This window comes from Schistocerca serialis, chromosome 6 (genome assembly GCF_023864345.2).
Source record: "Schistocerca serialis cubense isolate TAMUIC-IGC-003099 chromosome 6, iqSchSeri2.2, whole genome shotgun sequence".
NCBI classification, from domain to species: Eukaryota; Metazoa; Arthropoda; class Insecta; order Orthoptera; family Acrididae; genus Schistocerca; species Schistocerca serialis.
In genome coordinates, this window is record NC_064643.1 from 65,672,591 (window position 1) to 65,744,679 (window position 72,089).

A 72,089-nucleotide genomic window follows, 5' to 3' on the forward strand; every position below is an offset into this window, starting at 1 on the left:
CTGGAGAGGCAAAAGAGGATAATATATCAACAACGCCAAAGACGGGGCTCTGGACAGATGAGCAATTATTACAGAGCATCACGTTCCGTTAACATGATGGCTTAAGAAACTGATTTTGAGGAACTCAAGAAGGGTCTGGTACAACGTATTCAGAAAGATGATATTGTTAGATTCTATCGAAAACATTTCAGTGTCGTAGCATGAAAGCAGAATGAGTCTGTCGAAAATATTGTACATATAATATCAAGGAGCAATGTTAATACCTACCAGTGATATGTTGAGAAAATGAAACTATTCTACAGGAAGCAGAACACAGTGCAATAGAGGCTCTCTGATGTGCCATGGAAGGTCAGTGAAGAATTTCTGAAGAACCTAGCTCATTCTGTTCGTCAACCCAGTGTATTGGAAGAAATTTGTATAGCGATTAAGGTCTCAATGATGTGAATTTCCATCGCTGCGTACGTTTGGGTCATATGTGAAGGGTGTGTTGCCAATTATAGTGTAAGAAATGTGGGATTGTAAAGTCATTAAGGCTCAATTTATATGGTAAAGTACCACAAGGCACAAGGAAGATACTTCGGGTAAATGTAGGAACAGAATTACCTGCAAAATTATTGGGTGTATTAGAAGCACTGTAGATGAATGATGAGCTGGATACATGAGGCTGTTTTATGTGTAGAAGTGTGTATGTGAAACAAATGGTGAACACGTAATGCTGATCAATGTAAATAATTTTGATACTGAGGCCTTGAGGCTCTGTAAAGATTACTGATTGCCAGTTTGGATGTTTGAGACAATGAAGATATAGACAGGATAAGTTCAAACTCCATGCGCAGGCAAGCCACTGATATAAATGCATTATGCATACAAGTGGCAAATTTCGAATGATTGGAAAAAGGAGCTTTTTAATCCTTTCGGTCCACTACCAACAATTTTGGCGAAGCATAGGATTCCAGCCTGAAACCAATTACCTGTGCATCATAAGCCATATAGGTTACCCATTTACGGCTAGTAATGGAAGGGTTGTTCACCACTAATCACTGAGGAAACTACAAGTCCATAGCGTACACCATGCTTAACAGTGTCTCAGATGTCTTCAGATAGGAAAGGAAATATCGCTTCTCCTATGATTACAGGTACCTCACTGTATGTAAGATTACAGCACCGAAAATTATGGAAACTTTAGAGAACTTTGATAGTATTCATGTGGAGAAATATTTACAATGTGCAATCAGGTGTAGTACAGGAGAACCGAGCAAAAACTGCGGTTATAATTCATTTGGATCATTCCCAGAATCAGTGAATGCCACGTGGTTCGAAAAATGATCAATCACGTTTCAACGACTGTTGGATAGAGTTTTGAGGAGATGAGGCGATAGAAGTATATTGTGAATCTCCATGAAATTACGGAATTCACGAAGGACATAAATCAAAAAATTCAATGATAGAAGGAAATTTTTAAAAAGGTCCCTTTCATCATGCCTCACATAAAGCATAAAAATAGGAAATTTTGCATTGAAGAAAGTAAATTATTTGGAGCATGTAATTAAAGAGTACGGAAAACAAAACTGAGGTTCGTGGAGGCAGTGTGAAGATTTCCAACACTTCCAATGATGAAAAAGATACAGTGGCTTTCAAAATTAGGAAACTGCTGTAGTAGATTCAAATTGAATTCTCCTATTATACCGTGACCCCTTATTCACTTGTTGAATAAAGATCTGGAGTTTCAATGAACAGAAGAAGGTCAAACCACAATTGAAAACATAAAAGAGTTGCTGTCAGCTAGTCATGCTATGGTCCCCCCAGAGGTATGTGTGTAGTCTTCTCTGATAGTTTTTAACTGCAAATACAATTGTTAAAGTCTTCTGTGCTCAACTTGCTCGACACAAGTGTGTTGTCGGCCGAGCACATGCATATGCACATGCTTATGTTGGGAATAGCTGATACCTGGCATGTAGTAAGTAGGAGGTACGTACCTGCTCAGATAGCCGAGTGAGTTAACGCAGTGCTTCATTGATTCGGGGAGGTGACCCTGGCTCAGGTGGAATTTTCCTAATGGAATAACTATGAGCGCTCTTCAGCCAGCCAGTCTAAAGGTGGCTATTTTGTGGATTCACACATCTACCTGTGTAGATACTGCGCTGTAACCTCCGTCCCGCGTCAGATACCTGCTACGTAAACATTTAGAAGAATTTTCTCGCACATAAACATGAGCTGTACATTAGACACAGACAGATTTGATACACACACTCTGTCCCTCAGGGAGCGGTGGGGTCAGGAAGGGAATCCGATCGCCAGCATTCACTAACATTGCTTCAGTCCATATAACATTGTCGATACTGCATGGGACTGGGAAAACACAAAATTGACGAAGAACAATTAGGATACGTAATATTTCAGCTCTGCGGGAATAGAATTAGTTGGAGTCTTGACTACTGATGGGGTGAGTGTGCTACATTAAAGTTTTACGATAGGTTGCTCTCTGGGATCACTTTATACCTTGTGAGGTTGAGATCAATAAAACTGAACTGGAAAAAGTCTTTAAAGTATTGGGATACGAAAGATGAGTTGAATATGCAGATATAATAACGGCACCAAACGAAACTTGTGCATGATTGGTGACAGAATTAGACTGACCTCCAGAAATTGTCAAAAACTGCAATTGGGACACATACCACTCTTCAGTGGTATCAGCACTGGAGAGTCCGTTTACCTCGGGTGTGTACTGTTCCATACAAGTTACTTTTCATGCAACATGTAAGTTACATATACTGTTTTCAGCACATTCTTAAGACCTTTGTCAATAACTTACTGACTGAAACGGCGAGTGAAATTTTGGCGTTGTGGTTAACCTTGGTACAAATTTTCACTTGCCTCTAGAGTGTGTATACGTAAAATAAATAATAAATGTGTGAGACCAGAGAAGTCTCTGAAGTTGTGTCATTTCAATCGTACAATGACAAGATGTTTTGTCTAGTATGTGTACCTACATAATTCATCTAAAATGTTTAGTTAGCTACGTTTTTCAGCAATGTCTGAGGCTTCGAGGCACTGTGCTACGCCTCTAGCTGAATGTTTTTGCAGTTTTAGGTGTGAACTAAATGAAGACACTTTCATGTCAGTGACGCGCACGTTTTCTATGAATATTGTTTTGAAACCATCCTGTCAGTGCTATGTATGCTATTTCAAGGCTACCGCATTTTATCTTATACACTCCTGAATGGTTGAGTTTATGGCATTGTTTTAGGGAGTGACAACGTTGTGTTCTGGTGTGTTTTCTGATGCTTATCCCCAGCTTGAACTTTCGAGATGAGTATTTTATATTATCCGATAATTTCCTCAATAAGAAAACATTGATGCCATTTGTGAAGTAATAAACACTAGCAATCCGGTAGGAACTCACGAAGGGAATTCGGTAGTAGCCAAGACAGTCTCTGCAAAAAGAGTCTTTAAGTGTCCAACAAAAATAACAGCATATGTATAGAAGAAACAGCCAACCAGCTGATGTCTGTTCTAACGAAAAATACCTAAATAATACTGGACATTCACTTGGCGGAAGGAAAAAAACATTTCGCCCCATGGTAAGACCATTGCAGTCACTACCAAATATCCATAAAGAGACAAACCCTATCATTCCAGTAATAAACTGTATAAATAGCCTTGAAATCTGACTAAAAAAATAATTTATATATTTATTCATATGTCGACATCCTAGACTATTTAAAACATATTTTGTTGGATGAAATCAGCGTGTACAACAGACCTGTGCGTGAGTCCACTAAAACTGTCAAACATGATATACCCGCACATCATAATACAAATGCAGTAATTGTGGACCAGTTTTATTACTTTACTAGAGGCTTAACTCTTCCACAACTATTCCAAGTTCCATGAACCACTCATGTACTGGAATATGTAATGGGAAATTACCTTGCTGGTACAGTACCTAATATTTTATTACACCATACTGAGAACTAATTTCATCATAAGAACCCAAAATGGATTAAAAAATTCTTTATTTCTAGAGATATGTAGATGAAACATTAATATTACAAGACCGATCAGAAAAATAAATAGATATATTTCACTGAAAGGAATAATTACACATAAATGTGAAGAGTATGGAAACTATACACCGCTACTCACAACATGAGGAAGCGTTGACTCACGAAGTGGCTCAATCAGAGAGACGCTAAAATATTGAGCTTTAGCTTCCTCTGGAGTAGAAAACACACTTACATTCACACAAGCACAACTCACACAGACGTAGCCACTGTCTCTGCGCGATGGGGCCTGACTTAGCATGATTTGCACTTTGGTACTCACAGGCAGTGACCATGTCTGTGTGAGTAGTGTTTGTATAAATATGTGTGTGTTTTCCATTTCTCAAGAAAGACTTTGTCTTAAAGCTTAGTATTTAGGCCGTATTTTCATTGTGGCTGTCTGCATCTAAGTGCCTCCTATATGTAGTGAGTAGTAAGCTATTCATCACGTATTGTTATTATTCCATTATTTGATTTCACATAAAAACAAATTTATAATCGAGCATGAGCACCAAAGTAAAATAAACTGTTTAGATCTAACTTAAGTAGCAAAAATAGCAGAAAACAATGGTTACGACCCCACTTCAGTCGATAAACTTTTTAGTATAAAGTTATATGTAAATAGAAATAAAATAAAAGACGACATTATGCTAACACGGAAACATGATAACAAAAAAGCTCACTTCACTGTCATACCATATTGGCAAAAATTTTCAGATGAAATCTGAGTTGTTAAACTCGTATATGGGAGAAATGTTCTATGAATTTCCATTCTTCCAGATGATTTAGGTTTGCTTGGGTTATCTTTATGACTGTTGACACTGCTCCTTCAAGTGACAACCGCTGCTTCCATCTCCAAGGGATTTAGTGCGCAATCTGTAATTTTACCCATTATGATCAAATATTTGCTCTTAACTTTCTTTCATTAGTGTCTTATTTACTTTCATTTATTTAGTTACTTTAACCAGAATGTTTAAAACTTTCACGTTCTGTCTCTCATATAACCAAGACTCCTTAAAGTTACTCAAAACAATAAACTTAGTCTTATGCTTTCTAGGTGATTTTTACGAATCAGTAAAAATACTTGTAGTACTTAATAAACGTATTACAGCAAAGTCAGTCTTCTCAATTTTGTTAAATGAACTGATCACCAAACAACCAAGATTTACTTACACATCATACTCAACAATTTGTGAGTGATTCGAGTTATCTTAGTTTTCACTATTTGCAGTTTGCAGAGATGCGACAACTATACTGGAGGGTCTACATTTTGTGTTTTTACGTTGGCTATATCTTTGTACTGGTTTCACATTTAGGAAAAGAATAATTATGACAGCGCTTAGTAATCATGGTTATCGTCACTTATTTTCATCATGGTTTGTGAAAACATTCGTTAAGGAAAACACATTTATTTTGGAAGTGCTATCTCAGGACTGAGTTTAATCTATTAATCAAATCTATACCGATATTTTTAGATTAATTCTGTGTGTAATGCAAGCAGCTATTACGGGGGAACTTTTTTTCTTTCATCACAGGTAACGAAGGTATCCTGGAATGGTAGCCGACGTTGAACTGGCCAACAGAAGAGACCTCTTAAGATGTGCAGCACCATACCACGCCATCTGCAGGATTTTCGGGCTGACGCCGTTCACAGTGGACACTGAGAGGTGTGAAATATGGAGGACACGTGCTGGTACACTGTACGCAGCTGCTGTTCTCGTCGTGAGCCTGGCAATAACAGCGCTTACGGTAAACTGGTTGCAAGCTGTGAACGCTAAAAAAAAAAAAAAAAAAAAAAAAAAAAAAAAAAAAAAAAAAAAAAAAAAAAAAAAAAAAAAAAAAAAAAGGATTCCATCACTTTTCTGTGGTTGGTAACCTACATGATGCTACACTGCGCCTCCATGGTGATGGCGGTCGCCGCAGAACTGATTCGGAACCCCCACAATTATCAGAGGATCGTCACTCTGTTGTCTTATTGGGACAGTGGCGTCCTGGAGTCGCGCCATTTCTCCAGCAGGGCGGTAAGAATCTCCTGCAAAGTGGTGTATGCAGGGTGTCTCGTGCTACATGTAGCTGCTGTGACGTTGGAATACCTGTGGCACGGCATGAACTGGGCATATATGTTATCATTGTTCTCCAGTGGTATTACACCTACAGCTGTTTCCAGGTACGTGGGGTTCGTTCTTCTTGTGCGGAGTGACTTGCTCCAGCTCAGCCAGTCTCTGAGAGCTACAGCGCAAGTGAGATGCCAGCGGTGACCACTTGCAGATCGCTATCTCAAGCTGAGGAGAGTCTACTCAGCACTGTGCCACCTGTCCCAGGAGGTTCTTACAGCGCACCAGATACTCCTAGCTTTATTCCTGATGACCGTGCTGTGCGGTACTTCTTGGAATGCAGTTGCCACAGTCTTGACACAGCAGCAGAAATAACCAGTGGTGATACAGATTTTAGTTCTATCGTGGCAGTCGTCACAGATGTTAATAGTGATAGCGAACTCGCACGCGCTGTTCAGGGAGGCGGCGCAGACAGCTCCTGTCCTGTGCCGGCTACTCTTGGGTTCGACTCTCCGCAGCGCAGAAACGATAGAGCTGCGCCGCTTCTGCCGCCTGGCCCGCAGCCAGAGACCCAGTCATCAACTTTGCGGCTTCGTTCCCTTGGATATGATGATGTTGGTGGCGTCCTTGTCTTTCATTACAACTTGTACCGTGATTTTGTTAACTCTTTGGGAAGTGTTGTGAAGAAAAAAGTAGAGTGTGCTATATGTTATTACAGCAACATTGGTGAACATGGACTGTTCTGATCTATAAGTCTATAGCGGTGTTGATATGATAATGAGCTTGTAGAATACACTCCTATTACATTAATTTCCACATGCACCACAAGCAGGCATCAAAAGTATGTAGTGTTGTAAATGGTGAGCCCTTTCTCCTTCAAAATTTTTTCTTGCTTAGCACTACACAACACGGCCAAAGGTACAGAGATGGACGTATTCAAGTCTGTTGTGCAGTATATCCAGTTACAATGTGGCTAGCTTCACTGAAGCCAACATATGACCTATGTGGAAAACATAGCAGAAAAATTAAAAATGCTGCACTTTCATCACTACGTTAAACTTTCACGCAATTGGTAATTATTAATAGAAAGACAGAAATGGTTTACTCAGATATAAACTCCACGTATTTAAAACTCTTAAGGCACATAATGACTTACAGCTTTAACTAAAAGATAAAATTTCAGGATCAACTGGAAGGTTTTTATCGGGGAACATATATTAATAACTTCAATACAAAGTACTTATGTTCCACAAAAATATTTATTAGTCTGTTTTTATGAACCGCGTTTCAGCTTCTGAGGCCATCGTCAGATAACCTAATGCTAAACAGTTAGTCCACACAACTTCAGCGAGAATTTATAGCTGTACAAAGAATGCTGTACAAAGAAATGTGACATTTTATGATTATATCAATACGAAACAAGCATTGTGTAACACCTAAAGAAAATCTAAATAAATAAATTTTATATTACAGTATATTCAAACATTAAAACTATTTGAGTGTATAAAAAGACATTTTCTACAAATGAGTAATGGCACAGACTGCTGTGTCTTATGTACAAACTGGTGAATCTGATGAACAGACTAAATTAAGGGAGAGGAAGAAAAAAAATCTATGGAAATCTTACTAGCCAATGGTGAGAGGAAAATAACTGGCTGCAACTTTAATAATGCTGAGTAACAGAACTGTGTTTTGTCACTAAGGACCAAATCAGCATTCTGTGACTGGGTTCATTAATGGCCAAAATTTCAAGTAATGTTAGTTTTCTCCCTTAGTTCCTTTATGAAGAACACATTTCCCATCATATGAATGACATTCTTTCAAAGCATGTTCAGTGAAGGTGGAAGGTCTCTCTCAGTCTCCAACTCCCTTCATGTTCAGTTACTCTAGTGGTTATAGCCCTATCTGATTGACCTATGCATAATATGCCGCATAGACTGCAGAAAATTCTACAAATTCCATCCTGTTCTAAAGGTGGAATCTGATTTTTGCTGTTGAACACAAGGTGGGCGACAGAATTCCTAGTGTAAGGAGCTGGAATATGTTTCCTGGATTTTGGATTCTGGCAAGAGCCTATGAAGTCCATATATAGCATAGAGGTCCCATTTGTTATCAGTGTGGTTTTGTACTATCTGAAGTGGATAAAGGAGAGCTCTTACCCTCGGTCTCTTCTTCTTGCTGAGTATATTGTCAAAGAGGTGTAGGCCCATAACCATTACTTTATGCTATTTGTTTAATTATTTTATATTCATTTTCAAAATCTGGATTGGTTTTAATTGCAGATAGCATGTGGTCGACGATGGATTGGAAGGATGCATGTTTATGTCTTAACGGATGCTGGGAACTGTCTGGTACTACTGTGGATGCTGAGGTTACTTTCCTGCACCTCTCTAATCCATGCTGTTGGTTATTGATGTCAATGGTGAGGTCTAAAAATTCGATAGAGTCTTTTCCCAGATAGTGGACAGGTACCCCCATACAACTTCGTAAATTTTTTCAACAGCTGAATTCACACCACAGTAAAATCAAGTTCACAATGGACTTGGAAGAAGACCATCATCTTACAGAATTTCCTTTAATCTGCGTGGCAAATTATATGTAGGTCAACCAAGTAGGGCTATAAGTACTAAACTAACTGAGCATGAAGGGAGCTGGAGACTGAGAAAGAGAGATTCCACCTTTGCTGAACATGCTCTGAGTAAATGTCATTCATATGATGTAAATGTGGTGTTCTCCATAAAGTAACTAAGGGGAGAAGACTAATATTACTTTGAATTCTGGCCAACAATAAACCACAATCAAAGACCCCGAGTTGGTCCTTAATAACCAAACACAGTCCCATTACTCACCCTTATTAAAGTAGCATACAGTTCTTATACTTTTCATCATTGGCTATTTAGCTTGTTATAAGCGTTCCACGCCTCCCTTAGACTTTTTTCTTCCCCTCTCTTTATTTGGTCTGTTCGTTACATTAACCAGTAGTCCGTATTACATAGTAGCCCAAGCAGTTACTAACTTGTAGAACATTTCTGTTTGTATACTCAAATAGTTTTGTGTTCGAATATGCTGTAATATCAGATTTATTTTACGAGAGTCTTTAGGTATTACATCATGCTTGTGTTTTGTATCGAGACAGTTATAAAATGTCACATATCTGTACAGCATTCTTTTTACAGCTATGAATGCTTGCTGAAGGTGTATGGAGTATCGATTTAGCATTAAGTTACCTGACGATGACGTTAGAACCCGACAGCCAGTTCATAACGAACTAATAAGTATTATTGTGGAACACTAATACTTTACATTCAAATTTTTAAAGAAATTATATATTTTACATGATGTAAGAGCACCTCAAACTATCTCACTCGTCATTATATTCAAGAAAATCCTGTACATTGCGGGCTTTTAAAATAAATAAAAAGAAAGTGGCCCTCAACTACGTACCCTCAGCCTCAGAGTTGAAACATTAAACGTTTTGGCTATTTTCGTTGTCTAAGGGGTGGGATACGTAGTTTCCGCATTACATACCAAATACTGTTGAGTCTACAGTCTACAATATGAATACACATATGAATCGATGGTCGAAGATTCCTATCACTCGGAAACTGCGTGTTGTGAATGTAACATAGAAATTTATGAATGAAAGATTGCTATTACATAAAATTTGCAGGTTCTGTTTTAAAGACTTTAAAAATTTGAATACGATAGCAGAAGTACATTTAAGAATGCCGTTTATTTCTGCAAAACATTTATTGATTTCGATGGTCCAGCAGTTAAATAAAATATAAGTTGAGTAACAAGGAAGCAATAGATTTCTCCTTCATGTAATTAGTTATGAACAACAACATAGCTCACGAGAAATTCACTTCTAAACGCATACTACGTCTTGACAGCAGAAGCCATGGAAATTTCACAAGTGCATAAACCGGCACTACGAAATATTTCTGTGTCCCGTGACCACGCGCAAACTTCTCAACACACTGCAAGTATTTCATGCGACCCTCCGCCGCGCCTTCCCGTCCAGAGCTCCCTCGTGTCCTGTGCGACCGGATGCTCCTCCCCCACTGCCCTACAGTCTCCGCATTGTCTTCAGTAGTCGCCTACCATTGTAACAAACGCTGTGATTCGCTAGAGCGCTCCCGCCATTTCTTCAAGCCAATGCACAGTCACAAAAATATTGAAACACGTATGAGATACTGGATTTACATTTAAACAACTTCAAATTAAATAAAATTCCTATGGCTGGACCATAAACACGCCTAACAGACATTATTAAATACAGAAACAAAGTACATGAACACACATCAAAGGAATAGTAGCAAAAGAGGGCCAATAGCCTAATGTATCTGTGCCTTCTGAAACACAGTACATATTTGACCAATTTCTTCATGAATAGTATAAATCAGATATAAACAAAGACATAGACTAATAAATATGTATTTATAAGCGTACTGCTACCGTTTTTTCATGTAACTGTGGAGTACTTATGGCCTGACGTGATCAATAGTAATTGGCCACTTTGACCTCCAATAACTCATGTGCTATTCAAGTTACACGCCTGTAATTCATACCAATTTAGGTTTACATTAATAGCTTGCTAAAGACAGATTAATCGACAAAATCGGATGAACTGTTTAGATTTTGGAAATTCGTTGATGGGTGCTACTTGTATAATTTACAATCAGATACTAAACTTCAAACTAATAAAGATATTGAAAATCTGATTACACCATCAGAATTCTCGTGCAAATAATGGCAACGTACATATTTGATTTTGAGGAATCATGATTCCTCAGCCTACTATTAATTTCTACATGAACTGTGAAAAGTCTGGCATTATGGTTTCACAGAGCCCGCCATCTTTGGCACTTCCGGCGCACAAATCTCCTTCATCAACACAAAGCACCTTCCTCGACACAGCGTCAACATGGAATCCCCAGCCACACGGTCGGCCGGGACCACACACTGGGGCCACCCCACTTGCTCCAGCTACTGCTCGGCACCACGCTGTTGCTGACGATCCCCGGCTTGCTGAGCAGCCCGTGTGGCCACGCCGACTCCGAACTTAATATATCTACAGGGCGTCACATCTCACCCATTACCTCACAAAATTCTCGCATCAATACTATTCCCCAATAATACTGCATTATTTAACACTTGATGCATCTATAGCAATAATATGCATATTGTGAAACAGCTATTGAGAAACAGCTGAGTGCAAGTCTCTCAAATCCAATGGAACCATCAATATCCAGAATATAATCCATCCAATTACTATCCAGGCCTGACACTGCTGAACTTCCTTGATCGTGTGAGATCTGATGTGGCAAGACCATTTGATGTATTTGCCACTTGTACAGAAGCAGCTAGCTAGAAATGTGACTAATGCCTCACTCATGCAAAAAAAAAAAAAAGGTCTTTCAAACGTGAAAATATACTCAAAAGAGAACATATGGAAACAAGCTAGTTAGAAAAAGAAACGCAGACACTAGATATGTAATGCTAGACACCTCACCAGAAAATACACACACAGAGGTCTGCGCTTGACCCTGCATAAATTCTATACATTCTAAGACTTTTGTTTAACATCCAATTAACATTGAGGTCATTAGAGACAGTCATCTAGTAGCAAAAATACACTACTGGCCATTAAAATATCTACACCACGAAGATGACGTGCTACAGATGCGAAATTTAATCGACAGGAAGAAGATGCTGTGATAGCTTTTCAGAGCATTCACACAAGGTTGACGCCGGTGGCGACATCTACAACGTGCTGACATGAGGAAAGTTTCCAACCAATTTCTCTTACACAAACAGTAGTTGACCGGCGTTGCCTGGTGAAACGTTGTTCTGATGCCTCGTGTAATGACGAGAAATGCGTACCATCACGTTTTCGACTTTGATAAAGGTCGAATTATAGCCTATCGCGATTGCGGTTTATCGTATCGCGACATTGCTGCTCGCGTTGGTCGAGATCCAATGACTGTTTGCAGAATATGGAATCGTGGCGTTCAGGAGGTTAATACGGAACGCCGTGCAGGACCTCAACAGCCTCATATCACTAGCAGTCGAGACGACAGGCAACTTACCCGCATGGCTGTAACGGATCGTGCAGCCACGTCTCGATCCCTGAGTCAACAGATGGGGACGTTTGCAAGACAACAACCATCTGCACGAACAGTTCGACGACGTTTGCAGCAGCATTGACTATCAGTTCGGAGACCGTGGCTGCTGTTACCCTTGACGCTGCATCACACACAGGAGCGCCTGCGATGGTGTACTCAACAACGAACCTGGGTGCACCAATAGCAAAACATCATTTTTTTCGGGTGAAACCAGGTTCTGTTTACAGCATCATGACGGTCGCATCCGTGTTTGGTGACATTGCGGTGAACGCACATTGGAGGAGTGTATTCGTCATCGCCATATTGGCGTATCACCCGGTGTGATGTTATGGGGTGCCATTGGTTACACGTCTCGGTCACCTCTTGTTCACATTGACGGCACTTTGAACAGTGGACGTTGCATTTCAGATGTGTTACCACCCGTGGCTCTACCCTTCATTCGATCCCTGCGAAACCCCACATTTCAGCAGGAAAATGCCCGACCGCATGTTGCAGGTCCTGTACGGGCCTTTCTGGATACAGAAAATGTTCGGCTGCTGCCCTGGCCAGCACATTCTCCAGATCTCTCACCAATTGAAAACGTCTGGTCAATGGTAGCCGTACAACTGGCTCGTCACAATACGCCAGTAACTACTCTTGATGAACTGTGGTATCGTGTTGAAGTTGCATGGACAGCTGTACCTGTACACGCCGTCCAAGCTCTGACTCAATGCCCAGGCGTATCAACGCCGTTATTATGGTCAAAGGTGGTTGTTCCGGGTACTGATTTCTCAGGCTCTATGCACCCAAACTACGTGAAAATGAAATCACATGTCAGTTCTAGTAGAATATATATGTCCTATGAATACCCGTTTACCATCTGCATTTCTTCTCGGTGTAGCAAATTTAATAGCTAGTAGCATAGATATATGTTAGTATTCATGAAGAAATTCGTGTTTTCAAGGTTTACTCCTTGATGGGACAACATTCACAAAACCACTGTAGGTTTGAAGTCGCTTCTCCTCACTCAACTTTTGTTTGCTACCTCCCTATTTAGTAATAATTCAGTTTCATCAAGGCCCATGACAAGTTCTATAGCTCGTTCAACCGGTTCCTGCTCTACCACGTTAACGCCTAACTCATGTTTTACATTTACTGTAAATAATCCTAGTTCAGATTTGTGGTGTCACCGCCAGGCACCACACTTGCTAGGTGGTAACTTTTAAATCGGCCGCGGTCCGCTAGTATACGACGGACCCGCGTGTCGCGACTGTCAGTGATGGCAGACCGAGCGCCGCCACACGGCAGGTCTAGAGAGACGTACTAGCACTCGCCCCAGTTGTACAACCGACTTTGCTAGGAAAGGTTCGCTGAGAATTACGCTCTCATTTGCCGAGACGATAGTTAGCATAGCCTTCAGCCAAGTCAATTGCTACGACCTAGCAAGGCGCCAATTATCCTTTGCTATGTATCTAATGACGCACATACTGTATCAACAAGACCAATGTTCTACAATTGTGGATTAAAGTTAAGTATTCCAGCAGCTACGTACTTTTCTTTATAGCATTCATTACGTATCCTGTTTCAGACCTCACGCCATCCTGCGTGAGCTTATAGCGTGCATTTCGGCCTCCTTAAACAACACGGTGTTGGCACTTCTGCCGACACTTCAAGATTCATCTCTCAATCCAGATTTGACATGTACCGTATGGTCAGCTGGTGCACTCACCAGCTCCTCCTGACACACTGTTAGCTCTGTCCATAAGCACTGAGCTTCAATTGGCTATCACAGCTCTGCTTACCATCAGCAGTCATTTGGGCGGCAGCAGTAGCAAGTTCAACACTATGTTTCTTAAAACGAAATTTTCTGTATTGACCTTGAATTCTTCTACTGCATGTTCAAGATTTTCCAAAATTGCTGCATGAATAGCTACTTTCTCGTTAACCTGACTTAACAGGCTGAATTGGAGCAGCTTTTAGCCTATCATGTAACTCAGATTGTTAACTTCAACAAAAGCTATCCACCTGGACTTTCACTTATTTTCAACTACTTTTGACAGTTGTAATTGTCTAAGATATTGCTCTTCAAGTGCTATTAATCTGTTAAGTTCTATCATTCCTTTGTCGTCCTATGCGTTATGTTGTAACATTAGCATTTCATCCCCTGCGGAATCTGAATTCTCTCAAAGAAACTTTTGCAGAGTGATAAGTTAGTGACTGAAGTAACATATACCACACTGAGCTGAATCCAACCCATCTTCCCACATCAAAAAATATCAATTGCACCACGGGTGCACAGTAAAGGGTAAAGTAATAAATCAGCTTGGCATTTGTACTGAATTCAAGCAGCAGACAATCAAAACTTGTAGTCTGAGGCACTCCACATTTCTGGCATTAACTTGCTCATGCGAGAACATTTACAAAGTCGAATATACACTTCCCTGACCTAATAAATCTACTAGAGTCATCAGACTCATGTATGTTAATGCATTTCGTTTTCTTATGGAATGCGAAAGTGACTGTAAATTCCGCTCTGGTCAAATCACAGTAAACGTCAGCGTGAAGGTGGTGGGGGATGTTTGCAGTGGTGAAAATTTGCAGCTTCTTCAAAGTACAACGATGAAATTGACAATTAAAGTTACTCTGACCACTCCATTAAACTGCCTGTTGCAACAGCCCACAGAAACCTAGTAATAAGTTTCGTTACAGATGCTGAACTCACCAACTGCCAACAGATAAACTGCAGATTAGTGTGAATGCTCAATGGCACAGACACAGCTCCAGTCAACAAGTCTCGAAACATTTAGGCTACGATTCTATACAATTAGGTACATTTAATCTACAGCAATATTTTATACAATTAGCAGAAAAAAGTTTTTCACTTAGAATTTCAATATAGATCTCACATCAAGTGGGGAGTTCCAAAAATATGTATCATAAATGTTTTCTTAATGTAAAACTAATTTATTATTGATGCCACAAGACCAGAAAATATGATCCTATTCAGTAATATCACTTAGGAAGTTCTACCTATCGGAACATCACTAACAGGAACATCACCTACCGCTGGTACAAACTTTGATAACCCTGACAAATCCCTTGAGCCATTCACTATTCCAAAATATCACTCTCCTACTAAACAATCAAAAGCATCTTAAAACCACCGACCTGACGAAGAACCTCTACATAAATTAATGGACTAGCAACTGACATGTGACCACTCAATAGAACTACAAGTTCCTTTTGTTGGAAAGCACACGAACATTAGCCCCTCCAAATTAAACACAAGGAGGAAACATAAAAATATCGAAGTACACAACTAATAACTTCAGTATTATGCACAAACCTATTTTCATGAAATCAACCCAACATATTAATATGTCAGCCCTGATAGTTGGCAATTTATCTACTCATAACACGTATGGTACCCCAAAAGAAGAGAAAAACGGTAGCTTAGCAACAAGCAACATAAATGCACTTCGTGAAATGTGAATATAACATTCCACTCAGTGTTTACTCAACAGCCTCCACTAACAGTCCATACACATGTGTATCAATTACTGTGCCAGCATTTAATGAGCAAAGCAGAAAAAAAATCATCAAGATTATGGGTTGAGCGCGAATAAAATTAAGCTGCATGAATGTAACAGTTTTCAATACAGTATATTTCAGTATGTTTAAATTACGTTTCATTAACGCAGACCAAGTAAAATGTTCAGATTAAAGCGATTAAAAATGCACTGTCAGGGAAACGTTGTATTGTAAAATACGTATTGTATCGAATAAAGGAGACAAGCGCTGTGAGATTTTTCTCACACAAATTATTGTTCTTGTAGGCACAGAATCCCTGTATTTCAAAATATTATTACTGAACTGCGTCACAGTTGTTCCGCGAATATATGGATATCTACGCTAGAGGCTGCAATCTTCCGAATATTATTTCGAATTCAACTTACGAGAAAAAAATAAATTAATACAAATAGTGGACTAGTGAAGCCGCAATTGTTCCCGAATGATAAATGAAACGACGGTCATAGAGGCATGCCGGAACACCCAGCAATTCCCTACAACTGTTAAATGAACTGACTGGTAGCGGCAGGCTAGCAGACAAGGCTGTGAAGTTGGAGAGCTATCTCTGCAACAGCCATGTCATTAACAGTTGGCATAATGACAATTTATCTGAACAAACTTAACCAGTGAGTGCATGGACACAATTAAGAAAATTTTTTCCTGCTTGAAATACACAAATGAAATGTAATTACACAAAAACAATTTGTAATTAAGAAAAGTACTTCACAACACACGGTAAAGCATGTAGTAGCAGGAATTTCAATAAATTTTACATTTAAAAAAATACGCGCCAAGCGCTGACTGAACTATCTGTCAACAACAATTTAGGTTCTCGAAACAGTTTCATTAATGTTTTCAATTTTAGAAAAATGTGCTACTGGCACTTATCAAACTCTGTTAATAACCTTCGAATTAACAAATGTGATTAAGGAACACGCGCCACTACGCCTCCAACCTTTCCGCGGCTGCAGGGGCTGGCGGCAGGGAGCGCAGTGCAGAGCAGAGCAGCGGCCGACCCAGCCAGGCCTGCCTGCGGCCGCTGCGGGCTTCCCGCACCTTCCGGCGCGCTCAGAGCCACTGTTCAGCAGTGTTCTTCCCAATAACAGTGCACCCTCTGCGGTCAAAGTGGGTGTAGTTTCTGGTAACCGCGAAAGAGAGCTTCCGAACTGACCAACGCTGACCAACGGGCTGAAAAACAGTTGGTTTAGAAAATGATGGGTACTCTTTGAGTAGTAATTCCTGTAACTTGTACCGTCGATGTATGGGTCCACAACATATTAGAATATCATAAACACCGAACGAATGTGTTTTAAGATAAATAGTGACTAGTGCGTAGCAGAAACGCCCAAATATCGGACAGTTCTTGCTACAATCTTAAATAAAAAATAATAACCGAAATTTAAAACCAAATTGTGTCATGTATCCGGACTCAGAGTTAAACAAAGAATATATCTGGACAGCTCATTTTGCGGTAGGCCCACGGCTTCGTTTCTAATTAAAGCCTAAAGTCCATTCTCCACAGTATGAAATCGGATAGTAAACGTCTACCTTCTTCTTGCTCGCTGTTTTCATTTCCAGCTCGTCACGTTCAGTTCGGTTTACTTTACTGGATTCCCATCCTCAGTTTTGACGCAGGTTTTGGACTGCCACTGGCTGAGTTAAAAACTATTTTTTTTTACTTTTATTTACTTTATTAGTTTTATTTTTTACTTTCCTTTACTTGAAACGTACACAGTTACCAAAACATCCTAATATTTCTTTAGTGAGTGATATTTTTCGAAACACAGCACCATGCAGGGAGCCACATTACATTTTCTGCAACTTATGCATGTCATTTTTCGAATTTCTGGAATGCAAACTGAGGCTTCATTTTCTTGGATGGTATCCTCCTTATGTATCTAACCATCACGTTTCATATCTATTTCCCACAATATCTTCTTCAGTAGGGCTTCATGCGCTGTAAGGTTTGCATGCTGACAAAAATTGCACAACACATAAAAGGTATCCTAATATAAATTATACACCAATTGTGCTATACATTTAAAAAGACTCCCGGTGAAGCAAAGCTGGTAGGCTCATAATGTTACCTTGTAGTCCTTATAAATACATACCTGTATACGTATAATTTATACTTTTCCTTTCCTTCATCATTGTAAAGGAAGCCCAGCATTCTCTATAGTCTGTGTCTATCATAACTCTTCTTTTTTAATCATCCTTTATATAACATGCTTCCTCTCTGACATTTATGCTTTTTAAAATGCAACAAAAACAACTTTAGTAACCAGTACTTGCTACATCTAAACACATGTCATTGGTCAAGGTACAATCATTGCAGATGGACAACATCTGAGTGTACCACATCACTCCAGTCATCTACGTATTTCATGTTGCTTTTATTTCTGTAAACTTATGTATAGTGGAAAAGTAAGGTTTCCGAAATCTCCTTTTGCCTTCCCTGGTTCAACTGCTTTTTGTATCTTTCATTTCGTCTGTTCTAAGAAAAGCTTGTGTGATTGATGTGATAGTGGTAAGTGAGCACATTAGACGCAGTCTGGGTAAAAAATATGAACGTACGTTTGTGAAGCCAGGGAAAATTAACAAGAGAGATCTGTAGCTAATTCAGTTAACGAAGACCTCCAAAAATACGTGGATAAATAAGCTTAAAAATTTTCACTCAAAGTCCTATGCTCAGCAAGTTTTTCTCACCAGAAATGACTATGTAGTTAAGCATTTCATTTGGAATTTTATTACTAAATGTGGCACACAGCTTCGTTGTTGTTTTATTTTCTGTGCAGCTAACACATTCATTTCCCTGCCATATTTGTGATATAGATAGGACAATTTGTTAAGAAATTGTACATATGTACAACAACACCACCATTCAGTTGTGTGACTCACTTACAGAAGTGGCAAAAAGTAAATTAACTGATAGAAATATCTGGTTACCAGAAAGTAACAGTTATTGTAATACCCACTCCTCTGATACTAACAGTTATTTTCATAACTGCCAATGGTACATTACGCCATTTGTTTACTGAATATCATATAGTGTTTTCAAGTCATCTGAGATCTGGCCAAAAATGGGAGAGGCATACCATCTAGACAGTGTTCAAAAAAATGGTTCAAATGGCTCTGACCACTATGGGACTCAACTGCTGAGGTCAGTAGTCCCCTAGAACTTAGAACTAGTTACACCTAACTAACCTAAGGACATCACAAACATCCATGCCCGAGGCAGGATTCGAACCTGCGACCGTAGAGGTCATGCGGTTCCAGACTGCAGCGCCTTTAACCGCACGGCCACTTCGGCCGGCATGTAGACAGTGTCCTACAGCTCATAGAAATAACTCTGCGACTATGCACCATCTGTTTAAAGAAGTGTGTACTACGTTTCTGTGTGCCCTGACTACTAGTGGCATAAATCGGCTGGCGTCAGGATGGCGGTTGGCGGGTCAGCCGTAATGGCATTTGACACGTATAGTCAATCCCATCAGCTACTGTGCTGCGTGTCAGCATAGTTTGGACTCGTGGTACAAACAGAGTAACAACAAGGAATTCGTTCCACTGACGATACATCCATCTGATGTTGATATTTTTCCTGGATATTATCATATTTGCTAACAGTTCTTCTTCTCTATAAGTTAATGGGCTACCACTACAAGTAAGCAAGAGGTTGGTAAGTATGGTCCAGATTCCAGTTAAAGGTCATAGAAGTTGGAGATATTTCCAGAGAGCTTGGTTATTGTAATGAACAACTATTATCATACTGATGTACGGCTAGGATGGTCCGCCAGATATCACACAGCTGTACAGTAAGCCCCTGTCGATAGCACTCATTACTTCATGGGTATAAAGAGCGAATTCTGTTTCACAAGGATAATCTCTTTCGAATCACTGATGACTATGCATGAATAAATCGTTTCCTTCGATGTAATTCATAATAGTCGTACACAGTATATGTTCCAAAACAATAACGTCGATTTGCAGTAGTGATATGGGCCTGCTATTCAGCGGATTACTCATATTTCCCTTCTTCGTTATTGGTGTGACTTGAGCAATTTTACAGTCCTTAGGTGCGGATCTGTCTATGAGCGAGTGGTTTTATATAATTGCTAAATATGTAGCTATTGTATTAGCATACTCTGAGAGGAACCTGACTGGTATACAATCTGGACTGGAGGCCTGGCCTTTATTAAGTGATTTATGCTGCTTTGCTGCACCGAGGATATCTACTTCTATGTTTCTCATCTTGGTAGTTGTTCCTAATTGGCATTCAGGAATATTTACTTCGTCTTCTTTAGTGAAAGAGTTTCGGAAAACCGTGTTTAATAACTCTGCATTGGTGGCACTATCTAAATCTACATCTATATGGATACTCTGTAAATCACATTTATGTGCCTGGCAGAGGGTTTATCGCACCAACTTCACAATTCTCTATTATTCCAATCTCGCATTGAAGTTTGCCCTAAATTTCGAGCTTCTGTAAGAGATCGCATATCTTTGGGATTGTGCGTCTGTTTAAATTTGGTATGTTTGTTTCGTTGTTTCTGCAACAGTGTTCTAACCCGTTTTGTGTACCTAGGAGGATCAGCGGTGTCGATTGTTAATTTATTTGGTATAAATCTCTCAATTGCCACCGATACTATTTCTTTGAATTTAATCCACATCTAGTCTACACTTACATTATTAATTTGGAATGAGTGGAGATTGTCTCTCAGGAAGGAGTCAAGTGATTTATTATCTGCTTTTGTACATAGGTATATTTTTCGCTTATTTGTGGAGAATTAGGGGATTACAATACTCAGTCTCGCAAAGGCAACTCTGTTTTCACTAATCCATGTATCGGGTTTGATGCTCGTTATTAACTAAGAATTATTTGTTTTTAACAGGTGAAGTGTGTTTCCCAACCGTTTGCTATATAGTGGACACCTGACCTATTCGCGGAACCCGAAACGCAACCAACCTTTGGTGCAAGTCGAGGAATCTTCTGAATACACGGTAGCAGAACCGTCCTAGCCTCTGATTTAGACCCTCCACTCGACTCTGCCCATAGGAACGCAATCGGTCCTGTCGACTACGCTGCAAATGGTCAGCGCAGCTTTCATCTAGCAAGCAAGACTAGCATCCCTTACCACTTCTGTTTGCCGCTCGAACCAGAGAGAATCTCTTCTGATCCAAAGTGACACACATCATAGGTACCGACGTGAGCAACCACCTGCATTTGGCTGCACCCTGTGCTCTTCATGGCATCCGGGAGGACTTTTCCTCACCTGGAATGACACCACCCGGTATGCACACGGAGTGCACATTGGATTTTTTCCCCATATTGTCAGCCAATTCCTACGGGGCCCCATAGCGCGCATAACGTTGGAGCTCCAAACTAACAATTATCCCACCCTCTATGATTGCCCTCATATTGCAGACTGAGTGGTTTCGAATTATTAAACAAATCAGCAATAATTAATGACAGACGTAATAAGTGTAAAAACCACAGTTTTGTTTCGAAATTATGTTTTAACTGCCATATAATTTCATAGTCCATAAGAAGCTGATGGCTCGACCACAGACGCAACGATGACCATTACTCACTGTTGAAAGCTGCTGCTCGCTGCCGTTTCTTACTTAATACGGGGGCGTTATGAAACGCTGTGCCTCATCGTCACTCTTATTTTCTTATTTTCTTTTTCCTTTTTGCGGTAGAATTGCTCTTACAGAGCATAGTGATTCAGTTAATTGGGCAACTGGCGAAGATAACAACACAAAACACTTAGCGATACCTTCAATGTAAATAGTGACGTTCCTAGAGAATTCATATAAAAAGTTATGCTGAACGGCTTCAGCGTTCAGTAGGGAATCGGCATCAGAATGAAAAACAATCTCAGTCACTCCAATTGATTTTCCTTACCCAGATTTGCATAATCACCATAGATCTAACAATAAATATGTGAAAGACGTGAATTGGTAGAATGTACGACATATCTAGGTAGTGTATGAAAACCGCTAATCATGTGGACAAATGCACAGGTTGCGCATTCAGTAACAGAAAGTGACTGACTGACCGACAATGTTACCACAGCTATAGGCGACCCGTAATTTAAATGAGTCGCATCAACAAGGAGCGGTGCTGTACAACTACCAACACTTTTCTAGATTCTAATCTCGTACGAAACTAGTGGGAAGGTTACTACTTAAACAAGGCAATTTTCCGTAACTCGACACATGCAGTACTCTAAAAACTTTTACGCGTATGGTGCGACATTAAACACCAATCAAAAAAAATTACCGTTTCATTCGTATTTCCACTTCTTCTACTCCAAGGCGACTGCACAATTTGTTATTAAAATTTTGCACTTGGTGTTTTGCTTGGCAACAACAGTGATTTGCCTTTGTATAGTCAAAAAAGAATTTTAGAGTACGGTACGTTTCCGTGTGAAAGATAAAATGGAATTATTGTTACTTTTTACTCAGCACTTGCATTGCATATATATATATATATAGTTTATTTACGACCTCTTTCTGGTCACATAGTGTTTTCAGTGAAAATCATTTCAAAACCGAAGTCTCATGGATTTACCTCAAACTATTCCTATGCCGTGACGTCTCTTTCTAGGTGGTGATGTAGACATATAGCAATCTCCAAGGGAAAACATCAAGTAAGTGAGATGAAACACGTGGTTATCACACACAAAAATTAACTTTTCCAATGAACAACTTCTATTATCCAGAAACTATCTTCATTAAATGTAAAGGTCGAATAGAAAGCCATTGACAGATACGGTTCTATTAAATATTACATGCTGTTTAACGCGTCGCCTAGAAGACAACTAATAATTTCTCAGAGGGTGGTAACAACTTTAGATCGACCTTATTTACGATAAAGTTAAATTCAGTTTTCGACACACATATAGTTAGATGTGAATAAAGGACGAAGCTCACATTCTGCTAACGAGTGTGGTTAGTTATTCGCATAAACAACTAAGACAAACAGTGTAAAAGAAACCTTAAATACTTCCTGCGTGGCAGTATGCGGGTTTCGCATGTCACGTGCGAAAGTCTCCACTCTGGTTTAACACTCTGAATTGATTACAGGCGCTATTCTTGGGCATGCAGTACGTTTGACGGCTCGACTTTAATCCTCCAAAAAGAGTAACATAGATTTTGCAAAAGATACGACACACGCAACAGTGAATGACAGTTGACGATCGCTAAGGTCATTTCCACGGAAACGCATCCCTTTATTCACTTCAAGATGTCGGAGCGCGTCGGAAGTGTTCCCGTCGCTGTGCCCGAGGCGAAGAGGAAGCCGTACTACGTGCCGTGGCACGAGTACGGAAAGGTAAGTGATATGTTGCACACGGCTTCAGGTGAGATACGTAGCAGTGAAAAGTGCACAAATTAGGAGCTACAGAATTCGGAGGCAGTGTGCACCGCTCCGCTTTCATAAAATGACTTTAATACGGACTCAGCGACTTTAGAAGTAACATCCAACGATATTACTGATTAGGAGAGACAAAGATACTGAAATACAGTGTAGTCGTTATTTCTTTGCTTGAAATGAGGGTCGATTTGCGTAGTTTTGTGTGCTATGCTGTTCGTAAATAGACGAAATGTAAAAGACGTTATGTGTAACTATCAGAATTCCCTTATCGTTGGCACACATTTCGAAGTGCAAGGATTTAATCACTGTAGCTTCCATTTAGTATCTATTTTGCGTTTCGGTAACAATTTGTTAAACTGGCGTGAACTTACAGCGTGTGCAAATCATCCGTAGTACGTTCCTGTTCGTAATTCGTTGTCGTACGTCGTACCCAGTCTGATGATAGTACACGGTAGCAATTGAAAATCAATCACTTCGGTTTTTTCCGACTTTGTCCATTTCCTAAACTGTGGCTAAAAATTTCTGCGAGTGAAAGAAAATATCCATGAACTTCGTTTATGAAACACAGGGAGCTACGAAGAAGCAGTGTTGTTCTTTATCCACATCCGATTAATTATTCGCCGTGTTCACTTCCTACCATTTTTCACAATAACTCTTCCAACAAACGGCCCTAGACAGGGTAAGTGCACTTTTAGCTCTTCTTGTGCATATCACACGTCGAACTACCGTTGCATATATAGCTGACTTGTAATCGTTCATATTTATATCAGCAGACACTGGTTGTAACATCATTTGCCTAACATCACTAACATTACAATTTTCGCAGTAGGTATGAGTTAGGAGCAAATGAAACACAAAAATTATCTCTTAACCTCAGTTTTATAGATAGTCAAGAAGATGGTACATCCAAAAATGGGCCAACCCATCAAGTCTGAACGTAATGGGTTGGGTACACATGAGCACAAACTTAACATTAACTTTTAACCATAGTCAGGAATGCGATCTCACCATCCCCTCTACCCAATACAGATTAAACAAAAATGCGTTACGCCAATGGATACACACCACATCATCATCATCCTTTGAAGAGTTAGCCTCTTGGCCGTTCCAGACTTAACAAACAGAATCATTTCAGTCTTTTCTGAATTCCTCTATTAACTCTTTTTCCCATTCGAATTGTATTTCAAGGTTATCTGTGGAATCTCGAATTCTCATGAGGTTTTGAGTCTATTTTTCTCGATTCATTTGATTTTCATGTTCAAAATATTTAATTCGGTTCTTTCATTTCCAATCACGTCTCTGTTCTTTATTTTTGTGCTCTCCAAAGTTTCAATCACATAGTGTAACAAAGTAATCACAATCATCCAACATCATTAATTTCCTTTGGGCCTTTGTCCCATTTCAGCTCGGTGTCAGATTTGTTACAAAATATTTTGCGATGTTAGTGTAAGAGGGTGGCCAGATGCCATTCCTCTCACACCTCATACCCCCTAGGATAGAATTAGTGTACCCCACCTGTATGTGTCTAGTGTAAACCAGGAAATAGTGCAAACGTTTTCAAATGTCTACGAGTAGTGTATCTGAGGCGTAACGTGGGGACGAGCCCGTTATCCACCTAGTGGGATGTGGAAAACCGCTTAAAAACCATATCCACACCTGCCCTCCTCAGTAATCTGCCGGGGAGGATTCGATACCTACCCGAGTCCAGGAAGCAGCGCATGAACGCCCTCGCCTAACCTGGCAGGTCTAACGAAGAAACCACTATCAGTTTATAAAATTTAGTACTCGTTTCTTTTTGCACTTCAGGAGTCAGTTTTCTGTTACTGGTTCGAAAGACAGTTCGATTATACATTTCATTTTCAATATCGTTTTCAACATCGTCACCTAAGTAGCAGATTTGAAACGTTTGTTCTAAAAATGAATTATCTAGAAAAGATTTTTGTCTTACTGGATATTTTGTTCGGAATTCCAATAATTTCGTTACATAATCTTACGTCAGGTGGCGGAACATAGGCCTATTCACCTTTTAGAAATAACAGAAAATATTGTTCAACCTCTTTTGTTTTGGGTTTTCGTTTTTCCTGTCAGTATCTGTTCTACATGAACTGGGCGTTGCGTACTTTGTGTGGATTACCTTTTTTAACAGTTACACCGCCTATGAAGTATACTATGAAAATATCTCAAAATTCTTTATAAAACAGTTGTTTTATGTACAAGGAACAAATCATCACAAAAGATGCATTCCATTCTGTGTTTATATAACAGTTAAAAATTCCAATTAACATCACAAGTAATATACGTTTGTTTCACATACGTGAAAATTAATGAGTAATTATATGCAACACCGCGTATGTGGATATAATCAGCATAATAATACCTGAGCAGTTGAAACTCATGTCCATCTTAACTCTATCCTCTTTCACCTCAGACAGAGCTAATATTTTCTTCTAAACTTCACAAAGCCAGTATCCGACGTATGTGTGTTTTCTCCTGCTTTCAGTTCTTGTCTAGACGATTTCCCATCATTCTTATCCCCCTTACATCTACGCAGATATGTTGCAGATTTGTTGCAGATTGGGCTAGGAAACTGTCTTCCTCACTGTAACTTCATCGTCATTCGCGAATTTCACATAATGAATAAAAATATGAAACTTTTTTCGTGCATTTCGTGTGTCTAATGTTACCTGTAGTTACCCGATTTCGTGACAGTTATTTCGTATAATACAAAGCCTAATGTCGTGGTATAACCGTAACCACTGTATCATGATGGAAAACACCGTCTGCGCCACTAAATTTATATATTTATTTAGCGGTTTCGATCGTAAATATATGTTGTGCTGAAACACTAATCACTCTAGCAGACACCTTTGTCCCATGCCCCTAAACTTGTGCGTCCATCTTCAAGAAATGTCGATGTTGCCAACAATTTAACAAAGTAGAATCATGGAAGTATTCGAGTTACCTCTGAAACTAGTTTGGGGGTAGTAAGCGAATACGTAAGGTAGATCCACAAATCACCAACTGAGTTTACAGTGACGTCAACGTGTTTATCCCATTATCGGCTGTTAGTTTCGTATCACACAGTAGCAATTTTAGTATATTTCATCGCCTGTGTAATAACGATAGTTAAGCTTTGAGTCAACCTGTGGAGCGAGGACTTGTACTCAACAACATGAACTAAGGTAACTCACAAAATTACAAAGAAATCTTCGTACAGGTGATGCTGTCTAAGGCGACAGAGTGAATATATTTTACTTTCTTGTCAGCAGTGATTTGAATTATCTCCGTACAGGGTAAGGCAGTCGGAACTCTTGAAGTTTTTGTGGGCAGTTTCTGAGTATTTCAGTATAAGGGTTTCGTGGTCACCAACCCCTCGTTATAGTATAATAATGTAATGATGATTTATTCAACTATTTACCACATTTACGCATATTTCTGTGAAAGGATCTTCACAACAGTAAAGCCCCTGTGATACACAGTCAACGAAAGATTCGAAACAGAACAGTGTAGCGCAAAAACCCTGGGATAGTGCTAGAGTAGAGTGATGTGTCTTTCTGTGGCTGCGGGAACACTCAGCACGGAGTCGTGGCAGTCTGACACCGCACTCAGTCAGCCCAGACACGAGAGGAAAGTCGGCCTGTTCTTCGTCAGTAAACGTATCCGCACTGCTGTCTGTCACTGTGACACGGTCGCGAATCTAAACCCAGGCAGAAACTTAATGAACCCTACTGAGTACAACATTGAGGACGAAGAGTCTAGCGGGCTTGTTACTGTCAACAGAAAGTACGATAGATAAATGGTACAAACTTGTTTGCAAACGAGACACACAGCACGTACAGTGGACACTTGCAATGTTGTGCATATAATTTCCGAACAATACAGATACAAATAGAAACGGGAATAGGAAACCAAACGAAATGCAATTGCTCGGTAAAAAGCAACCATAGCCCCATGGGTCACTCATACCAGAATGATGAAAAAATGTCCCTATCAAACCTCCGACGTTTTATCGCTGCAGTTCTACTTCACCAACTACGAAGAATCATGAATTTACGTAGCAGTCGAGTGTGAAGTATATCAGAGTAATACACCTCTTGTAACTGCTATCCAATAGTTGTGAAAAGAGCCATCATTAAGCCATAATACTTGCGTTCTTATAAAGACGCCTAGCCTCTCCTAATATCGATATATTACAACATGACTTTCTTTTGAAAACAGAAATATTATTATACGGGATTATTCGCAGTTGCGAACACTAACATAAATCAGTTGATTACATTTGACGATCGGTAAGTTTGTAGCTGCAGAAACACCTCTCATCCATTGGTTCACAATGGCTGAGCGAACCAGCTGTGTTCCAGCTGCTGTTCCAGACGTGAAGTAGCAGGAGTAATACCTGCACTTACATCGGTATGGAAAGGTAAAGAACACGGCCCATGCAGTATTATATAAAGTGCGTAGCTGCAGTAATTACGTGTGTTAGAAGATACAGAACTATAAAGGTTCGCGTCGTTTCGTACACAATAAAACTCAATTCGGGTTGCTATAGACTTAACGACATTCACCGTTGTAGGCTGCAATATTATTTATTACAAAACCAATACAATGTTGTTAAATTGCGCTTGCTACACTAAGCCTCTCTTCTTGTGGTCAAAATCAATGTTGTGTGTCTGGATTGGAAGTGTGTATGGGAGGTAGTGCGAGTTCGTCTTCTCCCTGACCGTCATTCAAAAATTTCGTATTTACTATTGAGTTAACCGAACTAAAAAGACAGTAACTCTAAAGGCCTTCCGAGCCAAAACTAATAATTTATTGTGCCTCGACGATATCGCACTGAAGTTTCGCACCCTTACCGGAATCTGTGTCTCTTTTCTTGCTAGCAAATGATGGGTTTGGGTGTATTATCGTTACACGAATAATGATTCATATTTATGTGCGCAGTGACATTCAACTTAAGTGTGTCGTTTTCTCACTATAAATTTCAACATAATACGATTCTTTACGTCGACTTGATATTGACAACAGCCATAGTTTGATACAAAGTTTCCACATCTTTTTGTAAAAGGTGATTATATTTCGATCAGCATGCAACTTCTATATTCAGCTAGACAGCAAACACAGAGTTGTTGGAAGCAGATAGTAATTGTCTATATGATGTTTGGTAAACATTACATTGTTTGATGGAATGCTAAGCTAAGTAGTGGAAATTTTTGTTTGTTGTGGTCTTCCGTCCAAAGACTGTTTTGATGCAGCTCTCCATGCTACCCTATCCTGTGCAAGTCTCTTCATCTCCAAGTAACTACTGCAACCTACATTCTTCTGAATGTGCTTAGTGCATTCATGTTTTGGTCTTTCTCTACGATTTTTACTCCTCATGCTTCTCTACAGTATAAAAATTGGTGCTCCCTTGGTGCATCGGAATTTGTCCTACCAAACGATCCCTTTATCTGGTCAGGTTGTGCGACAGATTTCTCTTCTCACAAACTCTATTCCGTACCTCCTCAATAGTTAGGTGATTCACCCTTCTAAGCTTCAGCATTCTTCGGTAGCATCACATTTCAAAAGCTTCTATTCTCTTCCTGTCTAAACGGTTTATCGTGCATGTTTTACTTCCATCCATGGCTACACTCCATGCAAATACTTTGATAACAGACTTCCTGTCACTTAAACTTATACTCGTTGTTAACGAATTTCTCATCTTCAGAAACACTTTCCTTGTCATTGCCATCTACATTTTATATCCTCTCTACTTCGAATATAATTTTTTATTTTACTCCCCAAACAGCACAACTCATCTACTTTAAGTGTCTCATTTCCTAATCTAATTCCGTCACCATCACCTGATGTAATTTGACTACATTCCATTACCTTCGTTTTGCTTTTGTTGATGTTCATCATAGATCTTCCTATCAACAAACTGTCCATTCCATTTTAGTTTATTGCAAAGAAAATTTCTTTTCATGTAGCATGGGATAGAAGCTCACAATCTTTGTCATGAACCTTAAAAAATGGTCCTGGTATATAAATCTCGATTAGAAACGTTGACTTCGTTTGAATTTTGAAATACTTTCGTAGCTTCAAGCGCAAGAAAGTCCAACGAAGGTGACAAGAAATGTCGATTATTGCAAATAACAGCGTGTGACACGTAATTTCATATCATTTCTGTTCTCGCCATTTAACTTGTAACACAGCGAAAGACCAGCATGGGCGACTGAGATTCTCCCTGTGTATCGGCCTCTTCATCTGCAGATCACATTCAGTAAAAAAATTCTCTGTCTTTAATTGCATTGTATGATAATGTTACAAAACAATATGGTTAGAAAAGCAGAAGAATTTAATTCATACGATCAATTATTTTTTGTTGTTGTCATTCTTGTCCGTACAGTAGTTCGAGTAAAGAGAAGCCTCATGCTAGACTTTTGGCTTTGCAAACCGCACTTAAATACGCGACTGCAATTTACGCGTGACTCTTCGCATAGTCTTGTCGTCCTGCTGCGCTTCTTTATGTACCTTGGGCACATATACCTAATTTGCAGCTCTGCTGGCACAGAAATGAAAATATATAGCGTCACTTCAGAAAATCATTTCCGTGATATTTAGTAAACTAATAGGAGGCAGGGACATAACTAAATATATGACTAATAATCATTCATTCGAAATGCTTTATACGTAATGTACAGAATAATGTTAAAAGTTTTTCTTAGCAGATCGGTGCAAGCGCGCTTTATTCTGTTCTTATTAATGATAGAACGAGATGAAATACTTTTTTATAATAATTACTGAACTGAACGTTGACAAAAATTTTGATGTAAGTTTTACACTACGTTGACTACTATTTAGAAAATACCGTCGCTTTTGATGTAGCATAATACCCCACACTCACTGCATTCTGTATCTCTGTTCCATGTCCTAAGTACTGCTGCCGAATGTAGGTCCATTCCACCAACATGCTATACACGGATGCTATCGACATGATATACGAACTGTAGCAAAAATAATTACTTAGTACATCGACGCAAGCTGGTGTTCTTACTTTTTTTACATTAACAACATTACATGTCGTTTTGTCTTAATATCACTTAATTGGAGTAATTACTGAATTGAATATCGATCAAAAGTTATACTGAGGGTTTTAGAAACATTTACTGCTATTCATAAAATTCTGTGTCTTGCAATTTAGCGTAATACCCATTACTAATTGCATTCTGTATCTCTGTTACAGGTGATGAGCGCTGATGCAGAGTGTAGGGCCGTTCCACCTCTACGGCCTGTACGGGAGCAAGACGTGGAGGTCTTGTTCAAATACCTTGAGTACCTTTTTGTGTTCTGTGGATACGAATAGTAAGGATTCAAGTAGTGTAATGGTATTGATGATGTGGCTCTGTTACAGGGCTTAATTTTGATATCAGAAACTTGTTACCATATCCCAGCTGCATCTATTATAATAAACACGAAATGAATGTAGCGTTGCAACGACTTTGTTCTTTTGTTGTAGTCCGCTTTATACGTTACGTGATCTGGGGATTCTGTGACATTTGCTATGGGAAGGATATTCAGGTCTGCTAGTCTTTCAGCAAAAACCACTGAACCGATAAATTATATTTGGAGTGATGCCGGGGAAGGTCACGTTTTATGGTACGAACTTTTTACAGGTCGTGTTCTCTTGATTAGCCCGATAGATGAGTACCTAGGACAAAGTCCATAAATTGCGTCTGTCAGTGAGTGCACTCGTCCCTGATGGAACTTTCAACTAGATCTATGTGGTAGTAACAGAGTTAGAGAAAACGGTGAGGAGATCTTTATAACTCTCCGTTTTGAACCACAGTAGTGTGTGTCATATTTCCACTAAATACTGCACTGCTAATGGGCACTAGTTTACTCCATAATTATTTTGATCATGTCAAATAAATTTCTGTTTACAGATGGTACTAAATTCATCATTATTGTTCCGCCAACTATGTCAACAAAGCTGGATAGCAGTAAGTACAAGAAGATGTATTCACCTTTTCAGGCATGCAAGAGCAATAATATTAAGTATTATAGATGTCTAATAATCTGTCTCCATTGCAGAATGTACATAGTCTTTAGACGTCGATGAGTGTGACCTTTTGTAGATAGATGTTGTTTAGACTGATGGTGAACTTTTATTTTACAGGCCACTGCTACCGCCACGACGTGCAGTCTGAGCCGTCCCTGAGACCCGCGCTCACGTACGTAGTACGAAACGTGGCAGCAGGTCAGGTGCAAGAGAGGCGAGGTGGAGGCGAAGAAGCCCGACAGCAGCCGCCGCAGCAGCACCGGGATGTGGTTGTGGCAGAGGGAGGTGAAGAGGAGGAGGAGGTGAGGGAGGCCAAGACCAGGCGCGGCCTGCTGCGGCGGCTGCTGGCCTGCTGCCTCTGCATTAGGCTGCCACGAGGCCGCAGGTCCAGGAGGACCAGCAGGTGAGTCCGGCCTGACGTGCCGTGTGTTCAGAATTCTTCAGCGTTGAACGTACCGTGTAGCGCAGCTGAATTCGTGAATATGCTGTAACTACTGCCCCACACAGTGAACTCTGCGGTTACAGGGAGTGGGGGAGGAGTGTTTGGGCTTATCCAAATTTATGTACTTCAGTTGTGTGCAGGGACTTGAGTATTGCTTCTCATTCTTCTGAATTATGATTGTAGAGAAATAGCTCAATCAAGTTCAAGTTACTCAAGTATCAATGAGTTAGGGTTATTTAAGTATGATAATCATGTATGTGTTTTAATCAAATTAAAGTAAACATAACTATATAACAATTTTTCATGGCAGCTACATGCGTAATTTCTGGTTTTGAAAAATTTATCTGAAAACGGTTTTAGGTATATGAATAAATAAAACTAAAAATATTTCATTAATTTCAGATTTCATCCTGAAGGAGCGCCGACACTTGGCAGTCAGGCTAAGGAACAGAGCCCTGCCAACAAAATCCTGGTATGTATTGAAAGAAATATGTACAAAACTTAGGTAATCTTTGTAAAGACATGTAAAATGCTACTTGGTGTCCAATAGCCGTTTTATTAGTTTGATTAGTAGTTAACTGAGTTATGATAGAGCGTACTTGGCATCCTTTCACCTAAAGGAAAATTGTGATATACAGTTTATTGTACTCATCACTACAGAAGCCTAGCGAGGCTTAATTTAAATAAGAGTAGCAGTAAATAGCAACTCAGTCTGTGTATGCGCTATAATCTATGAGACACAATGTAACCTTGGCTCTACCAATAAAAGAAATGATACTATGCAATTAATGAAATGGTACAAAGTGAAAATTTAATATTATTATCCTTTTATACATTTCATTCTTTTCTACAGAGAGCAATGTGGATAGTTTGATGTAGGATCCACAGCCCAGATCTTGCCAGTCAAATGGCAGCTGACTTGATAGTAATCAGATGATTGCCCATCTGGAAATATTTAGGGACGTTTTCGAGATTGGAATATGCCTGCAATTAAGGTCAGCTTGTGTAAATACTTGTTTGCAACTGGGGAATAGGAGTAAATTTTAATTTATTTTTACCGAATATGACATTTTCTTAGACAAAATTTTTATAGCCTTGTTTTTGTAACTCAGTACATTTCACCATCTCATCATTAGCAGTTTACCTGTAACACTCGTCAGGAATATCATCGAATCTGTTCTGTTACACATGCTTAAGAATATGACCTGATAATTCCTGCTGGGGCATGTTCGTCTCTAATCAGAAATAAAATGGTTTCAGTTTCCCGGTTCTGTCCTCTGTTTCTGGGGATTTGTCTTGGTTGTAAACTACTGCAATCACCACTACGTTTTTCGAAACCAAGAAACCAGTTGTCTACATTATACCCTATGGGTAACACACAGGTCAAATTGTAACTTCGTTAGCTGTTGGCTGGTAACATCCAAATTGATGTGTTCTCACAAATATGTCAACCAGAAATGCTACATTTTTAGAACACAAGAAGTTGCGTTATACGTTGGGATTTCCTGCAGATAATGACCGACTGGGATGTTTCGTACTAGGATACAATCCGAAAAATTCCTGTCTTTATACCTCTATGTCGCACGTTGATACATACAGAACAGTCGTCAAACGATATGAACGAGGCTTAATCAACATAAAATTTCACAATTGTCATGCATTTCTCCCTTTACCCGACGTGTTGATACACACATTGTAGATACATTAATGAAAGGGTGTGTGAGTAGTGACCATTTCGATTAGTTACAGATGCAAGAAGATGCATTAAAAAAAACCATACGTTGTTTCTCATTCGAATCTTCATATATTAGGATTTGGAAGCACAAATGCTAGTATATGAATTGTTGAAACACAAATGAAGTCCATAATATTGTTTCCAAGCAGTATACAAACTGTACTTATTGGTAATGTTTTAACTGGAGGATAACAGTCTACCGTGTGAATCGATGGTGATACTACAAAGTCTCAAGATTGATCGAAAAAGGTAAATGTGTCAACGTAACGAAAGAGGCCATGGTCAGGAAACGACTAAACTGAAAGGTATAAGCGAAAATTGCTCCGGTGTGTCTGCCGGTCGCCCTCCTACTGCAGGCCCTTTGTTGTCCGCACTTGGGGAAGAGCTAGAATGGATCGAAAAAAGCAAAATTGGTTCATTAAATATGGACTCTAACGTGCATGCCTGCAGAGCTATGAGCAGTTGTTAACTTTTGCGACTGTGAAATACATGTCTTCTACTGAACAACAACTGATAGCTCATTAGGTATGCGTTTTAGAGCCGTTGTTTGCTGGATACTTTTGTTGTTTTGGTTCACACTACCTAATCAAAAAAGACAACAAGCAAAAATTTGCAGTAGAAGTGATGTACTGTCAGAGGTATCAAAACTATTTTCGCTTGCAGATTTAGACTCTGTCGCTTCTGGGCGAGGGTATCATGCGTTGGATTGATATATTTATCGCACTCCATCACCCTTGAGAGTCTGTAAGATCATCACGGACCAACCCCGTGTAGCTCGCATTCTCTGTCCGTTCTTCGTTCACGCCACCATTTACAACAATGATCTAACACTGAACACTCAATGTAGAGAGAAGTTTCTATTTAAACGAACCTAGCATTTCGTTATCCCTATACTGACTGCAGTGTCATCATCTGTTGCAGGACGGAATAGTAGACGAGATGAATAACAGAAGATCGGAAAATCAGTTTTCTTTTGGAATGCAAATACTGACTACTCTTTGTTTTAATAGGTATATGTTTCATTGACGGGGAAAGTAATCCTGAATTAATCTAACCGTGTTTTCCTGTTGCAGGTGACGTACTCGAAGGAGAAGCACGAGGTGGTGTCGGCGTGGGTGCTGAAGCACTTCGGGAGCGCCCAGGACCGCTGCAGGTGGACGGTGGGGCTGGACGGAGGAGCCGTAAACACACTAGTGGCAGAGGTAACCTACTGCAGGAGCTTTAGCTATGCAAGCAGCGGTGAGTAGAACAATGATTTAAATGAAAATTCACATGTACTAGGCGCAGTAATGTTGTTATATATCAAAGACTAAATTGTTGTGTCTCAATCTGATGTGCAATTGAAATTTTGATGGTGTGTTTACACCCGTAATTTACTGAATCAGAATATTGGATCAGAAACTAAATGATTCTAAATAAGTGTGTCTACAGATTCTGTTCCATCTATTGTCTAGATATGGTTACTCATTTCAGTTTTTAAATGTCATCCATATGGTGGTGGTTGTTGGGATGTTTAAGGGGGACTAAACAGCTAAGGTCATCAGTCCCCCATTCCAAAAACAAGCGAGACTAAGTCGCAGAGCAGGTAAAACCCCAAGGGGAAGGAGACTGTGCCCCCCCCCCCCCCAGGTGCTAAAGAACACAAATTAGGCAACGAACACTACAGAAAAGAAGAGTACAGACGAACACCAGACAGAAAGAAATAGAAGAAAAGATGACGGCCGGAGACTGGTTGACTGACCACGACAACAAAAAAGGGAAAGAGTCAACCATCCGATGAGACACCAAAACAGCAACAAATATGGAGAGACGCGAGGACAAAAGACACAGAAACGGAAAAGTGCAGGACCCCCCCTAAATGGATCCATATGCCTACCGCAGGATGTCCCTGTAATAGGAAACAACCAAAACAACCAGCACTTATTAACCGTCTCCCACTAACGCCCCAAAATACATATAACTGTCCTAACAGGTCCCACATTTAAACAATGCATCAAGGGTTCTGAAGAATGGATATTGTTATCAGTTAAACTGTTGTGGAGCCAAAGCGTTTCAAAAATGAAGACTGTGGAAAGTCATAAATTACCAGTACACGTAATCGGAAAGATATTTTTCATACAAGAGAATAGAATATTTTGAGTTACAGATGTGCACCTGTAATAGCAGAACCGCAACAGTTGTTGATGATCCAGGTCCTTGGTTCAAAAATACAAATTAAATCCAAGTTCTTGTCCGTGACTGCCAAACGACTTACTTTGAATATTATTCCAAACTTTAATTAACAAATTTGTTCTGTGAGAAAAGCCCATTTAAAGTATATTTTTATTTATTACTATCAAAAGCGGATTTTTAAGTGTCTCGTTAAATGCAGTGGATTTTAGTCAAATTTTCACGAAAAGTTTGCAGGTGTTTAGGGGACAGTGTCAAATGACTCCTACTGTGATTTCAGGAGAGAAAGCTGTGTCAGGCGTCGTACGTTTGGTGGGTCATCTTTGCCTGTCGTCTTAAACGTTGACAAACTGAAATTTTTTCAACGGAATGCAGTAGCAAAATGTCGCCTTTTGAGTGTTACATGCGAGCTGTCTGTTTATTCCACTACACACGGATTCCTTCAGAAGTACAGTGAGATAGGAAAATGTAGTTAGTTATCTGGGGTGAAAAACAAAACTTTAGTCACGATAATGGCAGTGAAAACCTTTGACTTAAAGCCTGAATTATCCGTTGCTTGCCAGCCTGACTTTACAATTATATCTGTGGAATTCAGTGTTGCGCTTAATTAATAATGCATTGTACGAAATAACATAAACAAATTACATATTAGTATGAGAGATGTTTCCTCTCATAAAGTGTACCACCTCAAAGATCGTGTTGTTGAGTTATTGGTACAGGAACACAAGAAAGAGAAGAATGTGAAATCGTGAATGTATTTTGATATAAAATGTAAAAAAAATCCGTAGAACCATTAGTTCTTTGTGAATTTCAATCATTTTGCATCAGCAGAGGATGAAGATACTAAGGAACTAGATTCTTTGAGTCTTTTCAATATTATTCTATCGTGAATTTTCCTGTGTTTGATATTTACTCGAATGAGTGCCCAATTTAAAAATGCTGAGGGTCCTTTTAACACAAGGTTTGTGACGATTCAAGTGTCAAATTAAATGATACCCTAAAGTAAATTTCAATAGTATTTCAGCGTTGTTTACATCTTAAGAAGAATAGAGGCAGACAATGAATAAATTTTTTTATGTCACTGATCTAAGAAATCATAGCAAACTGTAACAACAGAAACTGAATAGGAATATTGGAATGAAACAGTGGTCTGGCACTACTCATACGTGAGTGTAATGAGAAATCAGCATTAGCAGAGTTACATACATGCTCGTTTAGACTAACGTGCTGTGAGCAGCTGCGGTTGTCCAGAAAAGTAAGGTTAATGAATTTCAAGGCAAGCCCCAAATCACTATTCAATTTCAAACAGACACACGCAATTTTGTTATGAAGAATAACAGCTTATAACTAGAAACTAAATAAGCGACAAAAATTATCTCGAAAGTCTCTTTTTACAATTTACAGGCAAAATCATCCATTTTGCAATCATTGTCATCAGTTACTCAGAGTCTTACGATTTAGCTTAGAACCTGTGCGGCCTGCTAACGCATTATCTTCTTTCCGTTCCTTTATAAGGATTTAATGGAGAGTTTGCAGCGAAGATTCGAGAACCTCTTGCTTGAAGCCCCAAATGTTTTCGTTACACCATCGAAATTTGATAAACCAACGTCTGATCACATCAAAAGATATCTGACAAATATTGTGTCAAGCTTTTCCTTGTACGTTATCATTACTGTAATGATTTGGCATTATCAGAAAGAGTTACCAATTATTTTCAGTTCATATCTTACACATGTGTGAAATGGTAGACAAAGACTAAAAATCATGAATTTTTAAAGTACAATATCATTCGGAAACATAAAGAGAAGCTACATTAAGCACAGAATTAGAAGCATAATGAACATGAACGTATTTCAATTAGATATGTTGAAAATACTCCTACAGCACTTTTGTGTAACATATTTCATAAAAATGGCGTTCCAGGAAGCAGCTTTATTACATATGGATGGATGTGGAAAGAGAATGGCTCTAATTTATGTTGTAACAGACGTTCTAATTTCTCCAAATTTATTGTTAGTGGTGCGATATTTTGTAGAAAAATTCAGTTTATACCAGAGGAAACTTAATACAGCTCCACCAAATATCACCGAGCGAAGTGGCGCAGTGGTTAGCACACTGGACTCGCATTCGGGAGGACGACGGTTCAATCCCGTCTCCGGCCAGCCTGATTTAGGTTTTCCGTGATTTCCCTAAATCGTTTCAGGCGAATGCCGAGATGGTTCCTTTGACAGGGCACGGCCGATTTCCTTTCCAATCCTTCCCTAACCCGAGCTTGCACTCCGTCTCTAATGACCTCGTTGTCGACGGGACGTTAAACACTAACCACCACCACCTCCACCAAATATCATCAAGACCATTCATTTACATCTGTGATGGTTACCTTGTTAGATAGCGAGTCAATACTTTCGCAATGTCCAAGCATGTTATATTTTGTCGACTGGCCAAAAATGCATGTGACGTCACCTCACACCACCTGGGGCTTGTAAAATGCAGAGTCATCAGTCTTAGTTTTCTGATGGTTTTCTGTCCACTCTGTGACGCCTGACAGCAATTAGACGTGGGAAGCAATTAAGTTGAGGATTCTTTCGATGTCTGCACGTACAGGAACGCTGATATACGTTATATTTTTGATAAATATGCTGCTGGGTGTTTCATATTTTTGAATCCCCTTTAAAATACTACAAAACGCAGCAAGTTGCAATCATTATGTAATTTAATTTTGGTATAAATTTGATTATGCGTGAGCATGTGTGTGTGTGTGTGTGTGTGTGTGTGTGTGTGTGTGTGTGTGTGTGTGTGTGTGTGTGTGCGCGCACGCGCGTGCGTTAATTTTGAAAACTAAATGAATCTTTCTCCAGAATATTAGGGGCCCACTTTGTAAAAGAGATACTACATACAAGGAGTATGTTTTAAATATACTTCCCTTATTCATTGAAACTGCGAGTACTTTCAGACTGGTTGCCTCATTTTCGTAATACACGATAATGTAAGTAGTGTAAGTCAGCATGTGCCATAATTATAAGGGGTGTTAAGACTGGCTGCTGTGTGATATTAATTTCTGTTTTCTTCCCCTTCTCTACAGATCTGTTTCGACTATACTGTCCTACTACAACAAAAAAATGTATAATGAGTGTAACGTCACCCACATTGTAGAACAGGTCACTTGTTAATGGCAGTTAAGCCGAAATAAATGTGTAGCCAAAGGGGAAAAAAGATAAAAATTATCATCATACAGCAGCAAGTCCGGACATTGCTTATAAAAAATAATTCTCACACGTATTCTGTCTCATAAAAGTAATTCCACTGATTACGACGGATCAGAAACCAATCAATGTGATGTGCACGGAGCTCACAGACTTACCTCTGCACGTGACGACTTCCAGTACTATGGAAAGCTTTTGGACAATTCCTCCACTTAGCGAGCTCATAGAAGTTTTACGAAAATGTTTAAGCTCTCAGCCAGGTAACCACAGAAAAGAGTGTAAGCATATTCTTGACTATGTCCTGCCCTCAACAAACATCAGTCTTTTTGCAAAATGATACTCCCGTCCAGGAGATCTGAGAATATCTTGTAAAATATCTGCTGTTACAGGAAAGCCATCAGCCATTAGTTTAGTACGGTAGCACCTACACTCCTGGAAATTGAAATAAGAACACCGTGAATTCATTGTCCCAGGAAGGGGAAACTTTATTGACGCATTCCTGGGGTCAGATACATCACATGATCACACTGACAGAACCACAGGCACATAGACACAGGCAACAGAGCATGCACAATGTCGGCACTAGTACAGTGTATATCCACCTTTCGCAGCAATGCAGGCTGCTATTCTCCCATGGGGACGATCGTGGAGATGCTGGATGTAGTCCTGTGGAACGGCTTGCCATGCCATTTCCACCTGGCGCCTCAGTTGGACCAGCGTTCGTGCAGACCGCGTGAGACGACGCTTCATCCAGTCCCAAACATGCTCAATGGGGGACAGATCCGGAGATCTTGCTGGCCAGGGTAGTTGACTTACACCTTCTAGAGCACGTTGGGTGGCACGGGATACATGCGGACGTGCATTGTCCTGGTGAAACAGCAAGTTCCCTTGCCGGTCTAGGAATGGTAGAACGATGGGTTCGATGACGGTTTGGATGTACCGTGCACTATTCAGCGTCCTCTCGACGATCACCAGTGGTGTACGGCCAGTGTAGGAGATCGCTCCCCACACCATGATGCCGGGTGTAGGCCCTGTGTGCCTCGGTCGTATGCAGTCCTGATTGTGGCGCTCACCTGCACGGCGCCAAACACGCATACGACCATCATTGGCACCAAGGCAGAAGCGACTCTCATCGCTGAAGACGACAGGTCTCCATTCGTCCCTCCATTCACGCCTGTCGCGACACCACTGGAGGTGGGCTGCACGATGTTGGGGCATGAGCGGAAGACGGCTTAACGGTGTGCGGGACCGTGGCCCAGCTTCATGGAGACGGTTGCGAATGGTCCTCGACGGGCACGTGCACCTTCCGCCGACCACTGGCGACAACATCGATGTACTGTGGAGACCTCACGCCCCACGTGTTGAGCAATTCGGCGGTACGTCCACCCGGCATCCCGCATGCCCACTATACGCCCTCGCTCAATGTCCGTCAACTGCACATACGGTTCACGTCCACGCTGTCGTGGCATGCTACCAGTGTTAAAGACTGCGATGGAGCTCCGTATGCCACGGAAAACTGGCTGACACTGACGGCGGCGGTGCACAAATGCTGCGCAGCTAGCGCCATTCGACGGCCAACACCGCGGTTCCTGGTGTGTCCGCTGTGCCGTGCGTGTGATCATTGCTTGTACAGCCCTCTCGCAGTGCCCGGAGCAAGTATGGTGGGTCTGACACACCGGTGTCAATGTGTTCTTTTTTCCATTTCCAGGAGTGTATTACAACCCCTTTAGAAGGATTATGTTAAGAACAGCCTATCATCCCCAGTTTGCACAAATGCACCCTCCTCAGACAGCATAAAGTTGATCCTGCTTTCATAGTATGCATCCAGACACACGCATTGTAGAGTCCTCCTCTCTTGGCGACAGTTAAAATTATTCAGCAGAGTAAAGAAAACATTGGGCTGAAAAACCCACAATACATGTCAGTGATAAGACTAACATAACAGCAAGTAATGAATTAACAATGAACAAAGTGATAAAATAATATGATGGCACACTTTAATGAAAAGCTCAATTAATTTCTCAGGAATGTTCAATGTACAACATGATGGTAATGTGAAATTAAGATAAAGAATGATGCCTCTGGTAGCATTAAAGTCAACTATATCTTTGATTGAAATAGCCAGATAATCAGGGAAATAAAATAGTCATAACTTTCAACGCCTTAAATATCACTAAGAATCAACTGCAACTATGTCGGGATTAGTTAGCTGAATCAGAATGAATTGCAGATTTTACTAATAACAAACATATTACCATATAATAATACAAACAATCAATCCCACAATTTGGCCCAAGACTAGGAAACCAGGCTCTGCCTGTCACAAAAAAGAAAGAACAAGAAGAAGCGAAGAAGGAAATTGGTCAAGCTGTCCCATCTGGTAGCCACTTGAAAGCATACTTTTCGAGGATTACAGATGAAAAAAGTCAACGATTTTTAAAGTAGAAGAGGACCATTCGTACCAAAGGTGTATAGAGCAAACGAACTCCACGTGTCATGGCATAATACGTTGAATCTACTACCGGGGAGGAACAAATCCGACCCACCTCTCTCTAACAATCAGACATCATCGAAAGTCATCAAAAAGAAACCACTAATCCCGGTGGCAACTGTAGGCAGAAACCCATCACTGTTAGGAGTGCCAGCATATCTTTGAATCCTTTTGGCTTGACGCTACATTCTTAGAGAAGTCAGAGAAACTTGCATGCTCCGCATCGAGAAATACTAAGTTGAAAACGAAACAAAATTATTACATCGGTACAATAAAAATGAAGAATTTGGGAAAATTTAGTAAACACGAGGTATTTGCAATTTATTGTACTACCAAAACATCACAATCCTGGTTTTCAAGGTACACATTATCAGGACGAAAACGTTATTGTCAATGTAGGGTATACGATCTATGAAAAAAAGGATGCCATGAATATAAGCATGGATATATCAATGTTTGGACAGATTTCTCTGTAAATAATAAGTCTATCAACGCAGTAGTGAATTTTTGTAGAGGATCAAATAACTGTCCATACTCATTCTTTGCTGCCGGAGGCGGCTACACACTGTTCAATGTACATGCGGCCATCTCATCTGTGAGAACAACAGCCATAGTCCAGAGAAAATAGAACAATTTTGGGACCACCTAGAGAAGGAGAAGGCGAAAATAACTACGAAGAATATTAAGATTTTTGTCGACGACTGTAAACTGACGTGGAATAGAAGCAAATTATGAACCGGTACAGGAAAACATCCTACGCACGGAAGGAAAACACGTTTTGAATTTGGTTTTGTCGAACTGTGTCGAAAGTTTAGTTAATATCTAACGCAGACTAAGTAAGGAGGAGACACGGCGTCCACTTGGAAACTCTTACTATGGAAAATCGTCCAAATGCCCCATTCAAGGAATACGATGAAGGAAATTAAGAATATTAAAGTACAGAGAGTTACCAAGTATCATTTTGATAATTACCTCTACAGGATAAAAATTCCAACAACTGGAAAAAACAAATGCAGAAATGATATGAAAAGATTAAAAATCAGCTAACATTTATTGGGAGAGTGCCAACAGCAACTAACATTTCAGTATAACAACTGGACAGACAGTACAATACAGTAGAGAGTACAACAAGCAGCTAATGTTTCAATCTTGAAAGGTCGGAAACGGAAACGTAGATGGTTCAACTAGACCTGGCACCAAAATTACGTACGTAGAACACACTCGTTGAAAAAATTAAACTCCCCGAAGGAACATGAAGATTTTAACTCCTTTTGTAAATGTCGGAAGCACGCAGACCCTGTGATTAGACATGTAACACAATTAATTTAGAAATAACAAATGGAAAATATTGATCAGGATATTATAAAGAACAATTTCAGCGCTTTCACAGAAATTTTCATTTCTAAGCTGAAAGTGTATCAATTTCCAGTCAATTTTTCAGAGAAAGAAACGGAATGCTGGGCATGAACAAAAATTCTAATAGGCTAATACTCTAATATCTTGGTAGCGTGTTTAATAAAACTGCGTACTTGGAATGAACCAAAAGGGAGATTACCCATACGACAAGCCACTCGAATAGCGACAAACGCGCGTCCACGCAGCTAAGACAGATATTCAACAGAGCATGGATGGCCTAAGCAATAATGTAGCAGGTAGACAGGAATCAATTGTTTCAGAGTTCCTGAAGCTGGCGAATGAAGATATTCTGAAGGTATTCTGAAGATACCAGCTGAACTCTTTCAGGAGATACAGAGATCTGGTCGGATATCCTCCGTTTGGCTGCGGCCCCAGTCCGCCAACTCCATAAAATGGTGGGTCGAAAGGTGTTCATCCGTTGAAGGCATATTACATTAGTATGTGTTCTATGGAAGATGCTCTCGTAAACACTACAGAACTGAATTGAAGATTATCATAATAAACAGACTAATGAGTAACAGGCTAACATCAGGAAAGGACGTTCTTGCCTACAGCAGATTTTCTACTTCACAAACATTATCAGGCGTGAAATGTCTGTTAGGTACTACTGTGGGGTCGTATGCACTGATAAAAAAAAACGTGCACGGCTCAGTTGACAGTGAGTCACTGTTGAAAGTTATGGAAGGATTGGAGTGGATGATTCAACAGGTTCTGATCGATACAGGGGCAAAAGTGAATTTCGTTGACAACTCGGATAGCTTCCAAAACTGAAACTAGTATCAAACAACTCGATGAAGTGTCTCCACTCCTTTTTATCTGTATGTTGGAAAAGATCATTCGAGAATTGGGCTAAATGGATGGAAATGAATAATTATTCTGACTAGGATCCAAACTCAGCCATTTTATTCAACAACATTAACTCATCAATCACGAAGATTCATCAACTAACAGAGATAGCTGAGAAACTAAGATTACAGGTTTCCTTTGAGAAGACAAAATACATTACAAATATCAGTGATAGATGATTTTAAATAAAGGGGAGATTAATGTCGTATAGAAATTTAAATATCTGGTCGGATTAACTGAGCAGAAAATCTTGGAGCAAGACGCGATTAATCTTAAGATCTGAAAATCTCATCTACCTTATGAAATGACGGAAAGGATCTATAAGAAATGTCAGATAATATTGGAGACAAGTTAAAACCGTATGGTACGGTTGTCTAACCAGAAGGGTTATATGCCTTGAAGATAATGAATTATTTTTAAAAATATTAACTTATTTATTCACTCACTTATTTAACCTGTCATACGGATGTGGACATTAGGCTCTCTCTCAAATCTAACCAGGTGATTCACTAACTTTACACGACACATATCTGAATAATCACGTAATACTGCATTTGGAATCTGAAAACTATAATAGTGCACGTAAAAAAGACACATTTACAAAGTTAATATTCGCACATGATAAATAGCATAAAAGAAATTATGGGATGTGGGTTTTTAATTGTCAGTGCTAGCAGCAGTAGGCATGAGAGAAAGGAATGCAGAAGGGAGGGAAGGAAGCAAGTAATAACACATGTTTAAATAATATGAAGGAAGAGATTGGCGTGATTCATAGAGAAAAGCAGTGATATAGGGTCATGACTGGAAGAAGACAGGAGCATTGGCTATGCTTTTTGAAAGACGGGATATTGGCATTATACTTTACTACTGGGGATGTAAAAAGGGAGTGCGCAATCTTCCCCTTGAAATCAGGAAGACTTTGAATTTTTCTCATTATGCAGCGAAGCGCCTTCCAGAAGCGGACAGTGGCAAAAGCAAAGGATATTGCGAGATGGCACAGCTAGGATACTAGATAAATGGACCTTGTGTTTCGATTGCGACGTCGTGTTTATTCTCTAATGGAAGGCAGTGGGTAGCCGGCACACTGCGGAACCTGTAAAGTAGACACTGCGTGCGGTAGACCCGTCACTTGTTTGGCCACAACGATCCTAACTGAGCTAATGAAGAGCCGACAGGCTGTACTGATGGATGTTGCAGATGTAACGCACATAGGCATTCATGAATATGTCTGATAATCATGTGTTTTTACCACTCGTGGGTCGTTGAACTTCATCTCAATACTAGAGGTTCGGTAGAACGAGTGCTTGCTTAAGTTTACGTTCACATCCTGTGGAAAACGTTTCGAAACTATTTGTAATCAGGGACTCAATTGAATGTGTTCTGCCACATTGTGATAGTATTTTTTACCCAGTTGAGATGATCTTCCAACGTCACACCAAGTTCTTCACTTGTTTCTGATGTGATGTCGGAATATTTTCAAGCTACATACACACACACACACACACACATATTATATATATATATATATATATATATATATATATATATATATATATATAATTAACTTTTATTGGGATTGGCCGGTGCGTAGAGCAGACTAATTAGAAGGGAGACATGGAGGTCGTCGAGTCTTGTGATTGGCACGGAACGCTCGCGGTAGCAGTTGCGTGACTCCTTTTGACGAGTTTACTGAGGTCGGCGCAAAGAGAGGAGCGGAAAAATTTGGGTCCTCAGATTGAGAATCCAGTCAGACGAGGATATTCTAGTCGCAACTCTCGTTATGAGTGACTTGCCTTTGGGACACTCGTCCTGAGCGTGACTTTGCACTGGTATTGGTTTTAATTGTATCAGCAGTCTGGACCTTAGTTATCTCAGACAACTCGCTGTGCCGAGGACAATCTTATAATCTTATTCGTATTAGGTCTGCCGCCTTGACTTTCGATTTCCCTGTGTGTACTGCCGTATGAGTGAATGAAATTGGTCAGTGGTATGACTGGGGAATGCGAGTGTCACATGCTGGCACCTACCGATATTTCAGGGCCCCATGAGAGATTAATTGCAATCCATCCAACACATATCCAGCCCACGACTTTGCTTATTTCGGGCCAGTGATAACGAATTACAGGTGCCGCACGTCAGAGCTCTGCTGACGCTTGCAACACGACTGTCACCTCAGCATAGAAAAAGGGGTGTAGTATTGCTGTACCCGCTGGTTTTGGCAAACAGAATCCCAGTCTTCTCAGCTGTTCTCAGCTACACCAAAGTAGTACAATTTCTGTGCAGAATAAATCCATCGAAGTTTATTCAGTATTAGATAATTTCAGATTGCATTATCTTTGTTTTGAGTTGGAGTAAACAGACTGAATAGACAAACCTAAGTCTTAGCCAATCGGTCGTCACCCAGTGGACTGATAATTATTTGTTACATCTTTTTGTGTAGCCAGGAAGTCATGAATTATTTGACACTTCCCTTTACTGCTCACGCTGAAAACGAGGCCTGTTTGATTTCCAAACATACAGAGGCCAAAGTACATCTGGGTGTCGAGAACAGTTGCTACAAAAATGGCTTCCCTGAAAATAAGGCCGAACACTTAATTTGTTTTGGTTGTGTCGTACCTGGCAAGAAGGCCCCGATGAATGTAAACCTGACTGGAGTGGCTGCATGGAAATGCATTAACAAGTGAAAACTTCCTAGCCGAATGAAGACCGACTTCAATAGGCTATCATCAGGTGCCTTTGCTACTATTACAGTACATTTAGCGTACAAAGGCTGATCAAAAGTCACTGGTGTTATGATTCGTCCATTGTTGGTCCCTTTTGTGGCAGCTTGAAGAACTGTCATATAAATTGGTGACAGCTTTAAAGAAGCAAAGATGATGAATGGAAGAGGAACTATGGAGGACGTTTGGAACTCTCTCATCTATCTCAACTAAATCTGCACGTGTTTACCTGCAAGACTCTCTGGAACTTCACAACAAAATGAGACCAGAAAACGACTTCTTCGTTAACTGTGGTTATTTCACCATCCGACGTACTTGAAAATTTTGATCTGGAGTGTGGAGTGACATAACCATTGAACCGGTTTCAATGAGATCCTCGAATAGCATTTGTGGATTGGCCGGAGGCAGAGGAATAACAGCGGAAACTATTGCAACTTGAATTAAGTCCATGCCAGCTTGTTCTCTGGTGTGAGAAGCAATGGTAGAATGTGCAGGTGTGTGCAGCATCTCTTCAGAGCTCAACGTGGAGCTACAGGGGGCAAGGCAGAAACGAAACTGCAAGAACTTGTAAACTTTTATTTCTTGGACTGAGGAACACAATCCGTTTTCTAAAACACCCAAACTCTCTCCGTTATCGACAGAGGTTGTAGCAGTTAAGAACGTGAACTCTGATAAAGCGCTTCATGTTGAAACACTAGCATTGAAAGAGATTGAGAACCAAACATTCAATGAGATACACTGGAAAGGAAAGTTAGCTGTTAAATCACTGTCCTCTATAGCCAAGTTTACAATAATTAACAACAACACAATGTGTGAACCATAACACTCTCTTATGTCAGATGGTGTGCACAGTAAGGAATGATGAGAGACTTGAAGAAATATTTAGATCCGTATTATGTGCTTATCCTCCATCCTTATACGACTAATCTGTCTAATGAGGAAGGGAAGCAAGTCTTCAATAATGGCTGGCTTGATTCCAGATCCAAATGAATCATCAATCACACCACATTCAGAGTGTCCAACAAAATTGATTGGGGTCACTTCCTTCATTGACATGTCTGGCGACACCCAGCTACCTACAGACAGGTTTCAAGCAGTAGGCAGATTACATAGTTATTCATTATGGGCCAGCCACTGTTTTATTTTATGGAAACAACCAAGGAAACACAAAAGATGAAGACACTTACGCTGATCACGTCATCCACTAAGATTGATGTGAAAATAGAAGATCCATCCTTGTAAATGTCAATCAAAGAAAAAGACACTGTATCAACTATATACAAGAAGGTGAAAATTGCATTGTACAGAAAAGTGAAAGTCAACAACACTCTTCGCAAGAAACTTCTGATCTAGATTGTTTTCACCACCAGTGTTACTTGCAGGCTGTTGTTGAAGTTGGCTGCCCTTTCTCCTCCCACCCTCCCCCTCCCCCTTCAGCAGCTTTCAGGCAGCATTTGTTTAGAACCTACCACCCTACGAGGTGCAGCAGTGGCTGAATGAGGAGAACAATACGCTCGAGTGCGGATGGAAGAAGACTGGCGAACACCTGAGACGAGCAGTACGACCTGCAGCTGCCTCGGAATTACTGTCCCTCGTTGCGTGTGCTTGGAGAGACGTATGCGTCCGTAACTGCGAGTGCAGAAAGAGGGGTCTAAACTGCGTATGTGGTAATTATTCAGCCCTAGGATATGTTAACAGGAACACGAATATCATACATGAATACATAAATGTTAGGTCGCATCTAACATTCTACATTTTTATTCAATATTACTCCTGAACACAATTCCTGAAATTTAGAAATTTCAATAAAATATCGTTGCAACATATAACCAAATCTACCTGTTTTCTAAAGAAAAGCCTCCAAAAGCCTCAGTTTTAAAAACGTTTTGATTAAAAGTGTTATGTATATTAATTATGTTATATAATTATATCATATTTTGATAATTTAAAATAATTTATCATGGAGATATACTCATTCTTAATGTGGCTTTGTCCAGAGAGTGTTCAGAATGGGTTTCTCCGTACCACAGGTTTATATGGCCTAGGCCTTAAAAAGTAGCGTCCCTTGAGATGGTGGTGAGGTTTTCGTTCCTTCAAGGGCTTATCACTAACATACCACCGGCCACTAAAATCACAATTTGCTTTGAGAAAGCACAAGACTATTTGAAAAATAGTCATATAAATACAAAAACATGTAGAAAGTACGTAACATTTTTAATTTTGAAACCATATGTAACTCTGGAACCGTTCAGTTTAGCAAAATTGTGCACAGGGCTATTATTCTTCACAATTGAATGCAGATTAAACTGCGAAATATTTATGAAAAACTGATAAAAACTACTAATTTACCAACTTATTCGCCCATTCCCCCAAACATGTCACTTAAAATGGTGTAACATTTTACCAACCAATATATAGACACTATGAAACACTCTGGAACTGGAAGGAGACTCTCACTTTGGATGTTGAGGTTTTGGGACTAATTGCACCGTACTATCTCCTCGCTTAGCCGTGGGCCACTATTGGCCCACTACGAACATCTGCATCCAGTAATTACTCCGCAAGCCACGATATCGTGAGTGGCGAAGGGTACCTTGCATACCTCTATTTGCCGTATCCTTTCCAATTCAACTTGCAAATAGGGCGACAGGTAAAAGGCGCTCTCTCGTATGTGTCTATACAAGCCCTCCTTGATCTTGTCATAATAAGCCTTACGGGAAATGTACGTTGGTGGCCGTAGAATCGGTCCGCAGTCAGTTTGACTATCCGGTTCCCTAAATTTTCTCAATCGCTTTCCCATTTGAGTTCGAGAACTACTTCAGTTAACGAAACTCACGAGCAATAAACCAAACGGCTCGCCTCGGAAATGCTTCGATGTCTTCCTCTTATTTGACCTGTTGCGAATTCAAAACCCTTGAGCAATACTGAAGAATGTGTGGCACTAGTGTTCTGTACGCAGCACCATTTACAAATGAACCACTCTTTCCTAAATTCCTCCCAACAAACCTATTTCGATCCTTAGCCTTCCCTGTTATTGTCCTTCTGTTCTCGTTCCATTTCACATTTACAATGTTACTTCTATATATGTAAGGCAGTCCACGACTAATGCTGTATCCGAACATTAGAGGATTGTTTTCCTAGCCATCTGGATTTCCTTACATTTTCCTATACTTAGAGCAAGCTGCCGTTCATGGAACTTCTTGTAACGGCGCTGTCCTGCACAGACCTTTAGGGTTCTTTGACGTCCATGACGTCTGGCGAGAATTCAAATTCAGATATATACATAAAATATGCTTAAATATCACATGAAATACCTCCGAGTTGTAGATAGTTTCGCAATAGACTACAGTAGGCTTCATTATTCACTTGGTAGCAGCTAAACGAACTAATTGAGAATACAACAATAACTACGGATATGACCATTATGTTGCTGTAAGGCCTACAATCTTTGTTATTATTATTGTTAGCCTGAATTTTGCTAATCGCTTTCATTCCCATAGTAAAACAGTCCAGCAATGATGTGATTTACAAACTGTGTATAGTTTATTTGAAATGGGGGTGCAGTATGTGGGTGAAGCCATGTGCTGCTAGGGAGAGGACTGGTGCAGAGAAACCATGTCTTGTAACAAGTGACTACCCTCCATGCGAGTAGCTAGCTTTCTTCTCTGAGAAGCACTTTAGGTAGCACTCGTGTCGCTCTGGCAGCTGCTCCATAACTCTATTAAAAATGTTCTACCAGTTGATGGGTACTAGCAGATATGTGATTGCTCTCAGAGGGTAATGCTACAAGGAAACCACTGCACTAAATAGACGCTCTATTGTAAAAACTGTGCTGCAGAGCAGTATAAACGTTAGTATCCTCACTTATCTGGTGTCGTATTCAGATTGTTGCTTACTGGTCACTTATTGCGCTGCTAACGGTGTGGGTCACGAAAACGAGACGGAGTCTGTTCCGGCAATGCAATTGTGGGCCGTTAGTATGAATATTTGGGTGCCTTGTTGGCCGTTCCTGCTGAGTACAAATTAATTACACGTTTTCCTGATAGTCTCCTGTACGTAGCCTACACTGAATTTACGATTACGTGATGCTCAAAGAGCGAGATTTAAATGTCAGTGAATTGTTTAAAAGGCCCGTTTACAGAAGCAAATACCTAGCTCACCAGCATTGGTTTGGTACATTTACCAGTGATTAATTCAATCACACCATGCAAGGGTAAATTACAATCAATTAAGTAATATCATTAAATCAAATGTCATTTAATTTAATATCATCCGAATGAGTTAATCGTGTTCGCCACCAAGTTTATTTCGACCACGACTGATTCACTACAACCGTTAAGTGGCCGACCGCTGTATCGTTTAGACACACTGACATTGTATCTATACAGACACAGTCGATAAGGTCAAGTTTGTTCATAGCTACAAGATTTGAAACACTCCCATTATGTATGGACTCTCGAACTAGACGCTCGACATATTTTCGGAAAACTTGTTCAAAACTACTTCACAAGACTTCCTGTCTGTGAAACGACAACGAATCCGCAGGTTCTGCCTGGGTTGATGGTTGTTTCCCTAGCATCTCGTGGAATCCCTATGGAACGGCCTCATCAAGCTACTGCTACTGGCAGGACGGATGTACCATCAGGTAGTACCTACACCCACTCATCACGGAGAGCCCAGTTGGTCAGTCCTCCCGAAAAGTCTCAGAATCATACTAACAGAGCATTAGCGTGTCATAACACTTCGATTGTAATCACAGAAGCTGGAGGAACCGTTTCTATGTTCACAAGGCACTGGAAGATATTGCTGAGTGTCTAAAAAGTGTCAAATAACATTGGTTGAATTAGTAGTTTCAACAAGAAGTGTTGCATTACAAAATATCTAAGCTCCTGGGATATAGGGCCTTAGGTGACTACCCAATGGTGCGTGAGTTGCATAGTACTCTTAACTTTAGTAACGGTGTGGTTACCTGCCCCGATCTAATGGACGTAAACTCCGCAGAGTTACGTGAAGAATGGAATAATATGAGCGTCACGGAAATGCAGAACTATGGCAAATTGGAAAAATCGGCAACATTCAATCTAACGTTTAGTATTCCGGAACTAACTTAACAAATCCTTGCCGGCTATATCCGTCTTAGGGTTCGCCTGTTTGTTTCTAACCTAATATGATGCTACAGATGTCAAGGTTTGGAAATACCACTATAGGATGTAATTGGAGGGCTACGTGTGGCAATTGTGGAGGCTCAGCTCAGGAATCAGGCAATTCTTCTACAATTTCAAATGTGTAAACTGCTCTGGGGACCACCCAGTGTAGTGCAGAAACTTTGAGGTTACAACGAGGAAAGGAAAATTGAAAGCTGTCAACCTCCGGTTTTTGCTACTACTTTTGCATCACCCCTTAAGTGTGATGCCTCCACACAAACTCAGACCACAGATTTAAGTACGAACACATGCACTTGTCAGTATACCTGCGGGGGGGGGGGGGGGGGGGGGGGGGACCTCCACTTGAAACTGAAGTCGTTCGGAAGCCATCAACAATGGGCTGACCACCTAAGACACATACCACTACCCAACATCACAAACCAACAAGGCTGTCCCCGCAACCCAGGCAACCACCCCCTCCCATCGGTAATGAAAAACGTCTTTCAAAAAGTAGTTCAAAGTCCAAGAAAAGGTTGTTCAACCTTCTGATGGAAGAGCTCTCTTCGTCTCTGATGGGACTATGCTCTTGAGAATATGGACTTCCAGTGAGAAGAACGAGAGAGCAGGGAACCGGCTAACGTTCTCCATGACCTCTGCGGTAAATAACCGCCTTTGAGGGAGAAAGGAAAGAACAAACATCGATAAACACTGGCTTCCCAGGAACTCGCCTGTTACAATATAATTTGAATGGATATCGCTCACATTTGGAAGAATTACAGCTCCAGGTCCATGGGAAACCGTTGTTCATCTGCTTACAAGAAATGCCTCTTAAAGTCACTTACACACCTGCATTACATGCTTAGCACACATATAGGAAGGACGATACTACTTAACACAGGGCTAACGGAGGAGTGGCTGTTTTCCTTGATACCAGATGACACTTGCGAGTGCAGGCTTTCTCGGCGAAATTCATATATGAAGACTTCATATACAGATGACACTTATCTTCTGTCCCTCTTACCACGACCATACAAGCAAATGCTGTGAAAGTTCTTACACCCTTCTATATCACAAAGTGTTCTTTGCACCTTGCCACTAATGAAGATTTGAATGCAGACGCACTGGCAAAACTCTTGTGGGCACACCCACGGCCATTCCGCCTTGTGGGGGACTTCAGTGCACACAATGTACTGTGGGGCCCGACTACCACTTGCTACAGGGGTAGGATGATCGAGCGACTCGTCCACTCTGAGATTATCTGCCTTCTGAACGCAGGTCAGATGACACACATTTCTGTAGCTACAGGGTCTTTTTCAGCCAATGACCTCCACGTTTGTTCCACAGCTATTACAGACTCAATGTTAAAATATATATCGGCTCAACCACTTGTTTATAGTGTAAAACACTAAGATTGGCGCGTTTCGGAAGTCAAGCTTCCATCATCAGAATACTAAATAACTACATGTTTAGCAATTGGCAGGATACCATCATTTCATGAGATCCTTGAAACATATATACGTTATCTTTTTGTGTAGACATCTCTGTGACTTCCTTGTTTACTTGCGCGTGAGCTCACTCGCGTTTCAGTGTCGTGTTTGTCTGTGTGGTGTGTGGTGTGTGGTTTCGACGAAGACGCACGGGTGGTTTACGACGATAGAGGAGAGGGCCATGTGGTTAGGTGTTTAACACCATAGGCGACACCATTTAGTGTTTTTTTTATATTTTGACGACTATGTGGGGATGCACCTTAGAAGACACGTCTGCAACAAGGGAAGCAGCCAAGATGTTTTAATTTTATTGTGAATTTTATTGAGCTTGGTGCATGTTCCGTTTTAGCGAGTTTTAAAAGGTTCTTTATTATTCTGATGATTGACGCGTTTCGGAAGTCAAGCTTCTATGTTAGTGTTTTACACTATAAACAAGTGATTGAGCCGATATCTTTCTTTCACATTGACATCACAACCACGACCTACCATCCAGTATGGATAAAATCAAAACATTGCAGATTCATTTCAGTGGGAAGTGGGTACAGATTCACATCCTAGCGACCACTCCCCAGTGTGGCTCCATCTGCCGACTAGGTTGTTGGCTGACAGGAGACCATGCAGATGGGTGATACCAAGGGCAAACTGCTTGCAGTACAATCGACAGGCTATTTTTGAACAAAATGATTGTGCACAGAAGACGGTGGCCAATATCACTTGTGAGATGCAACAGGCTGCAGCAGAGTCCATCCATAAATCTGGTAACCACCTCAGATGATGGACTGTACCTTGGCGGAATGAAGACTGTCGATTGGCAATCAGGGCCAGACGAACAGCTCTGCGGAATTTCAAACATTGTCCAACTACAGAAAATCTTCGTGCCTCAGATCTGAGAGGGAAGTGATAAAAGATGGGAAGAGGGCTTCCTGGAGGAAATTAACGACTTGCATTAATCGGCCCACTTCCACCGCGCAAGTTTGGGAATCAATAAGATCGATTTCGGGCAAGAGTAGTAGTACAAATCCCCTTACGGCCTTGTCAAGTAATGGGCTCTCGGTGACCACGCCAGATGACATGGCTCAGGTTTTAGCAGAACACTTCCTTACTGCCACTACATCGTCTGCAGAAGCTCCTGCTTTTCAGGTGTTCCATCAGACTGCAGAGATGAGGAAGTTCGGGTTCCTTCGCGCATAATGAGGAAGACTACAATCTTCCATTCTCCATGTGGGAACTGGAATACGGTTTGTCTGCAGCTAGAAACACTGCCAATGCAGAAATCTCATCAGGTCCTGCAGCAATCTTTGATGGAACCAATGACTCTCATTATCGCCTAGGTAAAGATAAGCCCAAAAATATTCTATTTCCCTAATTTATGAGTCAAGATGGCATGGTAGGCTGACAGTGGTTATCAACATGGAAGGCAGAGAATCCCGATGATTCAGTGATTTCTGATCGAATGCTAATCAAAAGGAAACCTCGAAGTAGCACGTTTTGCACCTGTTATTAAATTATGGTTGGCTTGACGCTGGATCTTTTGAGCGGTGACTGAAAGAAGTGCTCCCTACAATATACTAGTCTCCTTGCTCTAGGTGGTTAACCAGTAACTTAGATCTTCGTACTACCATTCTCTATAGAAAAGTCACGTCTCTTTCTCTCTGTCTCTCTCTGTCTCCCTGTCTCTCTCTCTCTGGGACCAATGAGATACTCTTCGTTTTCACCGTCCTGTGTCTCTAACTTACAGTTTGTTTACTTTAGCCATTGCTGATGCATTTTATATTACATAAATATTTACTGAGTGCTGAGATAGGCCGAGTGGTTCTAGGCGATTCATTCTGGAACCGCGCGAGCGCTCCGGTGGCAGGTTCGAATCCTGCCTCGGGCATGGATGTGTGTGATGTCCTTAGGTTAGTTAGGTTTAAGTACTTCTACGCTCTTGGGGACTGATGACCACTGAAGTTAGGTCCCATAGCGCTCAGAGCCATTTGAACCATTTGCTGAGACAAAATGTTCAGTGCTGTCGCAAGTTCTCAGAGGCCCAGAACAGCGGATGGCCAACACATCTTGAGAAGCTTACCTGTATCTTTGAGTATTTTCTGGAAGAACTGCTAGTTTTCTAGATTTTCAGCACAATGTTATCTTCCACATCATCCCCTCCTTCCGGTTTTAAATTTTTGCTAATGCAACTGTGCTCGAAACTTGTTAAAACATCTGTGCATCAAAGGAATTTTGGTGCTGTGTGACATTGGAGATACGTGCACGGTTGAAACCGTTGACGATATGCACCCATCAATTTTGCTGGTGTACTAAATCCGTACTTTGCAGTATTGTCACAGATTATACTCATTTATGTGTCTTGAAAATTTCCTTTACATCTAATTCCTACTTATATGAAAAAAGTACTTATATAAAGACAGGGTTGTAGCCTCTCCCCGATGTTATTCAATCTGTGTATTGAGCAAGCAGTAAAGGAAACAAAAGATAAATTCGGAGTAGGTATTAAAATCCATGGAGAAGAAATAAAAACTGTGAGGTTCGCCGATGACATTGTAATTCTGTCAGAGACAGCAAAGGACTTGGAAGAGCAGTTGAATGGAATGGACAGTGTCTTGAGAGGAGTGTATAAGATGAACATCAACAAAAGCTAAACGAGGATAATGGAATGTAGTAGAATTAAGTCGGGTGATGCTGAGGGAATTAGATTAGGAAATGAGACACTTAAAGTAGTAAAGGAGTTTTGCTATTTGGGGAGCATATGAAACTTCCCCTTTGAACAATTATACAGGACTGTGCTTAAACTGACACACAATATTTTGTTAGCGCAACGCAATCTGACTTTCAAAATTCCCTACAAAAGAATGGCCCTGACTAACATTAAACTATACCTTTCACAAAACACTAAATCACTTACCTCACAATAATCTTCGTTTCTCCCACTACTGCAATACAGCAAGCGCCACTACTGCCAGCTAAATAAAAGATTCAAACTACTAAAGGCACTAACTACTGATAGGGATAGTTAGCAAATGAAAGATATTAATAGAGAACAAACAATGTATTTACCTTGATATCATCATATATAAATATAGCAGTTCATGACGAACTACAAATCTCCGCCATCTCTCTCCCCACATCCACCACTGCTGGCGGCTCACCTCCAACTGCGCAACGCTACGCGCTGTTCACAGCCAGCTGCCTAACACTACAATGGCGAGTATTACAACAATGCAAAGCAGCCACAGACTGCACACAGCACAGACAGTAATTTTCATATTGAGCGCTACGTAACGTTGCCAATAAGAAAACATAAACAGCCTACATACATAGAGAAAACAAACAGCCTACTTACATAGAGAAAACATAAACAGCCTACTTACATAGCCCCCATGCTCCCCACAAAAAATTTTACAAAATATTTTTGGGCAGTGGCCAATAATGATTTGATAAAATTTTTCATAATTACAATAACAAAGAAATCAAATGCACACACTTATTGATACAATGTTGGTCAAAAGCTAAAATTGTCTCACAGTCCATAAAGACAGTCCTAATCGTAGCCTACTTACATAGAGAAAACATAAACAGCCTACTTACAAAATAACTGATAATGGTCGAAGTAGAGAGGATATAAAATGTAGACTGGCAATGGCAAGGAAAGCTTTTCTAAAGAAGAGAAATTTGTTAACATCGAGTATAGATTTAAGTAACAGGAAGTATTTTCTGATAGTATTTGTATGGAGTGTAGCCATGTATGGAAGTGAAACATGGACGATAAATAGTTTGGACAAGAAGAGAATAGAAGCTTTAGAAATGTGGTGCTACCGAAGAATGCTGAAGATTAGATGGGTAGATCACATAACTAATGAGGAAGTATTGAATAGGATTGGGGAGAAGAGAAGTTTGTGGCACAACTTGACCTGAAGAAGGGATCGGTTGGTAGGACATGTTCTGAGGCATCAAGGGATCACCAATTTAGTATTGGAGGGCAGCATGGAGGGTAAAAACTGTAGAGGGAGGCCAAGAGATGAATACACAAAGCAGATTCAGAAGGATGTAGGTTGCAGTAGGTACTGGGAGATGAAGCTTGCACAGGATAGAGTAGCATGGAGAGCTGCATCAAACCAGTCTCAGGACTGAAGACCACAACAACAACAAATGAAACCATATTTCCTATTCATACATACTGATCGTTTATAGCATGCACTAATTCATCATTTTAAAGCGTAATTAATTTCTTTTTAATCTTCAGACAATTTCCTAATTTCCACCATTCGCACTCTCACAAAACTTATAAGATCCAGTACCACGACAAACTTTAATACTTCTCAATAAGATAAAAGAAAAATATACACATCACGAGATGAAACTGGGAGTACAAAGTGCATAAAACTGCAAAAATAAATCATTAAACACAACACAACATTTATTGTGCGTACAAGGTATTTGTAAACACCATAATTTGTATCAAGTAGTAATTCACGAAAACTACTGTTCATTCACACTCAAGGTAAAACCATCATTATGTATGACAAATTCGATTGTCATTGGGTATGAATTAGCGTAAAAGTCTAAAGATGTAATATACATATTTTTCGAATTTTGCTTGTTAGTGCGTTCACAATTCAGTTCTCCAGTAAAAATAACTGTACTGATTTGTTAATTGTACTGTAATTTTAATTGGACTAACATTACCACCACAGAAAAATAATCACACCATAGAAAAATTTACGGCAGTTTGAGGCACAATTAATGCGTCACATCGGAAGCAGAATATCACTGTCTGGGTAAAAAAGGGTACAATTAGGGTAGGTGATCATTTTTCAGTGCAAGTTTGTTCATTTTAAAGTAGCAAATGCTGATCAATGCGACATAAGGCAACGTGTTTGCGATACACGATCATCCACAGCATAGTGTTTTTCCTTACTCTGTTGCACATACACACATACTAATCAAAATTCTTTTTTTCAATGCGTAGGTGACCTAGATACGGCTAGAGAAATTCAAGTCTTTGATCAAATCACAACTGAGTGCACTGAAAATCTTATTTGCAAGTATTGAATGATTTGAGTAGTGCCTTTTGACGTTGAATGAAGTAGTGTCTTTTAAATATTGAAGGGTTGCTGTCCAGAAGGATTTGATATTATGGGACATAGACAGTGTTTAAGCAAGGAAAGTGGTCAGAAATCTTTACTTGCACAGTAACAGCCTGAGTTCCTTCGTGTGACATTAGTGGTCTATTTTCCTTGCAACATGAAATACAGTCTCCCATGGTGTGTGAAACATACTGGAAATGGTCAATTGGCATTGTAGACATAAATATGTTATTCATAAAATTTCCAAACGTAATGTAAGTCTCCGTTGCCTGGGTTCCGCTAAATTGGGCAGGTCCCGATTACACGCAGGAGGCAACTACACAGGTATCTGGGGCTGTGTGGTGTGAACTGCTCCGTTTCTTAGGTTATGGGTCTCGCCGAAACACAAAAGGGCTTCAGTCTCAAAGGGTGCAGGTTGAACACAGGATGAATGTACATCTAGGTACCATCGGTATAACTGTTGTAAATTACGTAGCTGTGTTGGGAACGTACCAGAACTCCAAGCAATGTTAGAGAGCACTGGTGCTCAAATCGTTGTAGGCACTGACAGCTGGGTAAAAAAGGAGGTAAGCTCATTTATATTTTTTGTGAAGAACCTAACGGTGTTCAGAAAGGATAGGCGAAACACAGCTAGCAGAGGCGTGGTTGTTGCTGTTGGAAGTAGTTTATCTTGTAAGGAAATTGAAGTAAATAGTTACCGTGAGTTCTTAGGGGTAGAGGTCATCCTTGCCAACCTGAATAAAATAATTATTGGATCCTTTTACAGATGTCCCAAGTCAGATTATGCAACTGCAGTAAGGTTCAAAGAAAACTTGAGTGTAATTTCAAATATGTACCTGACTCTACAATCATAATTGATGATGACTTGAATTTACCCTCGATATGTTGGGCAAATAAATGTTTAAATCCAGAGATCCGCATGAAAGTATCTACAGAAATTGTGCTAAACTCATTCTCTGAAAGTTATTTCGAGAAATTAGTTCATAAGCTTACTCGAATAGTAAACGGTTGTGAAAACACCCTTGACCTCTTAGTAACAAATCAGCTAATAATGAGCATCAAAAAGGATACAGGTACTAGTGAGCGCGGGGTTTAGTTTTGGAGGATTTGGGAATTGCAATATTTAGTCTCTCCAAGTAAACGAAACATACATCTATTGAAAAAAAACAGATAAAAGTTCGCTTGACGCCTTCCTCAGAGACAATCTCTGCTCCTTCCAGATTAACAATGTAAGTGTAGACCAGATATGGCTTGAATTCAAAGAAATAGCATCGATAGCAGTTGATACATTTATATTAAACAAACAAACGACGGAGCTGATGCCTCCCATGGTACACAAAACAGTTTGGGACACAGTTGCAGTAACAACGAAAAAAGCATGCAAACTTTAAACGAGCGCAAAATCCCCAATATAGAAGATCTTTTACAGAAACTCGAAATTAGCACGAACTTCAATGCGAGATGCTTATAGTGTCCACAACGAAACCTTGTGTCGAAACCTGGCAGAAAATCCAAAGAAATTCTGGTCGCATGTAAAGTACACTGGCAGCAAGACACAATCAATGCCTTCTCAGGGCAATAGCAATGGATGTACACTCCTGGAAATGGAAAAAAGAACACATTGACACCGGTGTGTCAGACCCACCATACTTGCTCCGGACACTGCGAGAGGGCTGTACAAGCAATGATCACACGCACGGCACAGCGGACACACCAGGAACCGCGGAGTTGGCCGTCGAATGGCGCTAGCTGCGCAGCATTTGTGCACCGCCGCCGTCAGTGTCAGCCAGTTTGCCGTGGCATACGGAGCTCCATCGCAGTCTTTAACACTGGTAGCATGCCGCGACAGCGTGGACGTGAACCGTATGTGCAGTTGACGGACTTTGAGCGAGGGCGTATAGTGGGCATGCGGGAGGCCGGGTGGACGTACCGCCGAATTGCTCAACACGTGGGGCGTGAGGTCTCCACAGTACATCGATGTTGTCGCCAGTGGTCGGCGGAAGGTGCACGTGCCCGTCGACCTGGGACCGGACCGCAGCGACGCACGGATGCACGCCAAGACCGTAGGATCCTACGCAGTGCCGTAGGGGACCGCACCGCCACCTTCCAGCGAATTAGGGACACTGTTGCTCCTGGGGTATCGGCGAGGACCATTCGCAACCGTCTCCATGAAGCTGGGCCACGGTCCCGCACACCGTTAGGCCGTCTTCCGCTCACGCCCCAACATCGTGCAGCCCACCTCCAGTGGTGTCGCGACAGGCGTGAATGGAGGGACGAATGGAGACGTGTCGTCTTCAGCGATGAGAGTCGCTTCTGCCTTGGTGCCAATGATGGTCGTATGCGCGTTTGGCGCCGTGCAGGTGAGCGCCACAATCTGGACTGCATACGACCGAGGCGCACAGGGCCAACACCCGGCATCATGGTGTGGGGAGCGATCTCCTACACTGGCCGTACACCACTGGTGATCGTCGAGGGGACACTGAATAGTGCACGGTACATCCAAACCGTCATCGAACCCATCGTCCTACCATTCCTAGACCGGCAACGGAACTTGCTGTTCCAACAGGACAGTGCACGTCCGCATGTATCCCGTGCCACCCAACGTGCTCTAGAAGGTGTAAGTAAACTACCCTGGCCAGCAAGATCTCCGGATCTGTCCCCCATTGAGCATGTTTGGGACTGGATGAAGCGTCGTCTCACGCGGTCTGCACGTCCAGCACGAACGCTGGTCCAACTGAGGCGCCAGGTGGAAATGGCATGGCAAGCCGTTCCACAGGACTACATCCAGCATCTCTACGATCGTCTCCATGGGAGAATAACAGCCTGCATTGCTGCGAAAGGTGGATATACACTGTACTAGTGCCGACATTGTGCATGCTCTGTTGCCTGTGTCTATGTGCCTGTGGTTCTGTCAGTGTGATCATGTGATGTATCTGACCCAAGGAATGTGTCAATAAAGTTTCCCCTTCCTGGGACAATGAATTCACGGTGTTCTTATTTCAATTTCCAGGAGTGTATTTACCAAGAAATATACACGTTTCGAGTAGTTATTTCATTTGACAACTAGTTTCGACATCTCAATAACGCCATCTTCTGGTCCCATACGCACTTCATGTGTTGTCAGGTCTTCGAAGGAAACACTGGAATAACGAATTCAGTGTATCCAGATACCGATAGTATGCTAGTATTGATGAATCTGGTTGTACATGAAGGGCATATGGGCCCTCAAGAGGGTATTACTGAGACCGGAACTAGTTGTCTAAATAAAAAACTTCTCAACACGTACGGATGTGTGGCGATTTCCCTTCATAAAAATTTCTGTGCTGTTTAACTATCGAACAGCACACGGGAAAAGTGAACATCTGAATCTCCCTGTGCCAGTTCTGATTCCTTTTATTTTATTACGATGGTCGTTCCTCCTATGAAGGTGGGCGCAAAAAAAAATTTGTTTACAGGTTGAGCAGAAAGGTGGTGACTGAAACCTTTTGAGAAGGTCTTGTCGCAACGGAAAACGCCTATTTTTTAATGATTGCCACCCCAATTCTCATATCACGTCCGTGGTACACTGCCCCCTATTACGCCATAATACAAAACGAGCTGCACTTTTCTGAACTTTTTTGGTGTCCTCTGCCAATACTATCTGATGCGTATCCCACACCACGTAGCAGTGCCCCAAAGGAGGACGCATCAGTGTAGTGGGGGGCAGCCTCTTTGGTAGACCTATTGCATATCCTCAGTGTTCTGCCAATAAATTGTAGGCTTTGGTTTGCTTTACCAGCAACATTATCTATGTGATCCTTACAAATTAAGTTAACGTAACTGTAAACACTAAGTTTTTAGTTGAGTTTAGAGCCTTTGGATTTCTGTGATTTATCGTGTAACCGAAATTTAGCCGAATTCTTAAAGTTGTCTCGCGGATGAATTCATACTTTTCATGACTTAGATTCACTTGCACCGTAAAGATAACTTGTCTAAACCAATTTTCGGTTCGTTTGATCACCTGATGACATTACATGAAAGTAAATGACAGCATAATGTGCAGACAAAGAGGACTACTCAGAAAGTCTCCTAAACAGCAACAGTAGAGGGTTATAACACTTCCTTGGGAAACGCCAGGAATCACTTCTGTCTTACTCGATGAGTTTCCGTCAGTTGGTACAGACTCCGACTGTTCTGACAGGAAATCACGAATCCAGTCGCACAACTCAGGCGAGAATCCATACGCGTGCAATTTGTTTAGAACTCTTCTGTGAGGTAAGTGTCAAAAGCTTTCTGGAAATCTAAAAATATGGGATCAATTTGACAACCCATGCCTATAGCACTCATTGATAAGAACAAAGGACTAGTCGTGTTTCACAGTAACGATAATTTCTGAATTCGTGTTGGCTGTTTGTGAGTAAATCGTTTTCTTCGAGGTAACTCGTAAAGTTCGAAAACAGTATATATTCTAAAATCCTACTACAAATCACTGTTAGCAATATGTTTAAAAATGTTCAAATGTGTGTGAATGCCTAAGGACCCAAACTGCTAAGGTCATCGGTCCCTATACTTACACACTACTTAATCTAACTTCTGCTAAGAACACCACACACACCCATGCCCGAGAGAAGACTCGATCCTCGGCGGGATGGGTGGCGCAATCCGTAACATGGCGTCTCAAACCACGTGGCCAAAACGCGCAGCTGATCAGTTAGTAGGACACATTCTGACACGTCGAGGGATCGTCAGTTTAGTGTAGGGGGGAAGTGTGGAGAGTAAAAATGCAGAGGGAGACCAAGGGATTAATACAGTCCGCAGGTGCAAATGGATGTGAGTATCAGTAGTTGTTCTGAGATGAAGAGGCTTGCACAGGATAGAGTAGCACAGAGAACTGCATCAAACCAGTCTTCAGACTGAAGGTTCCACCACAACGCAACACAACGTGTTCCATAGCTGCAGTCTCTGAAATAAACAGTGAAAATGATCCTGCAAACATTTACAACGCTTCCAATGTTACCCGATAAACAATATTGTCAATGTTTACTAGCATTATGGAATGATATTTTTGTGCATCTTTACATATTAGTTACAATTATTAATAGATTTCTTGTGTCAAAAATTCATAAATTTCTAATTTTGCAGCGGAAATACAAGTATGTGATCTCAAGCTGTTGTATAGTACTCCTTATCTGTGTATGGCTCTCCTGTGTCTTTTAGTGAGGTCGTATACGCATCCTAACAATTCAAGTGTCATCCTCCCTTCTGTTCACTTCTGATAGCAGCCAACCCCTTAAAAAACAACTGTTTGGGTGTTTGGTCTGTAGCTCTAGATAGCCACACATTGTACTACTGTATTCTAACCATTTGACAAATCGTTAAAGCTGCGATTGAGGTTTTCCATATTGTTAAATGGGCTGAGGAGGGAGGCAGCATGGAGACAATTTCTGCATGACGCTGGAAGTACATCCCAAACAGTATTACCAATACAGCGAATACTATTGACCCAGTGAATGTCTTTTCCAAAAAAAAAAAAATATACGTGCTTTCTTGGCTCTGTAATTAACGGCAGCCCCGCGGGATTAGCCGAGCGGTCACGCGCTGCAGTCATGGACTGTGCGGCCGGTCCTAGCGGAGATTCGAGTCCTCCCTCGGGCATGGGTGTGTGTGTTTGTCCTTAGGATAATTTAGGTTAATTAGTGTGTAAGCTTAGGGGCTGATGACCTTAGCAGTTAAATCCCATTAGAACATTTTTTGAATTAACTGCAAATTACCCTTAACCTCATAAAATATGGTCGGCAACAGAACGGGCTTAATGTATTGACATAAGCTGTCTCCACCACACTGGTCGATAAAGATGTAGTGCATAGATCGACTAGCAGGCGCTGGATCAAGGACGCCCATCACCTGAGCGGCCAGAGACACACCCACATGCAACAGGCCACCAACGCCCTCTCGGCAGCCTGCATTTAGGCCACCGCCGCTCACTAGGGGGTCTCATTCACTCACTCACTCAGTCAGTCACCCAGTTTGCCATCTGTCAGTTTACTCGCAGAGCGGGTTTAGTTCGTCACATGCTATGACAGTACATTGCGACCAGATTAGTGGCTATAGAAGGATTTTTACTGTTGAGCTTGTACCACAGACATGAAGTCTACTCATGTTAAGTAGATATACCAGTTCATATAAATAAAGAACAGTATTAATCCAAGTGTGCATTCGTGTTGCAGAAAGAGGATACTGTCCACCCTTAACTGCGCGGCCCCTCCCGTCGGAGGTTCGAGTCCTCCCTCGGACATGGGTGTCTGTCTTGTTCTTAGCGTAAGTTAGTTGAAGTAACGTGTAAGACTAGGGACCGATGACCTCAGCAGTCTGATCCCTTAAGAATTCACACACATTTTAACATTTTGTCCACCCATAATAACATCCTCTCCCTCCCTTCTTTGCGGTACAAGGCTCTGCAATGGCAAATGAGGATAATTCTCTGGCGATCGGTGTTTTAGCCTGCAGGGGTGATCGTATTCAAGTCTTCCTATTTGCGAATTTGTTGCTGTGTTCTTGCGTGTATTCCAAGAGGGGAACCACAGAACTAATCAAATTTTTCTTTTCATACGCTTTGATTGCTTTTTGATGCCCCAGCGCCTCTGCCGAAGACATCCAGTGTGATGGATCTAACACAAGTTTCTCAGTTTCAGAACCAACAAAATGCTACCGTACTGACGAAGGTACAATAATTTCTTACTGCACGATCTGCGTCGGCCGCACACCCACAACCGACCGACCAATCAGCCCTCACAAGTGCCGCAGTCCAGTATAAAACCGTTACGGCAATTTAAGGAAACAGAGGAGGACTTGAGTGAATACCTGACTCAGTTCCAAGAACATTGTCAAGTCCATCGTGTTCAAGAGACTGTAAAGTTATGACACTTCTTTTCGATTGCAGGGTCTCCAATGTTAAGGCCAATACAAAAACCGTTAACAATCGCGTCTCCCAACGAACTCGTATGTGACTAAATATGGTTGAAATGACTCTAAGCACTATGGGACCTGCGCTCAGATGTTATCAGCCCCTAGACTTAGATCTACCTAAATCTAACTAACCTAAGGACCTCAGGCACAACCATGCCTGTGGCAGGATTCGAACCTGCGACCGTAGCAGCAGCGCGGTTCCAGACTGAAGCGCCTAGAAGCGCTCCGCCACAGGGGCCGGCCGTGTATGACTACGTTATCGCTGCATTAACTCAGTACTATGATCAGAAAGTTCAAGTAACTGCAACTGGATATCAGTCATTCCGCTTGCAGAAAAAGCGGAAACAGACGCACCGCCAATGGTACATGGCATGAACGGGCATGACTAGGAAGTGTATATTTAAATGCAGCTTTGGCTACTTTTACAGTCATTTAATGATACGTGTTGCAATAAAATTCTGTCCCAAACAGTAGAATACGGGAACAGATCTTAATGTATTCTGATCCATCACTTCCCTAAGTATTGTAAATCTTAGAGCAATATGATTCGGGTGCTATAGCGGCCGGTATGTTTGACCAGGCCCCGATTTGTCGAGTCGAGTCCCCCCTTGTCGCGACCGCCCAGAGCAGGCACAACAACGAGCACGTAGACAGCCTGGCGGACAGCCACGTGGACATGTAGACAGGCTCATGAATTTAGTGAAGTCTTGCCCTTGATGTTCCTCTCGCCATAAAAGATACGATTGCCCATCACGTAATGCAACGTGTTGCAAGTGTGGAAAAAAGGCCATCTTCAAACAGTTTGTGTGCACCTGCACAAAAAGGCCTATTTTTTTGGCTCCCACTGAAAACAAGCTCGTGCACAGGCAGTAAATGCCATGTATTCGAAACCTACAACAATTTTTTTTTGTCAGAGCCTAAGGCTGTGCTTCATTCTCGCCTTACAACGATGTTCTCAAAATATACGTCTCGTTACAAACTGCTGACCGTCGTGTGAACTTTGAGTTTGACACAGGTGCCTCAGTAAATTTGTTAAATATTACCACATAACAGTTAGGCTCACGACGCCTTTCTAAATCTAGCAAGCTCCTCACTTCTTACAATTTACAAGAAGCTGCAATGCTTGGACATTGTAGTTTGCCTGCCACTACAAATCTCACCCGAGGAGAGTATTTCAACACAGTAAAATTCAAAGAGACAGTGCGAACATATTCGGATTTCATGCCTTCAATTTGTTTGGACTTAGTATCCTGAACCAAAAGACAGTGTAGCTAGCTCGCTTAAGGAATTTCCTGAACTATTTTCAGAAGCAATGCTAAAAGCTAATAACTTTGTAGTGCACCTTATATTGAAAAAAAATGCACAGCCTAAGTTTTTCACGCCCAGCCTAGTTCCAATTACTTTAAGAGACAAAGGATACAGTGAATTGAAAGAATTGCAACATAATGGCGTAATTTTCTCCAATTCCAGCTAGTCAGTGCGCAAGTCCTCTCGTTTTGTCGCCCATGCCTTCTGGTCGCATTCGCATTTGGTTTACAGTCAACCCACAGACAACAGTTGACACTTACCCGTTGCTCGCCTTGAGGAACTATGGCTTGGTGCAGGACGTTACTTTTTTAAGACACACTTAGGACTGTTCAAGTATTTGCATTTTCCCTTCAGGAGTGATTACGAACCCGCCATTTTTCACGTTACTTGGAACAGCTGACTACAAATATGTCAAATGTGTCATTTTGTGCAAACTACTTGACGATATTGTCGTGTCAGGTTGTACTCTAGAGGAACACATTGCCAATTTGCGTACTCTTTTTCGATTTTTTCAGAAGCTGGACTCAAGTGTGAATTTTTTCAAACTGAACTACGAGGTGCATTCCAGTTCTGAGGCCTCCAATTTCTTCTCTAATTAACTACTCACCTGAAATCGATTAAACTGGCGTTACTTCTCGACGTAATCGCCCTGCAGACGTACACATTTTTTACAACGCTGACACCATGATTCCATGGCATCGGCGAAGGTTTCTTTAGGAGTCTGTTTTGACCACTGGAAAATCGCTGAGGCAATAGCAGCAGCACGGCTGGTGAATGTGCGGCCACGGAGAGTGTCCTTCATTGTTGGAAAAAGCCAAAAGTCACCAGGAGTCAGGTCAGGTGAGTAGGGAGTATGGGGAATCACTTCAAAGTTGTTATCACGAAGAAACTGTTGTGTAACGTTAGATCTATGTGCGGGTGCGTTGTCTTGGTGAAACAGCACACGCGCAGCCCTTCCCCGACGTTTCTGTTGCAGTGCAGGAAGGAATTTGTTCTTCAAAACATTTTCGTAGGATGCACCTGTTACCGTAGTGCCCTTTGGAACGCAATGGGTAAGGATTACGCCCGCGCTGTCCCAGAACATGGACACCATCATTTTTTCAGCACTGGCGGTTACCCGAAATTATTTTGGTGGCGGTGAATCTGTGTGCTTCCATTGTTCTGACTGGCGCTTTGTTTCTGGATTGAAAAATGGCATCCACGTCTCATCCATTGTCACAACCGACGAAAAGAAAGTCCCATTCATGCTGTCGTTGCACGTCAACATTGCTTGGCAACATGCCACACGGGCAGCCATGTGGTCGTCCGTCAGCATTCGTGGCACCCACCTGGATGACATTTTTCGCATTTTCAGGTCGTCATGCAGGATTGTGTGCACAGAACCCACAGAAATGACAACTCTGGAGGCGATCTGTTCAACAGTCATTCGGCGATCCCTTAAAACAATTCTCTCCACTTTCTCGGTCATGTCGTCAGACTGGCTTCTGCGAGCCCAAGGTTGTTTTGGTTTGTTGTCACACGATGTTCTGCGTTCATTAAACTGTCGCACCCACGAACGCACTTTCGACACATCCATAACTCCATCACCACATGACTCCTTGAACTGTCGATGAATTTCAATTGGTATCACATCACGCAAATTCAGAAAACGAATGATTTCACGCTGTTCAAGTAAGGAAAACGTCGCCATTTTAAGTATTTAAAACAGTTCTCATTCTCGCTGCTGGCGGTTAAGTTCCATCTGCCGTACGGTGCTGCCATCTCTGGGGCGTATTGACAATGAACGCGGCCTCATTTTAAAACAATGCGCATGTTTCTATCTCTTTCCAGTCCGGAGAAAAAAATCGGAGGCCTTAGAACTTGAATGCACCTTGTACTGAGGACACGTGCTAAACAGTCAGGGTGTGCACCCCCTGCAATGTCATTTGCTTGCAATCCGTGACCTGCCCCTGTACCCCGCAATGTGTTAGAATTCCAGTCAGTGCTAGGCAAGATGACATACTACATTCGGGTCATACCGAACGCCGCTCAGATCGCGGCTCCATTTCACCGCTTGCGCCGCGAAAATGTACCTTTTGTGCGCACTAAAGACTGTCCCGACACACCTCAATAAGCCAAAAACGCTTTGCTCAGTGACAGATGATTAGTACTTTCTGACTCTGCAAAGTCGGCAGTTTTTCTAGTAGACGCTTCCTGTTATGGAATCGCGCTGTGCTTTGGCAGAGAATTGGTTCACAAGACAGACCTATTGCTTTCGGTTCAAAGTTGTTTCCTCAAGCCCAGTGTAATTATTCTCAAATAGAAAAAGGGGCTCTCGCTATTGCGTACGGTGTGACCAAATTCCATCGCAAGTTCTTTTTAGTGACAGACCAGAAGCCTTTGCAGTCCTTGTTTCGTCCGTCATAACCGGTTCCTACACGCACTGCTCAAAAATTACAACGTTGGGCTTTGTTGCTTTTGAAGCATCAGCATGAAATTGGGTACAGACCCACGGCAAAGCATGGCAGTGTGGAACCTCCCATCTCTCCTTCAAATTGACCCAGATTATGGTTTTGATGCATCTGCCGCATCTTGTTGCCAAATCTATGTGCAGGACTCTTAATTGCTGGAATATTTTTCGTTACACTACAGAAAAATAGCACACACCACGGAAGCAGACCCAGATTTTGTTGCATTGCGAACGCTCGTCTTGGCGTCATTGATTGTACAGTGTCCAGAACTCAGTTGTGCGCCGATGTTTTGCACGTCGGCGTAACCTTTCAGTACAACAAGGCATGAACTTAGAACACGCGACTGTCCACTATTAGATTGCACTCTTTCCGAAAGTGTTGCAAAAATGTGTGTTTCGAAAGGTAAACCAAGTACGTTGGTGAATTGTCGCACTAAACAGTTATGGCGCTGGCGCTGTACTTGGCAGGGTATGGACGGCCACATAGAAAGGATAAAGCCACAGTGTCGGGCATGCGCGGAAAGCCAAACCACCTCACGACGGACATTCGCAATTTTTCCTACAACTCAATCCCATGGCAAAGAGTGCACATAGGCTTTGCAGGATCATTTCAGAACACTCATTGTCTGATAGTGGTAAATTCTTGTACAAAGTTCCCATTTGTTGTGCCTGTGGCTTCTACCACATCACGTAGCACCTTTCAAGAGTAGTCATACATATTTTGCATATAAGGTTTCCCAGAAGCACATGTGTTGAAAACGGATCACAGTTCACTCCACTTTCAATGGTGTTGTGATCGAAACGGCATTCGTCATCTAACAAGTGCTCCATTTCACCCCCAGTCCAATGGAGAAGCAGCTTCATGCTCACATTTAAACCACAGAAGGCTAAGCTTAGCACCACCCACACACGGGACCAGACGCTGCAATTCTTTCTCGCCTCCTATCGCTCCACCCACGAGGCGGATCATCACTGTCGGAACTTCTGCATGTACTTGCTACACCCACTGCAGCGTCTTGCGCCGCATTACTGTTCGCACGTATTGCTTTGCACCATGCGATCTTGTTATTTTCAGGGATTATGGCAACCGAGTGCGCTGGGAATGAGGTGTGACCCAGGAACACATTAGCTCTTATGTATTTCATTGGAGGAGCCGATGGTTTCTTAGCAGTGCCAACAGAACCAAATCTGGTGCGTATCATTTGCCCCACGATTATGCTGCTTTCTTCCCCCAGATTCACGGCCTCTCCGGACCTCACGGCCTTCGCAGCCGCCTGCATGTGCCACCAGGGCACCCCAGGAGGGGCAGATGGACGATTCGTCCTCGCTCCTTCCGTCCCCTCTTGCTGAGTCCAATGCACGTGGACCAATCGCCGTTGGTGCTGTCTCCGTCATCGCCCCAGGACACGCCCTCAGGCCTGGACATGCGGCCTGGCAGCAGCTTTACTGAGGATGTTTCTGTTGCCTCACAAGCCTGAAAGCGGGGTACAGTGGGGGGTACGCCGTGCTACACAGCCGTGGCTCCCAGCCAATCTGTATGCCCCGCGTCCCGCGTCCTGTCCCTCCCACCCCCCCCCCCCCCCCCCCTGGCCAACTCACTGCTGTCTGCATCTTCTCTACAGGACAATAATGCAGCATTTTGGGGTAAGGAATGTGCTGGCGTAATTTGAAGTGCGAAGATCGATTAGTAGGTGCTGGATCAAGTGTGTCTTCCACAAGAGAGGCCAGAGACACACCCACAAGCAACATGCCGCACATGCCCGTATTAACTGTGCTGCATGGTTAGGTGCATACTAAAACAAGATATTGACAATAGTTGACTTCTGGTTACAGTTTGTAGTTGAACACAACTTAAGTTGGCTATAATGTTGTTTGCTGACAAATGGCCATCAGCCAAGCAGCGATTTCACCGCGCCGACAGCAGGAACAGCACTTTATGACTCTTAAATCGAGCCCACATTGGTTTGAGGTGGCTTGCAGAACCCTGCGCCATGTCACTTTCCAACAGACAGGCGGCTGCTGCAAGGTGTGGAGAGAGTAGTTTATGGCCGACGCTCGGTTTGTGAGGCCCTTGATAGGGGGCGCCTCTGGACCGCCAAAGAGTGAAGCTGAGCATGCGGTCGATCAAAACTCAATAATCTCTTTAGTAAGATCACAGTCGAAATTACTTTATAAAACTAAATCTGTGACTGCCATTCATCAGCTGTGGTTCATTCATTTAATTCAGGTTCGAGATTTGTGATAGGAGGTGGACTCATATGACATACCTAAAAAAAATATAAATAGTATCTCAAATTATATGGCCAATACATGTCATCTGCAAAATATACAGATATTAATCACGTTCTGGAAATACTGAAACATGTTAGAGATGTCATGAACACACAAATTCACAAGAGCAGTTTATAAAAATGAAGAACTTTTATACACAGTGAGGCATAGAACAAGCTGAGTAGCATTGAAGAAACATAAAATATCAACCATCCAACACTATGTTTACATTTAATCATGTTTGCAAATGCGTGGGCAGTTGCTTTGAAACTAAATGACATTTCGCTCACAACAGCATAATGTTTAAACTTCCTAAATACTTTGCGTGTGAAAATATGGTATGAGTACTATATCTAATGTGGCAACGCCAATCAAAATTAAAATGAATTGGTGTGTGAGTATACCACTCTTAAGAACAAGCATGTGTAAATTTGCCAGATCAACAATTAACTGGTAAGACATGTGACAGCAAAGAAATAGGACAAAATGCATGACAATGATCAGCTCATTGCATCACACCCTGGATGTCACTCACAGCGTGAGTTTGATGCACTGGGTAGATTCCGTCAGTACAATGGACAGCTGAGGGTCACCTTCCTGTCTGCTCAAATATGATAAAGACTGAGGAGATAGCGACACTGGGTGTAACATCACCTTGCTCAACGATGAGGTGGGATTCATTTCCCCATTGTATCGGTCACATGGCAAAAAGGTGGGTGGAATATACACTCTGTGGTGCTTTTAACGTTCATGGTGCATGGGTGCTGTGATTGATGCTGGTCATTTATTTGGAAACTCGACTCTAACATGAATGTGTGTTGCTAACCAGCTTGCTAGAGCTGAACAATACACAGTTGCGGAGGCTTGGACAGCCGCTCCTCGCTGTCAAATGGTTTATTTGGAAAAATTGTGCTGATCAATACACAGTGCAATGGCAGATAGTATCAGGACTTTCTCGATGTGAGAACAGAAATATTGTAGCAGGTAACAGCACACTAATATGTTGTGGTGCAGACTGGCTAATGGATAAAAATCACCAACATGGGAAAAAGTCCGTTGCATTATGGTAATGAAGACTCTTTCTGCCATGAATGCTCAAAGTTAAAGTACGTTTTGGTACTGCATCATCATTACTACTCCTTGGTAGGGATGGAAAAAACCGACCGATTAAAACCTATATCGGTAT